The following is a 72,089-nucleotide window of genomic DNA, read 5'->3' as shown; positions in this document are numbered from 1 at the left end:
ATTGGCGGCAAGCCGACCAAACAGATTAAGGAGGCTGAGTTTGGCGGTAAACCTTTCAAACTATTCACACTAAAAAAACCAGAAACTTTGGTGGCAAGCCTTCCAAAGCTTTATTTTTTAATTTAAAAAACTAGAACAGAAGATTAAACCTACAGGCAAACTTGTTAACAAGTTTGAAAAAAAAAAAATCTGAAATAAAAAAAACTTGCACAATAGAAAATATTAGAGAAAGAACTTCTTCTCCTTTCAAGAATGCCTCCAAGAAGGTGAACTCCATAGAATGATAACCTTCATCAATGTCAACTTAAAACAAGGATTAGAAACCTGCTCTGATACCATGAAAGGAAATACAAGAGCAAGGAAATAAAAATGAAATCCAAGTGAGTTTATTGATGAAGTAAATGTTACCAAGAGAAATGCAAAAACCTTGGAGCAATCACCCAAATGTGAAGAAGGAGGCACAAGAACTTTTGAAAGGGGAAAAACAAAGAAAAACCCCTTGTGATATTATGAATGAGGTAGTGCCTAAAATGAGAAAGAGAGAGAGAGAGAGAGAGAGAGAGAGAGAGAGAGAGAGAGAGAGAGAAGCTCTTTACAATATTGTCATTAAGAAGAAATGAGAGAGGAGACATCTCTTAAATAGAAATGAGGAGAGGAGTTACAAAGTAACTCCCAAATCTATGAATGCCACCATTCATAAAATGTGTGTGCCATGTGTCCACATCCTCTTATGGAGGAAATCTAATATTCCTTAATTAAAGAAAATAAAAAGAAATGAGTTGTCCTCACACATGTACTAGAGGACAAATTACATGTAGGAATTCCAAAGGAATATCCTAAACTAAATACAAATAAACCTAAGCTAAGTAAAGATTAAATATTTTAACAAATCTCATTCTCATCCTCCAGCATCGATCATGAGGATTCAATACAAACAATTTTGTTCCTAAGACATTTCAATTTAGTAGAGGCATGAAAAAACTTTGTATAACTGTCACCATCAGCCAACTAGGTCTCACGAGATTTTTGTTTCCAATAAATTTCCTCCCTAAGTAGGAATTCATCTAATGCAGATTTGAGATTCTTCTCTTGTGCAAAGGTCTGTGCATTCATGCCATGAAGAATAATGTGATCATTCAAAACCTTGAGTTCAAATTGCAATCTTGTTTTTTCATGAAATATGTTTTTGAAATGATGGACATTCCACTCTTTAATTTTGGTTTTAAGGAGCTGCAACTTTTTCACCAGCCTATAAAGACGGGTTCCCTCCATATAAGGAGAATTTTCCCACCAATACTTCAATAGAGGGATGAAAGACAGATCCTTGAACCACATTGGTTCAAACCTAAATGTGCCTTTACCATGAGAGGAAGACTCACCAATTTGTAACAATAATGATCAGAGTCCGAGAGAGGTAAAATATTAGAGTGATAATCCATCTCAGTATTAAGCCAATAGTCAACAAGAAGAAAGTGGTCAAGACGTTCAAAAATGTTACAAAAATTTGCTTGTCTATTTGTCCAAGTGAACTTACCCGCTTTGGGTGAAACATAAAGCAAACTACAGTAAACAATAAACTGATTAAAATCCATCATGACTTTTATAGGGAAGAATCACACCAATTTTTTCACTATTATTTAGGACAACATTGAAATCACCACCCAAAATGAACAACTCCCCTTGGAGTGCCCTAAACATTTCCCCAATAAGGGCTCATGATTTACTTTTCTCAGTGATAGCAGTAGGAACATAAATGTTAAATAACCAAAAGGACAAATTAGAATAGCAACTCTTAACCAAAGATAACATCCAGTATTTACCCATAGAGATCTATTCAACAGATACCTTATTAGGATTCCAAAGGACCGCCAGGCCCCCTGAAGCTCCATCAGAAGGAGAAGACCAAAAATTACCCAACTGTCATGCAACAAATAAGGATGTAGCAATAGAATCAGACATTTTAGTTTCTTGTAACAGAGCAATATCAAAATTGGAATTAAGCAATTGACTCTTAATGAGTCATTTCTTTTTAGGGGCATTTAAGCCCCTAACGTTCCATGCATATATTCTCATTGACCCAGAGAGGAAGCCTCACTTCCTCTCCTTTCCTAAGTCTTTTTAATCAAAGAGTTAGCACCCCCAACATACTTAGGCTGAAGGCTTCTCTTAGTTCTAGCAGCCCTCGTGATTAGTGGGTTGAGAGAAATTTGCATCTGTTTCCCCTTTTTAATAGGTTTCAAAGAAGAAGGTAAAGTGGATTGAATCCCAACGTTTATTTCATCCTGGATCTTGGATTCATTGGAAGGTCTCCCCACCCACTTCACAACAGATGTAGGAGAGACTTTTGTAGAGGGAGTTTGAAAAATGGAACACTGAGAACGATTCTTATCATCCATAATCACAAAAGGAGAAGATAAAAATCTAACAAGAACCTCATGCAAAGAAGAGTCATCATCCAAAGATAATAGATCAAAATGGTTTTTGGACCTTGAAATCTCACCTTTACACTCTAACCAAGACAATGATGTATCAAAGCAGTCAATAACCGAATCAGTGATATTCTCATTTAAAACAGCATTAGCTTTAGAAAAAATTTCCTGTATTTGAGATATAACTCGATCAAGAGGCTTGATAAGAAAAGGATTGTCCAGAAGAGGCCCACCATGATCCAAAGAAGGCGGGGTAATAGAAAATTGAGGACCCAGTGCAAAAGACTGAACATAAGGGATCTCATTAGGCAAAGGATGAATAACAAAATTGGGGGGTAAGGGCAGAACCTCAGAATCATTGGTAGCAGAGACATCAAACTAAAAAGAGGGGCTACATAGAGGAGAAGATATCTGATGATGGAAAGAAGAAACATTGGAGGGCTCAACAATCTTAATCAATTCATCAACAACATGACTCTTCTTAATCGAATAAAAAAAATTCAAAGAAGCTTTAGGAAACTGAATAAATAGATCCAAATCAATGCTAATAATCGGCTTAATTGAATATGAAGGATCCCTAACAATGGGCTATCTCCAGGAGCCAAAAGGAGAATCTAGTTTACAAGTTTTCAGAACAGTAGATGAAGTAGGAAGTAAAACACAAATTTTTGTGACCACTTTATTATCAATCAAGTTTCGATCAGACCTCACAAAAGAACCAATAAGATTCCCAATCTCTATAAAATTTCTCAAATCATTAAACTCATAGGGCAAACCAGGTAGGATGAACCAAGTGGGAGTAGCATGAAACAAAATTTGACCCACTTGGTAAAATGACTTCCATTCATACATGAGAATCACATTGTCTTTAATATTATGAAAGGTTTTAGACAAAGCATGCATTTTAGCATCTTCAGAATCGAAAATATTGATAAATGTATCAGAAGAAAAAACCTAAAAAATACATCATGTTTTTCAGCGATTTCAATAATTTCGATAAAGGAATGGCTTTACCCCAAACTTCAAAAATAATACCCCTATTTGTCAAATCAATTCCATGCCAGAGATCTGGAATATTATCAATAACAATGTGAGGGATTTGAACCCATACCTTTTTCGTCTTAGGAAATTGATTATTACTTATAGTCGGAGATCCGCGTGACTCAGAAGACTTCATTTCTGAGACAGCTAGACCATTTCCATCATTGCAACTCATATCCCAAGTAAGAAGTGGAGACTTTGGCTGCGACATGCCATGATGCAACCCATAATTATTACCAATCATGGGAGCCTGAGAAATACGTGAATACTTCAGCCACGATTTGAAAAGATATAAATCATTACTTTTACCAGAACCAGCCCACTCCATAGTGGGTTTTGACCCTCGATGACCACGGCTAAGATTAATAGGATGAAAATGACTAAAACCAGATTGCCTACCAACCCTAGTCGCGGTAGGAAGGAACCAGTCTTTCATCTCAGCTCTAGAATGACAGACATCTTGCCAAGTACCATTAATAAATACCCACTGAGGATTAGGGCAATCATCCACCATAGCATTTTGAGGAGAGAAACCCTAAAAATAGGTAGAACGCAGGCCCATATCCCTCCATTTCCCATCATGGAAGACCCATTGTGTTTGATAAAGAGAGTTCTCCTCTGCACCAAATCTAGGAGGCTCGTCCTGCGGTAGGTCAGCCCACCGGAAATCTACCTTTCGCTTCGCCAGCAAACTACAATATTGATTTCTCTATTTGTTACACCCGCCACCCCTTCACTTTTCGCTCATTGAGATGAAACTCTTAATTACATACTTGGGATTTCATTGAGGCAAACACTGATGCAATCACACGGACTCAAGCAAGCACATAAAATAGTGAAGTGTGCAGCAAATTACAGAGGCATGCGAAAGCCAAAAACATCCAATAATTTATAAATTTTATAAAAAGGAAAATAAAACCCTTTTTTCCTTGTAAATCTTTTAATATGTGCTTTTCTAAAGTCAAAATTTAATATTATTTTTTCTATCAATTTTACTTTCATAAGTTAGAAATGATATGAAATATAATTTTGTGAATAATGATTAGTTTTTATTGTAAATTTATTCAATTTGGATTAATATAGATTCATTAAAATAATTATACAAAAATTAATTTAGATAAATTAGATGAGATAAAGAATTGAAATATTAAATATTATTTTATAAAATTAAATGTAAATGGAAATTATACTTAGTCTTTACATTGAAGATGAATGTTGATGATTTAAGAAATGAATTTGCCATCATATAGAAAATTAATGACTAAAAAATATTAATTGTCTAAAATCATGTGAAGATTGAGAAACCTTTGTGGATTGATTTTGCACAATGTGGATTTGATCTCTAAGTTATAATGTAATAACCCACCTTGTTTAACCCAACAAAATTTGACCATTCTTTTTTTTTTGTCTAATTTAATCATTTGTGTTTGATTCAATCGCATACTCTGGGCATCCATCCATTAGGATTAGGAATTCATCCATCCGGGATGAGCATCTAACCATACGGGTTAGGCATATGTCCATACGGGGCAGGAGGTTTCATCTATCCAATATGGGATAGGCATCTACCCATACAGAGTAGGCATCTATCCAATTAGGATAGGAGGTGCTCTAGCCAGAGACTTAGACTCATCGGGACCATTCGGGTCCTCAGTCACTCACTAAGTACTACATTCCTCTAATAGGAGTGCACCGAGGTCACCGTCCTTAGGAGTAATCAAAATAACATAATAAAAGCTTGAATTCTTCCTCAGAATTTGGCTTAAGGCCTCAGGAAATCAAGCGAATCCATTCGGGATTCCTTCCGAGTATGTATTGAATTACTTTTTCCTTTTTTATTATACTTATCTTTCAAATTAGGATTCTACTCAATCCTTCTTCTTACCAAGCCTAGACCCCACCCATGAATGCCTGAGTACTAGGGACAACTTCATCCCTAGACTGCCTACATACCCGTTTCGGCACGGGATCAAGGCGTAGAGTATGTAGTTCTGTTTTCTACTCTATAGTTTGATGTAAACTAATTTGTGGGTACGCAACCCTTTCTAAGGTCAATGTCCCAGACAGTTTCTCTGCGGTTGCTACCCACGGTGGTAGCGCTTAAGAAAAGGCTCAAGATGGCCTATTGCTTGTGGCCTAAAACAACTAGATCCTAATTCTTATCATAAGCGTCACCCTTGACCAATTGCCAATCGACAACAATTATTTGAGATTAAATCAATTCTATAAAAGCATTTCACTCAACCAATCTTAAGGGGGTTTACTATGGTTTAACTCAGCGGATGAAAAATCATTTAAGGATTATCTTATTAGATTATCAATCCAAGGGGGATTACCCGCCCCTTGGATTTTAACTTCCAAGTGTCCCTTATTACTCCCCGACAATTTATAGGGATGATGCCACAGACGTCGTTGATGCAGCTTTATTAGGCGTTAAGTGCAGTAGTTCAACACGTTGTCATTACCCGTAAGCGTGACCTAGAGGCACTGTATATACCGAACGTTGCTAGGTTTTGGTTTTCCAACTTCCTTTATTTAGTTTTCTTAACTAAGAAACTTATGAAAACATCATGCTTGAAAACAATTATGACTTGAACATGCAAAATTAGACATTGCAAAACTTAATTAATTGAAATAACTACCTGATGAACTACGTGAAATAAAAACCATAACTAAAATTATTTATTATTCAAAACATGAAATATAACTTGCATAATAATGACAATTATGAAACTTGCATATTAATAATTAAATGTGTAACTTGCATGGAGATGAAAACGTCAATAAATGTAACCAATGTATAAGTAATTTGCATTATACAAGAATAGTGTAACTTGCGTGCAAGATTAAGCAATGCTTGATTCCTATCACAGGAATAATTAATTATGGTCATAGGTTCCAAAAATAGTGATTAGTTTAGACATTTGATTCAAATCATATTAATATGTACATTAATTGCTTTTAATGAGTCCAAAATGCCAACTAAGTGACCCAATGAATTTTAAGTAGTTTTTATAAAATTCCAATTATAAAATTTAACACAATTTGATCTACAATTAGAAAATTGCTTAAAAGAAATTAATTATTATAAATTTTACTAAGGACAATTATAAAATTTAATTTACAATTTAGAAAATTGCTAAAAATAAATACATTTTGAAATTACCTAAGTTAGTTTTTATTAAACTAAAATTTAAGCAAGTCCATATTGCCACGAGTTAAATTTTATAGTGGCATGATTTTTTTTTAAAGGAAAAGGGGAGGCAAGTGGGACTGGGGCCCATGGGTCCCATCACCACTGCGGGTCTACGAAAGTAGGCCCGTAGTGATGAGGGGACCCCGTGGTCCCCTCCATTACCCTGCGGCCACTGCCGTGACAGTGACTGCAGGGGAAGTGGGGGGTACCACTTCCCCGACGGTTACAATAACCACCTCCCCCCTGCATGCCGCCTGATACTCATTCGGAATAAATTCTGAAGACCATGTTTTATTTTTTTTATATCAAAATCACTTTGAAACATTTACTATATTCATTATCATAGACACACACACACACACACACACATATGGTTTACATTCCCACATTATTTAATGGTATTAAAGAAGTTATAATAACAATAAGAACAAGAGTTTATTCACAGGGATAAAATGAGATAGGGAGATTTGCTTCAGTAAATAAAACAGAAAATCAGATTATCACAGAGGCAAGAAAATGTTTAAATTGATTCCATAGGAATGAAAATAGAGAGATTTGCTTTAGCAAATAAAATACATAATTAGATTATCACAGAGGTGGGTAAATACTTTGAATTGATTTCGCATAATCAAGAATTTAATATTCATAGAGATTTATACCTTAATTCCAACTATTATTCACAGAGAGAAGTATATAACCAGATATATGTGAAATAAAAATATTAATGTAAACAAATGAGAATAAGGATTTATTCAAAAGAATGAATAACACAGAGGGTTAATCACAGAGAGATTTATATCTTATTATCAGGTATTTTCCATTCGTAGGGAAGAAAGATTTTAATGTAAGAAAAGAATTACATTTAAATTTCCAATCCAGTAATGAATTTGAGGGAAGAAAAGCAAGATCTAATATTTTCTAAAGAAAATTTAAACAAATAATAAAGCTATCTTTCACATGCAAGTAAGATCTGATATTTCTTCTCTAAAGAAAAATTAAACAAATAATAAAGCTATATTTCACATGCAAGCAAGATCTGATATTTCTTCTCTAAAAAAAATTAAACAAATAATAAAGCTATCTTTTTCAATATTATCCCTAAAGAAGGATTTACCACTAAAATTTTATAAAGGAAGATCTAGAAGCTATTTTTTTGGATAATATCATTTTGTCATATGTGAATGTGAAATAACAAGAAGAGAACTTGACTTATCCAAGTTCGATGTTGAATCCTCTCCAATCTTCTAGCTATCCTCCTTAGATCCTTCCTTGCAACTTGAGAGAAATCTTCCAAACAATTTAACAATCCTACAACCAAAATGTAGCTACCAAGGAAGATCCTACTACTAACAACAAGGAAATTTGGGAAATTTTCTTCAAAACATAATCAACTCCCTTCTTTGAAACTTGCATACAATTTATAAGAAAAATCCCTCAATTCCACTATCTAGAGAATTTAATTAAAAATGAGATTCTTTTCCAATATTGGACTCATGCAAATTGATTAAAAACCTAGTGGGGGAGTTACATGCAAGGCATTGAAGATTCCTCTAGAAACTTCTAATTCCTCCTACAACATGTGCCATAATTGGGAGTGGGAAAATAAAAAATAAAAATAATGCCTTTTGAATTATATTCTCCAAGTGTGTGTGTGTGTGTCTGTCCATTTTTATTCTTTTATAATATTTATTCAATTGTTTTTAATAGCTCAACCAAAAATATAATAGAATTGTATCAAATCAAAAAGTGATAAAGGAGGGTTGTAACATATAATAATTATTTGACTAAGTTCATACTACACTTTTAAGGTTCTTTGTAATCCTTGCTCTAGACTAACATGTAAGAACTAATTTGATATTTACAAATCATTTGGAGAATTATTGAATTGTGAGTGTTCATGTTTTCCTTAATTATTCCCACTGAAAAACTAGCTTTATAATAATAATAATAATAATAGTTAATAAATAAACAAATAAAACAACAAACAAGCTTTATAATGTTAGACAAGTGTTGACAAACATCAAAGAAGCATGCAATGGACTAGATACTAATTTTAATGAAATTATTGCTTCTTTTCAATGCACCAAATCTAAATGTTCTTAAGAATGCTCCTTGTAATGTGGATACTAATTGTTAATTTTAAAGAATGAATTAATGTAAATGGAATATCTTTAAATACCAAGACATAATGAACACTTAAACACAAATGTGTATTGTTATTGTAGACACCTAAAAATGTCTCATTAATTCTACACTAATTATTCATCTATTTGATTGAGTAATTCTCTAATTATTTGATTAAACTAACTATTTCTTCTAATCACCACCCTTCAACACTTCTAATTATTCTATTTCTATTCTCAAATCATTTTAATCAGTTAACCATATCTTAATTATTAATTAAATATCAATTATTTAATTAATTATGATTTATTCCTTAGTTAAATAATCTTTATTATTTAATTAATTCTATTTCCTAAGTTTAAATGATTTCATTTAAATTATTTAAATTAATTAATTAAATTCCTTCAAATCCCCAAATTAGAATTCCAATTAATTCCATCTAATTTCATTTCATATTTCCCCAAATTCGAATTTCACCTAATTTCATCTAATTCCAAATCATCAAATTCACATTTCACCAAATTTGAATTTCAGTTAATTTCATGTGCATTTTAGCATTCAAATGACCAAATTCAAATCCAAATTGAAAATGAAAATAAAATTCAATTTCAAATTCCTACAGTACATGCTAATTCAGAATTGATTGATCAAATTAGTTGTCTAATAAGTTAACTCGGTTAACTCATCAATCATCTTTTTTAACTCAAAATCAGTTTTTTATGACTAATCCATCAATTCAGTCATCTCCCTAGTCTATTCAGTACACTGATCAATCAAATGAGTTTACTAGCCAATCTATTGAGTTCACTCTCCAATCAATCATGTTAAAAGATCAATCTATTGAGTTAACAAATCAATCATGAGTAGTTCATTGATCAATCAATTTTAGTTATCTATCAATTAACACTAGAGTTTGTATTTCTCACCTCCTTTGTGTTGAAAATCTATAAATTCAACATCATTTTCATCAATTGGATCTATCTTTTTTAGAATCACAAAATTAGAGCCTTCAAAGTATTTGTATGCAGGAAATTGGTGCAATACCTAAGAGCCACCAACCACTCAAATTGGAGAAGCGTAATGGAAGAAAAGATGCAAAATGAGGGAGTTTCATTTATTTGAATTCATTCCTTATTTTGTATTGATTTTCATTGATTATGTTTGTTTGTTTGTTTGTTTGTTCATTAGTTGAGCATTGGTGATTCATTCTTACTTGCTAATTAGCTTAATAACACATGACATTCAGGCGTAGAAACAATGGTGAACCCGACGTGAATCATGCTAACCTAAATTTTCTGTTTTAAATGACTTTACAAATCCATGCATGGTGAACAGGATCTAGATTTCACACTTGATCAAGCAGAAATTCACAATTGCCAGTATTGCACCGCAATTGCTAGTATAATACATCACAATTGATCAGACATTACACTGGAATTGCAAAAGTATCTCGCAATTGCCATAAAGGATTGCAAAATAAAATTATCTTGTGTCGTTTCTTCATTATCTAGTCTTTCACATCTAGCCCGGAAATTTCATCAAATTATGGAAATTTCAAATTTTGCATATAAGATGTATTTAATCTAATGGTAGGAAAGGTGAATTTCATAATTTTAGGTGCAAAGAAGGAAAAACAACATAGGAGACAACAAAGAACATATCAAAGATTCTTAAAGGCATAAAGGGAGCTTCGTGAAATCGAGGAAAAAGAGGAGATTGCTCAATATCACAGAAACATCCACCATTTCTTAACCAAGTACAAATTTTATGATGAGATTGATGTGATGGCTTGCATGGTGTGGAACAATATCATTCCAGAATAACCCTTCTATCTTTTGTCTTTTTTTGTTGTTTTTAAAAATTCAAAAATTCAATTTTTTTTTAATTTTTTTTTTTACTGTGAGCAATTGATCTTATATCAATTCGCTATTGAGCAGTAATCACATTGCAATTTATTAAACAATAGTTCACAATTGATGATATATCAATTTGTAGTTGATCTGACATCAAGTCGCATTTGCTCTATAGTTAATTCGTAAATGTTTAGATCAATTTTTTTTTTTTTTTTCTTGTCCTGTTTCAATTCTGGCTTTTATTAGAATATCTTTCTGTCGAAAAAAGACATAACTCTATAATTGGAAAATTAGGCTGGATAACACACAGTGTTCTTACTAACATCATTTTCTATAGGGGTATCTTAGAAACACTTCAATTTGGTGAAAGTAAAATAAACCACATGTTTTCTTTCACAAATTGCTATGAAGGTTAAAAATGAACACCATGTCTGTGTGGAGCAACATCTCCACTTAGAATAAAAAATCATTGCAATGGAAGGATAAAAAGAAATTTTGTTTTTCGTGTCTTCGAAGGGATAGGTATTATGCTCTCCCCTTCAATGGGTGATCAAAAAACCAGATTCTCTTTGTAGTACCCCTGCCCTAATCAGATTCTAATCTCGGTTTGACCTTGGTTAGTTTACCATGTTATAATGTTATAGTCAGATGCTATGATTATTGTGTGTACCTATTAATGTGGTTTTTGCAACAATTTTTATGTAAGTTTATTTGTTCTCCTGATTCGTGTTATTAATCTCGGTCTAACACTTTCATTATATATATATATGCATGTGTGACTCATGGTTGCAGGAGATTACAGGTATAGTACCGCATGGGTGCAAGGTTCATCTCCACCTGGATTCGCAAGTTTGAGTGTTCCTCATTGGCCCTTAGAAATTGGATTAGGTAGTCACGAGACCCTCATTTTACTCTTGTCGTACTCAAGTGAGCGTCGTTAGTCGTTTGTCAGTTTTCCCTTTTGGTTGGGTATGTGGGTCGTGTATCTGGCTAGTTTTCTTGGGTTGTGTGCTTTGCGTGTGATAAAATTGAGTATTTAATCCTTAGTGTTTAATTTGATTTAATGTGTGTTTACGCATTAGTATTTTAGGGACTAAATTAAATAGGTCCCCTTTGTGTGATTAATCATTAATTAGAATTGCTCAATTCCTGTTTATAGCAAGTTCGATTTAAATAGTTAATTTTAAATGATGAATTTATTTCGTTTATTCTTTTGAAAGGAAAGATTAAATTTATTTGAAATAGAAATAATTTAATCTCTTTGGCATTTTGGAAATAGATAGGTTAATTTCAATTATTTGAGAAAATAAATTTTCATTAGAAAAGCAAGTTTAGTATATTTGATTTGTTGAAAAGAGTGATATTTAGATTTGATTTAAACGAAAATATTTTTAATTCAAAAAATGAATTTTGGTCAATAATTTGTCATTTAACCTAGGTTTGAAAAAAATATTAGAGAGGATTATTTTTGGAGAGTATTTTTGGGGAAAAATATTTTTGGATGGAGAAAATTTTTGGGCAATTGGGAGAAGAAGGATATTCGGAGCTTGCAGGTTGGGCTCTCCTTCAAATCTTGTCGGGATTGCTGAATAAGGTAGGTTTCTGGTTTGCCTCTTTGGTTTATTTGCTAAATAGAGATTTTTTTATGGATTTTGAAGTTTCTAGTTGTGTTTGTGTTAAGCTCTTATATTTTATGGAAAAATGGAAGAGTTGTAATGAAATCACAAACTCAAACAATCCTTGCCTTCCTTCCCAACCTCTAGATTTGATTAAATTTTGGTTGCTCAAACTGTTTACAAAATTAAACTTGGGGGTTGGTTGTTCACAGTTTAATTTTCTCTAAAAAACATTCAAATATGAGCATTTTGGGTATGCTGGTTAATTTTTCCCCAAATTTAGCTTGCTGGGATTTGCTTATTTCAAAAAGACTGCTTATTTTTCATCCTCCCTACCATTTTCTGGGCTATATGGTCTGGAAATGAATTTTTTTAAATATATTTATGATATATTTGTGTTTTTAAATTAATCATTCATATTCTAGAAACTTAATTCTCAAAATATGGTCTCAGTTGAGACTACAGATTGGAAGTTTTGTTTTTAATAAAATAAATTTAAAAAAAATGAATCTGCAGAGGCCTACCCAAAACTCTTAATAGAAAGCCCAAATTAGGTTAGGCTAGTGACCCTTCAACTACTCACAAGGGCCCTACAAGGAAGGACTCTACACCTTGGATGAAACTACACACACATTCCCTAGTCTTAGGCCTACTCAAGATGAGTAACAGGCTTCAACTCTTCAAATAGGCATTACCGGTGATCCCCACTCCTTGGGATTTTGAATTTGATCAACACACAATAATTAAGACCTCTTTCAAACACTAGTTTTGATCTTCGGGATCAAATCCTTATACCTCCTATGTAAACCTACCCCTCCGGTTAGTAGCCCTTCTAGACCAGTGTTTTGGCCTTAACTAAAAAATATTCCACACACCCATAAGTTTTTTTTATCATTTTAGACACCCTTTTGGAAGATATATAGATTCCCAAAATTGTTTGGTCAGATCTGTAAATATAAGGCCTGCTCCTTCAGAGGCTAAGAGACCTAATAGGAGAAATTAGCCCTATTTTCCAAAGCAACTATTGCTACCGGTAGACCAAATGAAGAATCACCTTAATGGTCATGTAGGGGGTAGTGAGAAACTAATAATTCTAGGGTTGCATGCCTGGAATCCATCGCTAAGACAATTTATGATGACTATCCTAAAACTTGTCCTAGGTAGTCACATAGAGATGCCTACCTAAATCTGTTCATTTCTCCACACAACAAAATCTTCCTTGCAAAAAAACATGAAAACACTAAAATAACCCTCTCCAAACCCTAAATTTCTAGGTTAGAGTTAGTAGAATGAAGGTTTCTCTCTACTCCTGAACAATTAAGACCTCAAACCACCATCAAAAGAAAACTAGTTCATCCTCCTATCTATTCCATGGATTGTGGGGTTCAAACCAATCCGTAGAGTCATGTACAACACCTACAAACTCAGAATTTCTGGGAAAACTGAAGTATTTTGAATATTACTGATTCTCAAACTCCAACTCCAATCACGACCACCTTCGGAATCAAGCTCACAAGGCTTATACAAATATCCAATAGTTGCCCACTGAATTTAGAGTAGGTTGGAGCCATTGAAAGGCTTCCCCAACCGAATTACAAAAAGTTGCACTTTTGCACTCAAAAGTTGCATTTTTGCAATTTTGCTCACAAAGTTGTCATACTTCCTAAGGTTGGGATCCACACACATGGACCAACCAAATACACAAAAAAAAATTCTAAAACATATTAAACATGAATCTAAACCATCTACTACCCCTCTTTACCACATTGTCCCAATTGGCTTCTCAAATTGCCTAATTGGTGACATGGGCTTACATGGTGGGGTTTATTTGCATACATGAAACACAAGACACTCTAACACATCCTAATGGTCCTATTATTCATCGTCGGGGTCATGAATAGCTTGTTGATGAGGTGCTCCTGCACCATATTCCCTGTGAGAAGAGATCTCAAGCCCACTTGAGATCAGAGTTTGTAAATCTACACATGATTGGATATTTTCTCACTTGTCATCCAAACCAATGTACTCCTTGTTCCTTGTCTTCTTTGTGACTCTAGTGTCAATCACTTTGTTCAACTTGGGTGATTCCTACCTTGGAATGTCATTATCTGTTGCAACCTACATTGGTTCTTCTTCTTCACTATCAGTACCTTTGAAAAGTGTAAGATCACACACATTAAAAATAGGTGATAATCCAAGATCAGGAGGAAGTCTGATCTCATAGGGATTATGTCCACACTTCTTCACTATCTAACATGGTCCAATCTTCCTCTGCATGATTTTGGTGTTTTTTCCTTTCGGTAGTCTCTCCTTCAAATGTACCCATACCAAATTCCCAACATTAAACTGTACATCTCTCTTCTTCTTATTAGCATGAGCTTTATACTTCACTATAGATTGTTGGAGATGAGACTTGACTTGGTCATGCACCTCTTTAATGGCTGATGCAAAAGCTTCACCATCTGCACTAATGGCTTCTTCTTTGGGTAGATCTCTTAACTCCAACACCCCCTTGGGTGTATGCCATAAACAATCTGAAAAGGAGATTTACTGATACTCCTATTTATGGTGTCATTGTATGAGGATTCTCCTTGTGACAAAATGTTATTACACTTCTCTCCATGTTTCCTTGTTAAACACCTTAATAGGTTTCCTAATGACCTATTGACAACTTCAGTTTGCCCATCTGTTTGAGGATGGTTGGCTGATGAGAAAGCTAGGTTAGTTCCCAACTTCTTCCAAAGAGTCCTCCAAAAGTGACTTATGAACTTCACATCTCTGTCTGAAACAATATTCAGGGGCAATCCATGTATCTATACTATCTCTTTGAAGAATAGGTCTGCAACATATGATACATCACAAGAAGTCTTACATGGCAAGAAATGAGCCATTTTACTAAACCTGTCCATTACTACAAAGACGTTGTCAAATCCTCTCCTTGTTCTAGGCAAACCCAACACAAAGTCCATACTTATGCTCTCCCATGGCCTAGAAGGAATGGGTAAAGGCTGATATAAATCTGCATTTGTAGACTTCCCCTTGGCTTTCTGACATATGACACATGTTTCCACAAACTTTCTCACATCTGCCTGCAATTTAGGCCAAAACTAATGTCTCTTCACAAGGTCTAGGGTCTTGTCAAGACCAAAATGACCTACCATGGCTCCACAATGTTTCTCCCTAATAATATTCAACCTCATGGAACATTTAGGAATACACAACTGCACTCCTTTGAACAACAATCCATCTTGTATCAGAAACTCAAAAAACTCAATATGATACCGGTCACTCAAAGTTTCACATACCTTGTATAGTTCTCCAAAATCTTCATCAGTAACATACATACTCTTCAAGGAATCAATACCGACACTCTCCATCTTGATTTGGTTTATAGTCAAGACTCTTATGCTCAAAGCATCAACAACTTTGTTCTTGACTCCCTTCTTGTGTTTGAGGGTAAATGTAAAGGCTTGTAGGGTCTCTAACCACTTCATATGCCAGTGATTAAGCTTCTCTTGACTATTTATGAAACTAAGTGCCTGATTATCAGTAAACACTATGAACTCCTTAGGCAATAAATAGTTCCTCCACTTCTTCAAGGATTGTACTAGAGCATAAATCTCCAAGTCATAAGATGAGTATCTTTTCTTAGCATCATTTAACTTTTCATTGAAAAAAGTGATAGGTCTTCCTTCCTGACTGAGTACTACTCCAATGGCCATGTGGCTTGCATCACATTCCACCTGAAATATCTTATTAAGTATGGTAAGGCAAGGACTGGTTGTTCTACAACCTTCTTCTTCAATGTCTCAAATGAATCATCTGCCTATTTGGTCCAACTAAACCTGCACTTTTGTCCTCCCTTTATGGTGTCAAGCATGGGTGCACAAACTTGACTAAATCCTCTTATGAACTTCTTATAAAAAGTTTCTAAACCATGGAAAATTCGGACATCATTCAGAGTTCTAGGTGTAGGCCAAGACAATATAGCACTTACCTTCTCTTGATCCATTTTCAAATCACCTTGTAAGATTACAAAACCCAAGTAGATGATCTCTTCCTGCATGAACAAACACTTCTCCAAATTGATCATTAGTTTCTCTTCATGTAACCTCTTGAGAACCATATCTATGTGTTTGAGGTTCTCTTCCCTTGTGTGACTGAAGATTAAGATATCATCTAGGTATACTATGACAAATTTTCCTATGAATTCCACCAAGACTTCATTTGTTAACCTCATAAAGGTACTAGGTGCGTTGGACAACTCAAATGGCATGACTTTCCATTCATACAACCCCTCATTAGTTTTACAGGTTGTTTTCCATTCATCCCCTGGCCTTATTCTAATTTGATGGTATCCACTTTTTAGATCCATTTTTGTAATATATTTAGCACTCCCTATGCAATCAAGCAAATCCTCTATTCTAGGGATTGGGAACCTATACCTAATGGTTATCTTGTTGATGACTCTTGGGTCTGTACAAAGCCTCCAAGTGCCTTCTTTCTTGGGTGCAAGGACTACCAGTGCTGCACATGGGCTTAGAATTTTGCCAATCAGTCCTAATTCAAGCAACTCTTCAATCTGCCTTGCCATTTCTGTATTTTGGTCTGGGGCGAGCTTGTAGGCTGCTTTGTTTGGCAATGTAGATCTAGGGAGCAGATCTATACAATGACTAATGTCCCTCACCGGTGGTAGGGATCTTGGCATTCCATCTGAGATGATGCCTTGATGCTTATCAAGAAACTGTCTGACTATCGAGTCTAGGTGTTTTGGTCCTCCTTCTTTCTCTTCTATAAACTACTCTTTCCTTGTCACCTTGGGACTAGGCATGAGGGCATAGCAAACTGCACCTTTCTCTGCAATCTCCTTCATGAGCTATTTACCTTCTACTATCAACACTCTTGTATCCTTCCCTTTTGATTCCACCTCTTCCTCTATCAAAGGCAAGAGTTCTATCACCTTACCATCCTTGGTGATTGAGTAGGTGTTCCTTAACCCATCATGATGAGCTTTCAAGTCATACTGCCATGGTCTCCCAAACAAGAGATGGCATGCATCCATTTCGAATATGTCAAATAGCAATCTATCCTTGTAAGATCCAATCTGAAACTCCACCCAAGCCTGTTCTTCCACCACTGCTTGCTGACCTTGGGTGAGCCATGAAACCTTATAGGGATAAGGGTGAGGCAACTTCCTAAGTTTAAGCTTTTCTACCATTTCAAGTGACACAAAATTTTCAGTGGATCTAGAGTCTATCAGAACCTTGCATACCTTTCCTCTTGCCTTGCAAGTGGTTTTGAAGAAAGATTTCCTTTCCATAGGCTCCTTGTCAGGTACCTTCATGGTGGTTACTTCTCTCCTCATCATCAGAGCCTCTCCTCTTTTAGGATATACATAGCTATCAGGAGAATTTACACTTTGATAAGTGCTTGCACTTTCCACACTTTGACAATCAAATTCCTACACCAAATTGATTCTCCTTTCTCCCATGGAGCTAGAAGCCTTCTTTGGACACCTATTGGCCATATTCCCTTCTTGATTATAGTTGTAGCATCTAGGAGGTCCTCTGCCTTGGGATCTCCCTCTAGAGGGTGCTCTTCTACCCCTAAAGCTTCCTCTTGGATTGTAGCCTCCTCCTTGGTTGTAACTACTCTCTCCTCTATTTCCTTCTTGATTAGAGTCTCCCTGATAGCCAAAACCATTTCCTCTACCTCTGAAAGGGCCTCTTCCTCCTCTCTATTGTCTCCCTTTACCTCTACCATTCTGATCCTTCCTTCTCTTCAACTTCTCCTCCACCTTGAGTGCCAATTGAAAGCACTTTTGTACTATCTCCAGGGTGTGGAGATTCAAGTCTTCTTGGATTGTAAACCTCAACCCATTGAGATACCTTGTCATCTTTTCATCTTCACTATCTTTCACCTTAGTCCTCACACATAACTTCATGAACTCCTCAGTATAGGAACCCACGTCCATCTCCTTTTGTTTCAAATTTTTCCTCCTCCTATGCAATTGGATATTGTAATCCATTGGGACATATGCTTCTTTCACCAAAGTAATCATCTTCTTCCATGTAGCTACTCTTCTCTTTCCCTCTTTCACCCTCTCATCTTGGATGAAATTCCACCAAGTTAGTGCAGCCCTTTTCATTTTGGATTGGGCCATCTTCACCCTCTGGTGGTTTGGTATGTCTTCACTTACAAAAAAATTGTCCAAGGAGTCTATCCACTCCATCATGGTGTCAGGCTTCATCTTGCCTGCAAATACTGGTAGATCCATCTCCACATCCATTGTTCCTCTCTCCATGGACTTGAGGAATCTCATCAGGGGTCTCTTGTTTGCAGGTACCTCTAGTTCTTCCTACATAGAGATCTCCTCTTCATCCCCTTCTTCTCCAGAGTCTTTCTCTCCCCTCCACTCTGTCCTTCAACTGGTCCATCTCATTTCTCAAGGCTTGATTCTCAGCTCTGACTACTCTGCTCTCTTCCATCTACTTCTATACCAGGAGATTCAATTCTCCATTGGTTATTCTGGAAGGTGCCTCATGAGATCCTTCTTCTTCTCCTTCTCTTCCAAAGGACACTCCTTCATTCTGATACCACTTGATGCAGAGGCCTACCCAAAATTCCTAATAAAAAGCCCAAATCAGGTTAGGCTAGTGACCCTTCAACTACTCACAAGGGCCCTGCAAGGAAGGACTCTACACCTTGGATGAAACTACACACATATTCTCTCGTCTTAGGCCTGCTCAAGATGAGTAACAGGCTTCAACTCTTCAAACAAGCTTTATCGATGATCCCCACTCCTTGGGGTTTGGAATTTGGTCAACACACAATATTTAAGACCTCTTTCAAACACTGGTTTTGATCTTAGGCATCAAATCCTTATACCTCCTTTGAAAACCTACCACTCCAGTTAGTAGCCCTTCTAGACTGGTGTTTTGACCTTAACTCAAAAATATTCCACACACCCATACAAACAACTTATCATTTCAGACACCCTTTTGGAAGATATATAGATTCCCAAAATTGTTTGGTCAGATCTGTAAATATAAGGTCCGCTCCTTCAGAGGCTAAGAGACCTAATAGGGGAAATTCAAATGAAGAATCACCTTAATGGGAATGTGGGGGGTAGTGAGAAACTAACAATTCCAGGGTTGCATGCATGGAATCCATCGCTAAGACAATTTATGATGAATGTCCTAAAACTTGTCCTAGGTAGTCACATAGAGATGCCTACCTAAATCTGTTCATTTCTCCACACAACAAAATCTTCCCTGCAAAAAAATATGAAAATAGTAAAATAAAAAGGCTTATCCTACATCCCTCCAAAGGAAGAGTCTTCTAATGGACTAGAGTGCAAGATAAAGCCATCTTGGTTCATAACCCTCTCCAAACCCTAAATTTCTGGGTTAGAGTCAGTAGAATGAAGGTTTCTCTCTACTCCTGAATAATTAAGACCTTAGACCACCATCAAAAGAAAACTAGTTCATCCTCCTATCTACTCCATGGATTGTGGGGTTCAAACCAATTCGTACAGTCACGTACAACACCTACAAACTTAGAATTTCTGGGAAAACTGAAGTATTTTAAATATTACTGATTCTCAAACGCCAACTCCAATCACAACCACCTTGGGAATCAAGACCACAAAGCTTATACAATCTCCAGTGATTTCCCACTGAATTTGGAGTAGGTTGGAGCCGTTGAAAGGCTTCCTTAACTGAATTACAAAAAATTTGCACTTTTGCACTCAAAAGTTTCTTTTTACAAAAGTTTCATTTTTGCAATTTTGCTCACAAAGTTGTCATACTTCTTAAGGTTGGGATCCACACACGTGAACCAGCCAAGAACACAAAAAAAATGTCTTAAACCTATTAAACATGAATCTAAACCATCTACTACCCCTCTTTACCACATTGTCCCAATTGGCTTCTCAAATTGCCTAATTGGTGACATGGGCTTATATGGTGGGGTTTATTTGCATACATGAAACACAAAACACTCTAACACATCCTAATGGTCTTGGTATTCATCCTCAAGGTCATGAATAGATTGTTGATGAGGTTCTCCTGCACCAAAAAATAAAAATAAATAATAATAAAATATTATTGTTATTTTATTTAGGGCAGTTTGGGGAACCATGGCCTCGACCCATGGCTGGGGAGAGCCGTGGCTTCCCCAAGCCACAGGGAGAGCCATGGCGTGGTCTCCACACATCCATGTTTGTGGGGAGACCACATCATGGTCCCCACAACCCTTCTCATGGGAAAGGGGAACCACGTGGCTTCCACATGGTGGGGCTCGTGGGTTTCCCAAGGGCTTTTATTTTAAAAAAAAAAGTTTTCTTTTTTATTATTAAAAGTTTTTCGTGGTTTAAATTTTATTTTATTTAGAAGTTTTTAATAGTATTTTATTAAAAAGTTTTAAATAGTTTTTTTTAATTATTAATTATTAATTAATATATGTTTTATTAATTGAGAATTATTCTATATATATATATATATATTTAATTTGTAATTTCACTATTAATTATTAATTAATATATATTTTATTAATCACGGATTAATATATATATTAATTAATATTTAATTTATATTTTCTATATGTATGCAAGGGAGTATCAATTTTTTTGGGAAATGATCATCGATTTTAATTTCCTTTTTAATGTATATTTTCATTTTTGGAAAGTATGTAATTGTGTCTCAAGAGATGAGATTAGATTATTGTTTTCGAACAAGTCTGAGAATGATGTTTTATTTTGAAAAATAATTATCATATTTAGTCGATTAATGTTTATTTAATTATATTCATGTGAATTTGGTTTGAAAACTCATGATGATGTATTTATGTTATTTTATGATGCAAAATGAACTTTAGTGAGTTAGTAAACCATGAATGATCTATACCTAGACAAGGTAGACAAACTGCAATCAAACTTAGATCCATTAGAAAACTGGATCGATTTTAATGCTTAAACAAAATGGAAAAAGATTGTCTCTTCCGATTTATGCCTATGCATGTTTAATTTTTTGTATTCACATTTTCTTAAGAAAAGGCAAGTCCTTGTTTGTGATTGTTAGATATTGTCACATGTTGATTTGGGTACCTGCTTATGCCCTTGATCTCGAGTATTTATTATTTTCTTCTGATGGTTTTGTATTCGGTCATGTCCTTTATGCAGGTGTTGAATGTTGGTTCGTAGTTGACCGTAGTTGGTTGGGTCTCTAGTTAGAGTACCATTAGTCAGTGCACCTTGTATGAAGTCTTGTTTGACCTTTGGGTATTCCTACCGTATTGAACTCTGTAATCTTGACCTGGTTTATTCTTTGGTTTAGGAGTCTGTTTGACTATGGTCTAGTCTCATATGGGAAAGTGGCTTTCGATCGAGGGTTGTGCCCAAAGTGGTTGTTGGGTAACCCATCAAAAGTGTGTCTAAATAAGTGATAAACTAATAGCATATTAGAGATTTAGTTAATGAAAACACTAAGAAGATAATTGTGCCTCACACATGGGTCGAGTGCTAGTACAGACTCAGCATGCAGTGAGAAGGCCTGAAACGAAAAAGCAACAACTTTGTCTTCACGAAATGATGTGTAGGTCCACATGAGGCTTGGATGGGTCGGAGGTTTGGAATAGGTTGCCAGGGTAACCCAGTAGATAGGGCTAGAACCTATGGAGACTTGCCATGGTAGCCATACCAAGTTATGTGATGACACTTGTCCCTTATGTTCGCTAGCGTGTTGTTGTGTCGTCTTTGATAGGAGCACTGTTATGGAGTCATCTTGTTGGTTATGCCCTTGTGAGAACCTAATATTCATGTTAGACCATGGGTTACTTATGATGGGTTGTGAAGACTTAGTTCGTGGATGCTCCAGTTGATTTTTGTATTTGCTTCTTATTATGTTCAGTTGGATCCTTCTCCTATTTAGAGATCATTCATGTATTATTGTACCGATGTGGTCGTATTTATTATTGTTTATGTACACCTTGATGGCAGGATGTAAATGATGTGAACCTTATGTATTCTTCACCCTATTATTTATCAGAGGGGTCTTGCAGTTGAGTAGACCCAGAGATGTAGCCCACTAGGGGTGAACTCCGATATCATTTCGGTGTTATGTGGTGTTTATGTCCTTATGTTTCCTTTTTAATTTAACATGTATGGATAGCATTATGTTAGAATGTATAATGTGGATTAGATGAAGTTAATCTTAAATGCATGTTTGTAGTCACATTATTAAATGGAGTAATTTGGATCATGAAAGAATGTAGATTTGAATAATGGAATATATTCAGTTGATGATTATGCAATTAAAGTATGCATGGAAAGTATTCGTTAGTTTATTATGAAATTAAGGAATGTAATGAAATTAGATGCATGATACAATTTTTAATGTAAGATTGAACGTTATGTGTGGTTAAATTTTATTGGATGAACTTAATCATGTTATCTATAATTTTATCTTCAGAAAGAATTAATCCTTGTTTATAGTATTATCATGTCATTAAGTTAATCAACTTAATTGGATTAATTAGCATGAGTTGAGTTAAGTAATCATGTTGGGAAACTCTTCAGGTGTTATTTAAGTCTTCCGCTGTGTAATCTGAACTTTGATAACTCATTGTATCATTGTGTTGTGTTTAATTTTTTTTTTAAATAAAATTATTTTCACTCTATTCTTGTGTTTTATCATTATCCCTTTGGGGTTTCTTGGTGGGGCAACACTCTTCTTTCATGCTTTCATTTATTTCTTGCAATTAAATCCTTTAGAAGGCCTTCCCTCCCAAGTTGTCCTTAGGGAGCCATTAAGGCCAGTGAGAGGGGAATTGTCTAAGTGGCAACGACTAAAGCCAAGTAATCCAAGCCACTATAAATAAATGTGTATGTGATGAGAATCATATGCGACGAGTGTTACATGCTATCACAATGACGTTATGCCTCCCTTAGTGCCTATACGATACGTTAAAATATGTAGAGCGTAACCTCTATAGATTGGGAGACCTCCCTCAACGAAGTATAAAACGCAGCTGATTATGATCACTCGAACAAAACCCTATCTAAACACCATAGAAATTAGAAGCCAAACTGAGTCAGTAACCAGACACTTGTTTTATCACAGTGCAAGGGTGGGGAAGAATCCACCCCCAAGACACTAACCATATATCTCCTAGGATAACAAAACAATTGAGGAGCAATCTTCTTTGTTCTAATATCCGGAAAAAGGCAAAAACAACGGGCACACCCTAGGGTGTGACAGGGTTATTTGAGCTGACGAAGTATCAAGATGTGGGTTGTGGTAATACTTGTGACCTTTTGACATTAGGAGAGTCTATCTGATGTGATATCAAATTGCCCCAATATATCAAGAATAGAATGAGATCTTGAGAAATATCCCAACATTCATGGAAATTTAAAAAAATTCCTTAAATAAATGTTCTTTCCATGGTTTTATTCTTTTAATATGGTTGTTGTGTCCTTTGATATACTTCGATAAATTTAAAACATTATAAGAAACAAATCACAACCTCAAAAAGGTCAAAGTTTCAGTGTTCGACAAGATCAAACAAGGCCTCAACAAAGTTAAGTGTCAACATTAACACCAACATCAGATCCAAACCTTTTGCACAAATTCAAAGATGATATGCATGTTACTTTCAAGTGATCTTAGGTCCTAAGCATTAAATTCATGCATAAGTACCATTAGAATAATCAAACAAAGTCCTGGCACAAGTCATTTCACCAAATTGTCTTTCACTCACTCAAGATCTAGTGTTGCATTAAAGTATAGGAATCATACCTAACTCCATGGGTATTAGAGTAGGCAGAGAATTTCCATTCGAGCAACCCAATCTTGGGCCAAACAATGACCAATTACAAATAATTTATGGTTTATATAACCTCTTTTGGGAAGTAAGAGTCAATCGTGCCCAATATGACACAGTTGAGGCCACCATAGATGATGAAATCCAGAAGTTTGTTCGTCTTGATGAGAAACTAAGGAAAAAGATAAAAAGAGAAACTCAGAAAGAAGCCATTAGACAATTGGTAGAAAAGACCATAGCAACATTTCTCAAACTGTGTTAAAAGAGCAAGGTGTCAATCATTTCTAGGGTCTGCATTTTCTGCATAGTAGTCTTCAACATATGGGTCTAAAAGGAAACAATAAATTCCCATTTGAATAACCCAATCTTGGGCCAAACAATGTTCAATTAGAAATAATTGACGGTTTGAATATCCTTGCTGAGGAATTAATAATTGATGAAGACCAATACAACATAGTCCAAGCCCTCATAGATAAAGAAGTTCAGAAGTCAGTACGAATAGACATAGACCTTGAAAATTGAATCAAAGAAGAGGTAGAATTTGAATCTTTTCGGCAATATGTTGAAAATCTTGTGTTTGAATTTCAGAATCCTTGATAGCAAGTCATCATTCATAGATTGCATTATCTGCACTTTAGTCTTTAGGAGGTCATAGAAACATATTTAGCTACATTTAATCGAGTCTTTCATACACATCTTAGAGAGTCAAGATCACTTTGGAACAATATTCATGCCATTAACGCGTTCTCAAAAGGAAAAACACCAAATGGATCCTAACAATGATTCCTTGGTTAACCCCACATGGAATATGGATCTATCTACACAACAATAAACATAGGGTCGCACACCCTCGACACTGTCAACAAACACAAACAAGATGCCTTTCATTGATAAAATGCAACATAATTTGACAAAAGAAGAATTGGAAGCATCCCAACAAGATCCCGCAACACTCATGATTCTCAACGCTCTCATCAATAATGATAGAGACAAATATCTCGCTCTCTTAGTCCAAAATGGGGCCAAGTTACCTCCAAGAGTAGACTTTTCAACGATATTGCCACAAGGTGTGACATTAAATCAAAATATACCTCAAATGCCTATTGCAACATAGACACAAGCAACAATTACTACATCAATGCAAGGTATATCCCAAAGCACCCTTATGGCTACAACCTCAGCACAGTCAACATTGGCATCAACAAGTACCAATCTTACACTATAGACAACACCCAACATGATGATGCAAGCTCCAATGGCTCACAACGCTACCTTAGAAAATATAACTCAACCCTTAGTTTCAGTCGGTTCCACCCACAATAGTTAGAATGTGAATCAAGGGACAACTAGCTCAACTCAACCAAATGTCAATCCATAATTTGCATACTTTACACCACCTAGTGGAACTTATGGTGCACAATTGCCTGGTCAGTCTACATTTCAACAATCTCGAAGATACTCAAATATTATCCCTTTTGTGGGAAACACTCATCAAGTCAATACACCATTGATCCAAATAGAGATTCTAACCCAACAAATGGAGAACCTTCAAAAGAAAATGGCCAATATGCAAGCAATTAATGATAAAAAGAGCTACAAAATGGAGCATCTCTGTTTGTATCCTTTTGACAGAAAATTATACATGCCACCATTTCCCCCACATTTTGAAACTCAAAAGTTCAACAAGTATAGAGGGAAAGGTGATCCTCGAGATCATATTAGAGAATTCTTCATGACAAGCATTGAAGTAGCTCACAATGATACATACTTAATGAGGCTATTTTCCAAGAGTCTTGGAGGGACAACATTGGAATGGTTTTCACACCTTCCACCCAAAATTACTTCGTGGGGAGAATTGCCTTCAACATAGATAATCCAATTACCTTAATGGATTTATGTGCAACAAAGAAAAAACAAGGTGAAACTTTTGCCACATTCTTGCAAATATGGAGAGGCCTATATCACAAATGTCTTAGTCACATCCCTGAAGCGAAGCAAGTAGACATCTTCAATGAAAATCTTGTGCTTCCAAATAAATATCCATTACAAATGCAATGCATGAACAATTTTAAAGACATAACAGAATAAGACATCAAATGTGAGAGAGGCCTATTAGAACAAGGGATATTGAAATGCCAAAAGGATAGTGGATTGACCACCAGTACAAACAGTGAAAGGCCAAAATTTTGGTCTAGGAACAAAAATGTCACAAACGATGGAGTTGTGATGCACGTGTTGTAAACAGAGCTCAACCAGCAGTATCTCTACAAGGACTGGGTGATTTTTCCCATAAGAACCAGTCTTAGATAAACAACACCAATGCACTACAGTCAAACAATCCAAGGCCACCAAGGATAGGCACACCCAAAAGAAACTTTACACCCCTCGGTGAACCTATTGAATCAACACTGAAAAAGTTGATACATAGCAATGACATAACTTTACCAGAAGCTAGGCCATATGAACCAGGTCCATTTAAGCCCACTCAGTGGAATGACAATGATTTCTGTGAGTATCACCGCAATAGGGGTCGCAATACATCAAGTTGCTACAAATTGAAGAACCTCATCCAAGATCTCATTGATCAAGGTGACATTACTGTGGATACCAATAAGGCACCAAACACAGATCATACAATTTTTAAGGATCCTTTCGTCAAACATGACAAAGGAAAGGCTTCTAGTTCTAATGCACAAAACAATACTGCCAATTATACCAGTGTTGCATTTGACTATACCATAAACACACTAAGTGCAAGAGATGAAATGATAGCTTCAATCACAGTGAATCCTAAAAGTAGAGATTGCGTTGTCATCACTAGAAGATCAAAGGTCACATTACAAGGGATGCCTTTAAACCCCCCTTCAACAACTAGCAACTACAATATGGTGGATCAATTGAAGCCAACCCTAGCCCAAATTTCAGCCCAAATTTCACTATTTGAGTTATTGTGCATATCGGCAGCTCATAAGGCAGTCCTGGATAAAGCCTTACAAGATTCGGTTGTTGCTAGAGATATTGATGAGAACACGTTCCAATCCATGGTTGGAAACTTGGCAGCTTCAAAGGTCGCATTCACTGAATAGGGTGTACCTACAAACCGATCCATGCATAATGATCCCTTGCACTTGGAAGCTTTGGTTGACCAAAAAAAGGTTTGAAGAGTACTTATAGATGGTGGAGTTGGCCTTAATATATACACACTACATTTGATCAAAGCTTTAGGATATTCTAATCATTATATTGATTCTACCAAGAGAATCAATATCAAAGCCTATGGTGGCGAGGAACACCGCTCTAAGGGTGTGGTGACTTTACCAGTACAAGTGGGACCAGCTACAACAAACATCACCTTTCAAGTCATAGACAAATAATCGGGGTACAATATGTTTTTAGGTTGCCCATGGATACATACAATGCAAGTAGTACCATCAACTTTTCACCAATGTGTAAAGTTCCCATACAATGACATAGAGATCACTGTCCATGGTGACCCAAACCCTTTTCAATACTGGAATTATTTAAGGGAAAGCACAGACAATCAAGTACCAAACAATCAAGAAGCCCCTCTTCACTTACAAATGGAATAATTATCAGTTAGAGAAATAAAGAAAAATACACCAACCACATCTTCTTTGTAGATTAAGGAAATTGGTTGTGGAGAATATTCCATTTCGAGTACCTCAAACGACAAACAATCATCTTTTTCTCCCAGGTGTTTTGGGAAGCCTCATAACACATCAATGAAGCAAGATAAAGGAAAACAGATAGTAAAGTATTTAGATTCTTTTCTTTCATTAGATGGGGAGACTTACAAGAAGAATCTCTAAATGAAGATATCAATCACTGGATATATAGAGAAGAAGATGACATGACAGTACCTAGGTTACCTCTACATCAATATGACAATGGTTTCAAGATGTTACAAAAACATGGGTACGATGGCACCAAAGGATTGGGGCTACAAAAGCAAGGAATATTAGAACCTGTTTTTGCCACATGAAAACCCAAAGAATCAAGGCTTGGGATATAAACATGTGCCACAAATAACATAAGCCAAACAACGTACATTGGATATACTGAACAAGCCTAGGTTACCCTTAGAATACATACCTCAGAATCAATCATCAACAAGGATGTATTCTTCTTCACCTTAGAAAAGAAAGAGAGCACCAACATCTCCTATCATGGAATCAGATGGTGAAGACATGAGGCAACTTCTAAAAGAAACTAGCATAGATACATCTAGCAGTACAGTACCTGAAACATCTACACAAGCAAACATGGTGGCAGATATAGGCTTAACACCAACAGATGAGGAAAATCCTTGGTTACTGTCAATACTTTTTCCAAGGGAAACAACTTCAGCTCCTCCATTTGAGTCAGATGAAGAAAGACTGCAAAGACTGATACCGAGCTTAAGAAGGGTATCCACAATACAAAGAAGATCCACTGATCTACAACAAACTTAGTTACAAGAACAAGAGCAGATGAGTGACACAAAATCAGAAAGTGAAACATATATAGAAAGTGTCATAGATTCTCATGACTATGAATTTCTATCTGATAATGAAGACAACCCAACACCGATTTATGATGAGGACACATCAGGTCATAACCAAGTGTGCATGATATCAGGATATTATATGATAGCAAGAGACAAAGACTTACCCCTTATGCATCCATATTTAATTGAATGGGGGCAAGAAGGAAAACCACAATTACATTGGTTTCAAAATGATGAAGCCATAGCTAAATTCTTGGATACAAGGGACATACTCCCTTATAATGATCACAAAGTTGGCTATGCAGTAGACTTAGATAGAACTCCATACTTTGGAGAAGCAAGATCCTATCCTAACCAAGACAATGATAATAAAGAAGAACACATAATGGATGCTCTACCTATTGATAAAGAACAGTCAACATTATTGGTAGAAGAAACTAAGGAAATCAACATCGATGATGCTGATGAAGTTCGCAACATTCACCCAGCAAAATGCTTGAATCCAATAGAAAAAGAGAAATTTGTCAAATTCTTTAAGCAAAGACCAATCAATTTTGTATGGTCTTATGTAGATATGCCTAGATATGACCCTGAATTGGTCTTACATCACTTACTGTTGCTTCCAGGAGTAAAACCATATAAGCAGAATCTCATGTAGATGCACCCTCACATAGCCTTGTTAGTCAAAATTGAGCTACAAAAATTGTTAGATACGGGGTTCATTAGGCCCATAGACTCTTCCGAATGGATTTCAAATCTAGTCGCAATATCCAAGCATACTGGAGGTATCAGGATCTGCACCAACTTTGAAGATCTCAATAAGGCTTGCCCTCAAGATGACTTTCCACTCCCTAACATAAACATCATAGTGGACTTGATAGCTGGAAATTAAATGCTATCACTCATGGATGGTTTTTCTCATTATAATCAAATCAAAATTGCACCAGAAGACCAACCTAAAACAACATTCACTTGTCCATGGGGAACATATTGCTGGAATGTGATGTCATTCGACCTTAAAAATGAAGGTGCCACTTATCAAAGGGCAATGACCACCTTATTCCATGACATGATACAAACAATCATGGAAGATTATGTAGATGGCTTGCTAGCAAAGTCCAACACAAGGGATAGTCATCTAGACATATTGGCTAAGATCTTTGATAGACTTGAGCAATACAATGTAAGACTCAATCCAAAAAAATGTGTCTTCAGAGTAACATTTGACAAACTCTGGGGATTAATTGTATCCAATCACGACATTAAGATAGATCTAGATAAAGTGAAAGCTATTTCAGACATGCCATCACCTACTACGCCCAAGAAACTCAGAATTCTACAAGGCAGATTACAATCAATAAGGCATTTCATTGCCCAATTGGCAGAAAAGTGCCAACCATTTCAACATCTTTTAAAGAAAGGCATTACATTCAAATGGACACAACAATGCCAAGAGGCATTCGAGACAACCCGATCTTTTGTCCACACCGATCTTGGTTCCACCTATACATGAGAAACCATTACTTTTGTATATAGCTGCAACAAACTCCTCCTTAGGTGCTCTCCTAGCACAACATGATGAACAAGGAAAAGATAGAGTTGTCTACTACATCAGTAGAACACTCATTGGGTATGAACTCAACTACACACAAATAGAAAGAGCATATCTTGTAGTAGTTTTTGCATCACAAAAACTAAGACATTATATGTTGAGTCATAAAGTACATCTCATTACACAATTTGACCCACTCAAGTACTTGATGAATAGAGAAACACTAACCGAAAGATTTGCAAAGTGGGTCATGATACTCAGTGAATTTGACATCGAACATGTCAATATAAAAGCCATAAAAGGACAAATCATAGCAGACCAACTTGCAGAAGCACCCTTACAAGATAATCATCCAATGGTTATAGATTTTCCAGATGACTCAGTATTTGCACTATCAACACAAACATACTAGAAATTATTCTTTGATGGTTCACATACAAATCATGGAGCAGGAGCAGGGATTCTGTTCATAACTCCTCAAGGATATTCAATTCCCAAATCATTCAGGATTAGCTTCCCTTGCACCAATAACATTGTTGAATATTAATCCCTAATGGTAGGACTATGCACTACACTACAATGGAAGATCAAAGACCTATAGTTATTTGGAGACTCACAACTTATTATTAATCAAGTCAACGATGATTACAATACAAAAGATGATAAGCTACAACGGTACAAATAATTGGTGGAAGAATACAAGAAACACTTCACCAAAGTCACATTTGAACAGATACCAAGAGTGCAAAACAAGGCAACAAATGCAATGGCAATATTAGGATCTCTCTTGGATATGCCAAACAATGGAACTCACTTTTAATTCAAGTGGAACAACTCATTTTCCTAGCTTATGAAATACCATCCATTGAATATGTATGTATGATAATAGGACCTGAGTCCCCATGGTATAGAGATATATATGCATACCTTCATGATCAATATATACCTCTCGATCTTTCACGGAATCAAAGGAAGGAACTCATCCAACAATCATCAAAACATTCAAATATTGCTGACACTTTGTATAGAAAAAGTATAGATAGCACCTTACTCAAATGCCTTGATGTTGAGGAGGCACAAATCACCTTAAAAGAAGTTCATGATGGCATACGTGGTGCACATTTTGTGGGACTCGCTCTAGCAAAAACACTATTGTGAACAAGTTAGTATTGGCCTACAATGGAAAAGGATGCTTACAAGTATGTCCAAAGATGAAAGCAATGCCCAATACATGGGAATCTCATTCATGCACCTGCCCAAGATCTTCAGCCAATAACATCACCATGGTCATTTTCACAATGAGGATTAGATCTTGTAGGGAAAATAAACCCTATCTCCTCCAACAGACATAAGTTTATCCTCATATCTACAAAATATTTCACAAAATGGGTTGAAGCAATCATGATGACTTTCACAACAGGAAAGCAAATAACTAAATTCATTTTGAATTATATTATTTGCAAATATGGGGTACCCATGTGCATTGTAACTGATAATGAACGAACCTTCAAAAATCAAGAAGTGAGTGAGCTTTGCAAAAAATTTAACATCCAGCAACGTTTTGTGACACCCTACTATCCCCATAGCAATGGTCAAGCTGAGGCAACAAACAAAACTATTTTGAAAATTTTAAAGAAGGTTGTCAACGATAGTGGACAAGATTGGCATCTTCAACTAAATCCGACTCTTTGGGCTTATCAAACTAGTGTATGCACGACAACTAGTACCACACCATTCTCTTTGGTTTATGATGCAGAAGCTATTTTTCCTATCGAGGTAGAATTGTCATCCCTAAGGGTCTCTCTGAAAAACACTATCTCAGAAGAGGACTATGGAGTAGCATGTTTGCAAGAAATAGATTTCCAAGATGAAAAACGACAAAGCGCTTTGAATCATTTACAAACAATGGAGGGAGATTCACTCCCTGATCCCATCAACAACATGCACCTAAAAAGATATTACATCTAAGGGTGGGTTCATTTCAATTTTCAGTATTGCATTTGCATATTTCTTTACCGCATTGCATATCATTATTCCTTTCTCATATAGTTGCATCAATAAGTCGGATTGTCTAATTCATTCACTTGTCTGCACTGAAAGGAAGGAAGTTTATCTCATTTCCTAGATACTTGTTCATGAAGTCTTTAGGAGGTCTTTAGTCATTCATCTTCAACATCACCTTGTGATTAAGCTTTATCCATGGTTGGGTAGAGGTTTCATTATCAAGTCTTGTTGCCCAAAATCTACCAATTTCTATATCTCACACATTAATCAAAAGCTGTAAGTCATTACAGATACCTAGTTGGTCATGTGGCTAGTGAAAAATCCAATATTCTGCTTCAGTGCCGCTATAATTGTCATACCCAAGTAGGTTTCATTACTTACAAGTCAAGGCAATAAAATAAAAGAAAAAAAGTGTTATGTCAATCTCAAGGCAAAACAAAAAAAATGATATATTACTGAAATATCATGCAACAAGAATCTTGACTATGGGAACATCCGAATAACTCCATTAGGGCTATGGATGCCTGCTAGCAATGGAGCAATATTTGAGAGATTACAATGCATAACCTCATTGGAGCCCTAAAATCTTGCTAGCAACGAGGCTCTATTCGGGTTGCTTTTGAAGTCAAAATAATTCACGTAGCTAGCCACATAGGATTCCAAGGGTCTTTGATGGTTATAAAAGTTAGAATAAACTCAATTACACACACATGGGCAAAAGAAGATCAGCATTCAAGAATTGATGTAGAAGTTTTTCGCACCTCCATTCATAAATCTTGGTTACATAGTGTGTTAGGTTGGATGGTCTAAGTCTTTTGAGAATGGATTGAACTCCTATCTCTGAAATGTTTCGCACCTTTAATCCAATTAGTGCATTTGAGAATGAAAGACACAGACACTCATCCTTGTTCTAATAGGAACTGCATTCTTGTCATGCATCTTGCATTAGCATAACTCATATCGAAAAATCATTGTCTCCATATGCAATATCATGCTATCATCATAGGTCTGCACTTGGGGACATAACTGAAAAAACCCTAAAAATCAGATAAAGTCCTGAAAAAATTCTAAAAAATCAAATAAAGTCCTGAAAAAATCCTAAAAATCAGATAAAGTCTTGAAAAAATCCTAAAAATTAGATAAAGTCCTGAAAAAAACCTAAAAATCAAATAAAGTACTGAAAAAATTCTAAAAACTAGATAAAGTCTTGAAAATATTAAAAATCAGAAAACATCAAACAAAAACATCAAATATAAAAAATCAATCAAAAACAAACTAAAAAATCCAAAAACATCAAAAACTTGCAATAAATTGTCTCGCAAGAATCAGACACCCTAACAGATATCCAACAAACACTTCACATGAAGTTAAACAAACGATACAACTATCTTGTCAAAACATCTGCAATCAAGTTGATCAACTGTCTAATCTACCACTATCAAACTATCAACATGATCAACATCTTGTCTTAAACAAAATCGGTACACTTGAAACCAGATAGGTCATTCTTAAACAGGGTCCAAAACTTCTGAAACTAGACATTATCAAAATAACATCAAACATATCAAAGCAAAGGCACAATCAGTCCAACTGCTGAGTTTTGTCTATTTTGGTTTGACTCTTTTGATTAAATTGGCGAAGATCATTGCTTTTAGCTACTCAAGGATGTCCAAAAAGTGACTAGAGGAGCGATGATGGGCATTATCCTTTTCTTTGTTTGTTGTGTGTCATTTGAACCAATGAAGTTCTGGGGCAATTTCTCTAGTGGGTGTCTGTGATAGGAGCATTCAGCTTGTGAATGCCACACATACCTCAGCCCCTAGTGTAATTCCTAGAATGGAGGGTTCATTCCTTGTCTGCTACGTGTTTGTTTCTTTGCAATGAGATATCTATACATCTTGGTTCCTCATACCCTTTTGTAATAAGCTCCATTGTTACATAATAAGGCTCAATGATGATAATGTATTGCACTACGAATAAAGCAATGAAGACTTTCTCATCAAAATTCTATCAAATCATTTCTATCATATCTAAATATGGAATAAAAAAAGGTTGATTCAATTGATTGATCATTTCATATCTATTATATGTCTAACAACTAACAATTCTTCCAAATTCACAATTTTCAACACCTATTTTGATACACAAAAATAAACATCATCACATTAGATTTTCATATATATAATTTCATAATGTTAGTCCATTACATTATAATAAGAATTTTATTAACCATTATACATTGCAAAATAAAGGCACATCACATCACTGCATGATAGCACATTCACATTACATTCATCATCACAATAGGATAAAACACGATAAAGAAACATTAGACCATGAAGTTCATCATTAAATAGCTCATCAAGAATGCATATCATATATCATATAGAAATGTGTCAAAATACATCGTATGTACAACATCAACACCAATATCAAATCTCTCAACCTATGTTGCCTCTATCAGTAGGTGCATCTTGCCTAACTCCAGTCTGTCCCGACAACGCTCTAGGTGGACCCATCACTCCTCCATTGCTAGTTTGTTGAGAGGCAGACCGACTCGATCTCCTCCCCATAAAAGAACTAAAAATAGGCTCGCTCTGACCCTCAGGAATAGCTCTCTCATAAGCTTGTCGATAATAAATACCCTCCTGTGCAGCGGCAAAATATATATCTGTCGGGCTACGTGCCTCTGTCACCGACCCAAATAACTGATCGTATGCATCCTTGGTGATCTGAGCTCTCCTAACTGCCTCATCCCTCTCCCTTTGTAGTCGATCTCTCTCAACATCTATCTGATGCCTCTCTGCAGTCAACTCCTCCATCGCCTGCTGATACTGATCTCTATCCTCCATCCATCGCTGCCACAAAGTAGCGACCAGGTCCTCCAAATGCCTAACCCGATCTCTCAATCCCTCCTCATCTCCTCTCTCCACACCTCCAAACTTCGCATCCTGGGGCATCTCCACATCATGTCCATCGTCCCCACCCTCATCCCCATCACTGCTCGATGAGCTTGATCCTGACTCATCACCTTCATCAGAACTGCTCATAGATGCAGTCTCTCCACTAATATCCACATCCTCCTCTCCACTATCCACCTTCTCTGCAACCACTTCTATCAGATCTATACCACCTCCACCTCTACCACCTACATCTCTACCACCTCCATCTCTCCCCCCACCTCTCCCTCTCCCCCTGGGACCCTTGTCATGTCTAATCTGCTGAGCACCAATCAGAACTATCAAATCTATCAAAGGTATAGGCTTGTGTTGTTTTTACCATACACTATATTGTGTTGTGGACCCTAGATCCGCTACACCAACATGCCATCACCATAGAACATGAGAAAGAGCATAAAACTCAGCAATAGCAACATGAGGCTGCACTCAAGCACCCCAATCACCAACCTCTTAAGTAGTGCGAGCAAAATAAGCTATCACATTCGGAATACCCTGCATCTCCCCAAACTATCAAAGTACATGGCCAAGAAGATGCATGTCAATAACCCTGTGACCACCCATAATCCGATCAATAAGATATCTCTGTTGTCGACAAAAAGGAAGATGTCAGGCATCATCAATCCAACTAGGGCAAGTAAGACAAGGTCTCCATGAGAAATATTGTAAGATATCAATTCGATGATGCCAATACAAGATTATACTCGATGCCCTATGTCTCACAACAACAGTGTAACCAAAAGCATATGGCTAATCTGGCTCTAAATCAATATGTAATGCAAGATGAAAGATAGCTATGTGCTCCCAAGCCCATGTCTGGAGCAAAGTAATGCCGCATCCAACTGATTTCTGCTGCAAGTAAACAATCACATGCATACATGATGATACAAAGTGGCAAGAAGACAAGGACCCCAAGAAAACACACGTTTATCAATAATCATATCATGTATGACTCGTCCCCATCCAACAGGAAAACCATGGGTACGTCTATCAGGGATCAAAAATCCAGCAATAGTGCAAGCAAGAACAACTATGAGATCATCATAATCAAAATCATCCCAACAAATCTCATAATGACCACGAATATGTAGATCTTGCTCCTCACACTCGAACAATGTACACAAAGCAGAAACACCATCATGACGATCAAAATTAACTCATGTACCAAATATCCGAATGTGTAAGATATGCCACACATCCTTAAGTGTGATAGACACCTCACCTGTCGATAGATGAAAAGAACATGTCTTTGAATGCCACTGCTCCATCAAAGCAGTAATCATGGCCCTATTGGTCGTAACCGCAGGCAAATGTGCTATGTAATACAATCCAACCTGTCGTAACAAAATGGTATCCTCTGGATCCAACTCATGACATTGATCAAGACCATCTGGCCTCGTCTATCTAGAAAGTAGTAGTGGATAATGCGCTTGCATTTGCAAAACATAAAAATGAGTTAGTTACATCATCAAATTATTAGGACGCATAGGAAAAAATTGCCTTTACTATCAAATGCGACATACTTGTATCAACTATGAAATAAAATTATCAATTGCGTAATGATTTTATCAAATGCGAATTAATGTTAGCAAATGCAAAACACAATTATCAATTGCGAAGAAAAACTTGCAAATGTGAATCAAGAGAAGCAAGTGCGATGTAAAATATCAAATGCAATACATTAGCATCAATTGTGCAATACTAATGTCAATTGCGGCAAAATCGACAGTCAAATGCGAAATTCACGAAAGACTACATATTATCAAATGATTGAAATTTTTGAAAAAACAGACATAAACGAGCAAAAAATCATGACAACTCACCATGCCACCAGTATCGGGAGGTCTCTGATAAGACCGCACTCGCTTGGATAAATGCAGCCTCGCTTTGTGACCTGCCATTTCCCTCTAAGGACGTCGAAAGCACTAATATCTTTAAGGTCTTCTTGCAAAACAAAATGGTGCAGATGAGCTCAAATCAATACCAATCTTCAATTTATAAGCTCAAAATTAGGGTTTTTTCTCAACAAAACGCCCATGGACCCCTCCAACTTCAACGTAGTTGTAGACATAGCAAACAATATTGAAACCATTTAAAAATTTATATTATCACTATCCAGCACATTTCCGAAAAACTGGTCTTCATTCCACGATTTTCTGACCACTTTTTTCAAGGGGACATATTTATACCCTAAGTGTCATCGGGGCATACTGAGGTAGTTTTCTTTTCGTTTTCTTTGAAAAACATCATTCTGAAATTGTCTCAAAGAGGGGCAAATGTAGACACCTAAAAATGTCTCATTAATTCTACACTAATTATTCATCTATTTGATTGAGTAATTCTTTAATTATTTGATTAAACTAACTATTTCTTCTAATCATTGCCCTTCAACACTTCTAATTATTCTATTTCTATTCTCAAATCATTTTAATCAGTTAACCATATCTCAATTATTAATTAAATATCAATTATTTAATTAATTATATTTCCTAAGTTTAAATAATTTCATTTAAATTATTTAAATTAATTAATTAAATTCCTCCAAATCTCCAAATTATAATTTCAATTAATTCCATCTAATTTCATTTCATATTTCCCCAAATTCGAATTTCACCTAATTTCATCTAATTCCAAATAATCAAATTCACATTTAACTAAATCTGAATTTCAGTTAATTTCATGTGCATTTCAGCATTCGAATGACCAATTTCAAATCCAAATTGAAAATGAAAATCAAATTCAATTTCAAATTCCTACAACACATGCTAAATCAGAAATGATTGATCAAATCAGTTGTCTAATCAGTTAACTCAGTTAACTCATCAATCATCTTTTTAAACTCAAAATCAGTTTTTTATGACTAATCCATCAATTCAGTCATCTCCCTAGTCTATTCAATTCACTGATCAATCAAATGAGTTTACTAGCCAATCTATTGAGTTCACTCTCCAATCAATCATGTTAACAAATCAATCTATTGAGTTAACAAATCAATCATGACTAGTTCACTAATCAATCAATTTTAGTTATCTATCAATCAACACTTGAGTTCTATTTCTCACCTCCTTTGTGTTGAAAATCTATAAATTCAACATCTTTTTCATCAATTGGATCTAGCTTTTTTAGAATCACAAAATTAGAGCCTTCAAACTATTTGTATGCAAGAAATTGGTGCAATACCTGAGAGCCACCAACCACTCAAATTGGAGAAGTACAATGGAAGCAAAGATGCAAAATGAGGGAGTTTCATTTATTTGAATTCATTCCTTATTTCGTATTGATTTTCATTGATTATGTTTGTTTGTTTGTTAATTAGTTGAGAATTGGTGATTCATCCTTAGTTTCTAATTATCTTAATAACACATGACATTCAGGCATAGAAATAGTTATGTCTTACACTCCAGCCCTATTTTGACATAAAACCCCCTCTTTATCATTTTGCTTTCCCTTAGAATTTCGTCTCCTTCTGTTTTTTTACTTACCTTTTATTTTTATTTCTTATCTTTTACTCTTCAAGAATTAACTTTTTCCTTTTATGAATTCTAAAAGGTGAAATACAACCTTTTATCTCATTTTTCATGTTTCCCCCTTTTGTTCAAAGTTTCCTCCTTTTGGGATTTAGAATTTGACAACCCCCAATCCCTGAACTTGTGTTCCTTCCTCGCCTTGTCTTATACAAATTGCAAACTTGGAAAATTTGACTCTCAACCTTGCTCAACATTGTTCTAAGAAGCATTTATGGTAGTCTGTCAGGATTTAATGTTGTGCCCTAATCCGTTGGATTTGACCCCTTAAATTTCCTCAATTTGGCTCTTAAACATATCATTGTGAACTAGCATCAAAACATTTTGAGATTTGCAACTAAAAATTGAACTTTCAGCATTCTTGGTGATAATTTGATTGTTCTTCCATGCTTTGGGGCTCAATGTCATTTGAGTAAGCTCACAAAGGGGCTACAGTTCTTGTTAAGGGTATTTGCCACCTAGTTCGGGTGAGTCTAGCTTTCTTCCCCCTTTGGCTTTCCCTATTGGATTTTTTGACTTTCTTCCCTCTCAATTTCCTCTTTGGGTGTTTTTTTTTCCTTCCCTTTTCGTTTATCTACCATATTTTTTTAGGGTCACCTTAGGGGTCTTTGGTTGTTTTTTTGAGTAGTATTGCCCTAGTTAGGGTTTATTCGTTCTCATTTTGTGTTTTGCCAAGGCTCCTGGTTGAACTCCATTATTCCTTAAAGATTATGCTGCAAAATTTTGTGCCCCTTTTTTTTTTCCTTGTGCCCTTTTCTTAAACATGCTCTCCCTATTTGCAATCATTTTTTGAAATGATAATGGAGCTAAAACCGAGGGTTCAAATCCTTAGGAGTTTTCCTTAAAAATTCATTTAGTTAAATATCACAAAGTTAAAATTGGTGAACCATTCCCATAAGACTTTCACATAGTATCCAAGATCATTTAAAATGCCTACCTTAAAGCTTCGTAAAAATAGTGAAGTCTTTGGATTGTCATTGAGCTTTGGAGATCAAAGTTTAACTTTAGAAAATTCAAGTTTTAAATGAAAGACATACATGTGAATCCAAATCCCTAATTAGCACAAAGAAATCCTTAAGAGAAATGGCTAAGTCTAAATAGTTTTGTGTTTAGACTTCAATTTTTCAATTTAGTTGATATTAATGGAAGCCTCTTTGTTTCCCTCTCATTGTAATTATTTTCATTCTTGCATTATTTTCAATAAGTTTTCACTGTAGCCTTTATATATAAGCTGAGAAACGGAAAGTGGAACCCATAGTCCCTGATCATCGACAAATGTCAAAAGGACTTAGCGAAATAGACCAAATCAAATTGATCATCGATGATCGACATTCGAGCCTTTCCTTTAGAAAGTCCATTCTAAGTCAAGCAAATGGAAAGTGGAACCCTGATCCTCAAAGGCCGAAGAAGGAAACCCTCTTACAAGTTGATCATGAGTTGTTGGCCTTCGCTGATCGGGCTTCCACACTTTGAGATTCATCTAACAATATGCCATTGACCATCAGGATTCGGTGTTCCTAGATGTGGCTTACATCTTTAAATTGAAAATGGTTACTTACCAACCCTAAATACGAAACCTCAAAATTATTTCAAAGCATAATTTTGATCATTTATCATTAGTGATTGGTGATGAAAAGTTCTAAGTTCTTACTTAAATAAGACAACCAATGAGAAGACCCCTAATCCCCGAACCTTAATTTTACCATGCAAAGATACAAGTAGTTGGCCCTTGGACTTCGAAGGTATCATGTTTTAAATGGAAAAATCTCTTGAAATAAGAAGATTACATCCTCGATCCCCATTCCCCGCTTGAGTCTGCAATAAGATTATCTATATTCTAACAATGCAGAGATGAAATTTATACTTATGCAATTTTGATTAATGCTTTCTCTAATATGTTTTGATGATTAAAGATTGTTGGTTGCTAAGTTCCTAACAAGGTGTGCTTGCATGAAAAGGAAATCATGATAGAAGAGATTGGAGGGATGAAGTATCAATTCAAAGGATACAACCAACCAAGTCAATCTCACCTTATGATGAAATTGCATACACAGATTTGGGCATATAAACCTAGATGATTTGCTACAAAGAATGAATTATGCGCTGAACATAACACCATTTGCGATAACTCTATCCAAGCATGGATTGGTTGAAGCAATTTCTTTCTCGATATCACTATAGTCTCCAAAGCTAGTGTTTGCTTGTAACACTTATTATAAGCCCAAAAGAAGACAAGTTCTTGGACCATGAAGGGAAGTAGTCCTTGACATTAGATCTGAAGTGATTGAGGCCTTTGGCATACCAATATATAAGAAGTATGCAGTGTTCCACGGTCATTGGGGACAAGGGGACGTGGGGATGTGGGGATAGGTTCAAGGACAAGGAACAAAGGGCCTAAGTTTGGGATGGTGGGGGGTGGCGGGGTGGTGGTGATGTTATACATATGGCACTTGAAAAATTAGTGAAATTATAAAATAGCAAAATTGTAAATACTAAATACGAAGAATTCTTGAACGCTAAATAATAATTGACAAATGAAATTGTCAAATTGGAGATTTCTATTATATCAAAAATATCATAAAGATGATTACATCATTACAATTACTAGCATGATATCAAAATAAGACTTAAGTACAAATATCGAAATGTCAAAATATAGTGAAGGGAGGCCTCTAATCATCTTCAAACTCTTCATCACTAGAACTGCTAGACTCCTCATGGTCAAGATCCCCCAAACACCAACCAAGCTTGCATATAAAGTGGTAGCATTCTCATCAACTTGTGATGGCTCCTCTGGCTCTACATCCCATTGTGTCGTTGGACTCTCTTTGTACACAACTGTCGTGCAATCAATGAGATGTGAATAACTATGTACAACCATAAGCTTATTTTCTCTCATAGAGGTAACTCTATTCCTCTTAAGAGAGTGGATGAAGCTATATGTAGACCATTTCCTCTCAGTAGTTGAAGAACTAGAAACCCGAGATAGAAAACGAATTGCCAGAGTGATAGCCAAATATTTCTTACCATGACAATTCCACCACAAAAGTGGGTCCCTCTATGCCATAGTTGCTATATCCATCTTTTCCACATCTGAATAACCCCTAGGAGTGGCAAATTTGATCCACTCAATATGAATTGTGTTGGAATCTCTAGCATCAATGCACCTAAAGAACCCTACCTTCACCTCGTCATCCTAAATTGGTGTAACTATACTAGGCCCAGACTTGTACCACTTAGGATTCAAGGCATAGGTAGTCATATGCAAGGGAGTATTGAGTTTCTCCCATTTGAGCTGAATGATTGGTTGAATGTGCTCATTGTAGAATGATAAAGTGGGGTCCTTCACTCGCACAACCCTCATCTAGTCAAGTATAGAATCGATGCACTCATACACCTCTCTAAGGTTAGGTGCATACCCATCCCCATATTTGATGACCTATAAATCTGGAGCAATGATGGAGACTATGTATTTTGCATTAGTCCAAAACACATCACTCTACACTATGTCCTTCATTCTCCTCCCCTGCTATGTCTTGGCCTCGACCCACCTATTCCACTCCATTGTCATAACCATGAGTTGCAGTGCCTCTTGCAACTCAATCATTCTCTCCAAGAGAATGAAATAGGATGCATATCTGGTCTCAACTGGTTTCAAGAACTCCTTCTTTGAGAAGGTCTTGAAGAGTGCATGTGAAGTGTGGTGGTTATAGATAAACATCTCCACATCTCTCACATCACTGACCACTCCTCTAATCCAATCAATATTCCCCATGTCCTTGAGTGCATTATTCATGGCATGGACACAACATGAAGTCGACCAAATATGTTTGTAGGTTGCCTCAATAAGTTTCCCTATATCTTTGCACACATGTGATGCATTTGTCACTACTTGGACCAAATCTTGTGGCCCAACCTCTATTGGGAAATAGGTGTTGTACAGCTTGCATGATAATGTTGTAATTGTAATATTTATTTATTATGTTTCTCATGGATATGTAATGTAATATTTATTCATTTGATGTTGCACATGGACATGTAACATGTGGAGATTCCTTGGGAATATTCTTGGGACCATTTGATGAGTTGTATTGTAACATTGAGATTATTGTATTATATTTATTTAATATCGGAGACAAATATTTAAAAAGAGAAACTTAGTACCCAATATTAAATTTGGGGTCAAGGGGGTAGGTATGCACATGGTTTTACTTTACCACTAGTTGTTTTTGTGTGAGATTTTGTCTATATAAGTAAGCACATGTTTAGTGGTTAATGTTGGCTAGTGGTTTTGGGTTGCCATTGTATTGAGTCCTTTGGAGGTTTGCATTTGTGAATCATGGCATGAGATGTGTGGATTCATGCTTGGACACATGGGAATGCATTGGAGGGCTTGATGATTTAGAGTTATTCATTATAACTCTATGTTTCTTTGTGGCTGATTAATACAATGCAATGGAGTATGGATGCTTTTGGAGGCTGGGTTTTTCCCTCATGAGGGTTTTCCCAGGCTATATCTTGTATTATCTTGTGGCTTGTCTATTTGATATTTGTATAGTGGTGATTTTGAAAGCTTGTATTCATTTTTTTCTCTCATGGATTATGGAGGGAATGGATTAAATGTATGTGGGTTTAAAGCATTATTTCCTAACAACCTTCTCAATAGCCTCCTTGAGGACCTCAAATTGAAAATCAATATTTTTGTGATGCCCCATAAAATTGACTGCTCTGATAAAGTATGAGCCTTCTACACATGTAACTGTGATGTCGGTGAGTGGACGATGGCTAATGTCCATCCACCCATTCATAACTATGTTGCATCCAGAGTCCACCCAGCATGCCTTCTTCTTCTCCATCAAAATGATGATCTTGGAATTGGTCTTATCCAAGATCGTGGACCTCAATTTTGTCTCACTGGGTGGAACATATTGTTGGCTTGATGATGATTGTAATGTATTCATCACTTGTTGTCATTGATGAAACACTCTCTCACACATATGATTGCATTAACTACAGGTGTAACTTCATTGGTTTACATTGTTAACTGGTATGTTTAAGGTTCATCTCTAACCGGTACTCTGTGTCAACCGGTATGTGCATAAGAGATAACCTGTGGTTACATTAAGTCGGCATCAAAATGAAGATGAAGATGAAGATGGAGATCAAGTGGAAGATTCCAGGACAATGGTTCACATGTTTTGTTCCAACCAGTATTGACTGTCCTAACCGGTATCTATTTTTGTGATGAGTTACCAGCACTGTTTTCTTGGCAGTCATTTTTGTGATGAGTTATGTTTACTTGTCTAGATATAGTGCACCTAGGAAATTGTGTTTTGATTTCCTATGGCCGACATAAGATTTGAATGTCTATTGAAAGACATCTTAGTGAATCATTTGGAACTGATAACTGATATAGAAGAGGAGATTATGCGAATACCAATATGCATAAAGAGTGAAAGCTTTTGTAGAAGAGCGATAAGTGTTAAGATGAAGAGCAGTGTTGAATGTACTTAGAATGATTTGATCAAGCAAGTATTGTGCTACTCAGAACAAATAAAACCATTCCTGTTATTTTCGAATCATTACAACAGAATCAAATCCCCTAACCGGGTAAGCTCTAACAAGCTTCATTGTACAAATCCTATAACAAGGTGATCCATTAGTTTGGATTCTCAAATCCTCCAGTGAGGTTACTCCTAATAGGGTAGTACTCTTAACAGGGTATAAGCTTCTAATCAAGCTTGGGATCTCTAACAAGATTCGCTCCTAGCAGAGCACTTTGTAAGACCTTAACCGATCAGTTATCTATTACTGTAGATAGTTAATTTGCAAGTTCCATCTCACCGTGGTTTTTACCTATTTGGGTTTTCCACATATAAAAACTTGTGTTATGGTGGATGTGTTACTTTTTGTGGATGTTATTTCATTTTGGATAGCATGTATTTTGATTAAATGCTTGGTTAAGTTCATCTACCAGTTAGTGTTTGAAGTAGTGTTTGTTTTGGTGTCACTGATTCACCCCCCCCCCCCCCTCTCAGTTCTTTTCAAGTCCACCACATATGATGGTCCTCCCTTTGCCACCATCGATATCATCTCCTTATAATAAGGAGATTGAGCTACACGAAGTGGGATGCCATTGACAAAGAAGAACTTGCCAATGACAACATCTCTCTCATCCTTCAGTTGCATATTGAACAAATCAGCTATGGGGTTACTTTGCAACTTGTGTTTCCCTCTCCCATAACATTGGAAGTGGACAATGGTCGTGAAATCACTCCTCTTGTCTCCAATGTATGAGTAGAAGTATGTTGTTGGCTCTGTTGAAGGTGTGCCTTATCAGACAAAGTAGTAAGGATTGCAACCGCTCTGTCATCAGGAATGCCCCAAAGCTTGTTGATCTCAATTATTTATTCAATGTTTTTAGGATCTTCCAAAAAATGACATGGTTCCACACCTTTTCCTATCCAAAAAAGGAAGTATGCATTAACTATAATGATGTTGCCAAACCATGCAATACCACAAATATTACATTGCCACTTCCTTGTGCCACCACCTATCCCTATTGTGCATGTTATTTTTTATGCAAATTGTTTGAGGGGAGATCTAGGATCATAAGGACCCTTAACACACTGTGCCAATAACTCAAAAGGGCAATCAATACTACCTATTGCACTTGCCATGGAACTAGATTGGGCTCTAAGATCAGCCCCATGGTCACCCCCTCAGCCTTAATTTCATATTCTAAATCATTTCCACTATGAGAATGAATTTCTATCTCATCTTCACTCATTTCATGAGAGCTCATTGTGATAGTGACACTGCATTCACAAAATCAAAATGAAAATAAATTCAATAAGCATGTAGTTTTAGCCTATATTAACAAATTTCAAATTGGAAAACAAAATTTGATGTTGAATCTTGAGGTTCATCATTTTGCCTTCAAGATTCAACATCAAATTTGATTTTGAAATGAAAAAAAAAAGAAAAAACAACAAAAGAAAATTAAAAAATTGAAAATTAGAAAATGAAACAAACAAAAAACAAGAAATAACCTACCTTGTGCTTGAAAAATCTCTCCAAAATATTGTAGAATCCTCCTCATCTTCTTCTTCTTGCTCCTTGTCACTCCTCTTACACTTGCACTAACTAAACCTTTTAGTTTTCACTCCTTCAATCACTCTTTACTGAGTTTTTCTCCTCTTCACCTAGCTATTAAAAAAAATCATAAATACAAATGTGAGTAAAATCAATGATTAGGGTGTCTTGTAATGCATAGGGGGTATCGATGGAGCCCACGTTAAATTAGGGTTACCCACAAACCCCAAAAAAATATTAAAAAATAAAAATTTATTAAATTTGAATTGCTTTTTCATGCTATGCAACAAGAGATGCCCAAGAGTATTTGCGTCCCTCAAGGGATGCATGGATGTCTTGAAGGAGTCTTGGAGATGTCGAGATGTCTCTGCATCTTCAATGACACACGGACGATGGGGGATGCCACATCCCCGTCCCCACATCTCAGAGACATCCCCATCTCAAAGATGTGGGGCTTGAGGGGGGGAGGGGAGACGCGTCCTTGTGGTTCATTGTATGTGAATGTAGATGTGAAGAAAGGGATATAATATTATGAGAAATAAAGATATTCTCCAGAATACATCAATAACTTATTGACTAAGCCCAAGAAGGTGGTATCCAAACTAGTTAAAGTGATACACAAAAGTGACTTCCACATTGATGCAATAGATCAAATTACACTACTTATCCGAGTGATTGGACACCCTAGTGCCAAATATTTTCATCTATGGATGTTGTTATTAATTAAAACCATCTAGAGTAAAAATGATAATATTGATTGGGCAGCCATCATTAGTGACAACCTCCATGAACAATTGCAGTCAGTGATGGCAGAGCCTAAGTTCTACACGATATTTGATTGGTCTATTTTCTAGCTTCTCAAATAACTTTCCTTGGCTTAGACAAGGTGGGTTCCCTAAGAAACCCAAATATTATAACATACAAGTAATACCCCTAATTAACACTATAAAGAAGTCAAAAGAGTCACTACTTGGTAAATTATGTCTTCACCTTTTCCATAATCAAGCAATTGGAGAATAATTTAGCTAAGAGGTTTTTCATGAATGCTAATGCCGAGTTGAAGAAATGGGGATATTACATAACCATTTCCATATTTTTTCATATATTAAAGTTTTTGGATGCCACAAGGCTCCATAAAAACTCCCTGGGTGCTCCAATGACAAATTAATACTTTTGGAGGTTTGGAGATGAGTAGAAGTGCATAAAATGTTAGTTACCAAGCATAAGTCTTGTTTCTCTTTCCCCGGTGAGATTGGTGCTTGTTCATGTCTAGATATGAATCATGTTAAAGTAGTAGAGATTGAATTGGCTCAACTAACCATGTACCTACTCTTAGACACAAGGGATAGGGTTGACCCAATTAGAAAGATCTACCGAATTATACTTTCTTCAAGAACTAGCTAAAAGTAAACGATCACTCAACTAATTGTGTTGATGAGCATGAAGTGAGGGTGAGAGACTTTTACACAATGGATTTAACCCTAGCAAAACTTTGTAGTATAGGTATGATCCCCAAACGATTGAAATAAGATGGGAAGAGGTTGCATCCTTCTTACAATACTAGGGGTATTTGCAAATAATTGACCTTTAATAATAGAGATTGCAAACATGGAAAGCCACAAAAGCCAAGTTATAGCAAACTAAGAAATGGGTTAAGGCTCCATTTGCCATCTTGGACTTACCAAAGATCAAGGAGCAACCTCAAAAAAAGACAGTGGAACCTTCCAAAACAGGAGGTTCTTCCTCATCACAATGACCATGAGGGATCACAACTACCAAGCCTAAGGGAAAGATAGGGGAGTCTTTAGAGGCTATAAATCATCCAAAACTACTACCCCTGTGAGCAAAACCAAACAAAAAAAGCCTTTTGAGGATAAAGATCTAGCTAAGGATAAAGGTAAAAGCATTAGATTGGAGGCTCAAACCTATAAAAGAAAAATATTAGAGAAGAAACTTGACCTCTAGAGCTCGGATGAAGAAGAGGAGGAAGGAGAGATTCCTTTCCAGAAGAAGAAGAGGGTAAGGATTGAACCGGAGGATTCCCCACCAAAAAGGGAGTCATCATCATCTCCATCACTACAAAGAAACCTTTCACCTCCTTGTTGCAAGATACCCTCTCCACCTACTAAGATTCCTACTCCCCCACCTATATCATCTTCATATTTTCTCCACCTAAGGGGTCCAACATCACTTCCTCTTTGAAAGACACAAAAGAAGAGGTAATAATTGAGAAGAAAATACCTCTTGTAGTTAATGTCCAAAATAAAACTAAAAATCCATATAGGATAAAGGAGAGGATGTACCTCCAGGGTTGAACAAATATTAGCAATGAGATGAAAATCCTCTAGAGGAGGTGCAAGAAGAAAAACAAGTGCGAGATGAAGAAGACTTGGATAAAGTTGATCAGCAAGAGGAGGCTAAAAAAGGAATTGAAGGGGGTGGTAGGCAACAAATTAATGAAGTAGAGAAAGATAAAGAGGTAAATGTGTAAGAACCTTAGTGAGAAGAATAGCCACAAAATAGCAAGAAGAGCAATATGAACAAGAGCGGAAAGAAATGCGTAAGGAAGATGGTGAAAAATATTCTAAGCAACAAGATACTTAGATTTCTCTAAGGATGCCACTCTTACATCTGATTCAAGAAGCCTTTCAATGTGGTTAAGTGGTTAAAAAAAAGATAAAGATATTTAGTGATACAAGAAGAAGAATTGTCTATCTTAGATGAGGCCTTAAACAATCTTGGGAGTAAACAAAAGAGAGCTATGAGAGTAGCTTCGATCACCATTAATGCACAATAGCACAAGATTGCCCAAATAGTGGTCCCCTTGGTAGACAAGCATGAAGCAAAGAAGCAATCACGAGAGTACCAGACTTAGGATGTGTATTTAGGGGTACAAAAAAGAGCAGAGGACAAGCATTTAAGCACATAGATATAATGAGTATAATGTCTCCCCAATCCTAGCTTGAGAGAGATAATGTGTTGATATTGATCGTATGTTTTGATGCTACATGGATGTTATAAAATTACTTATTGCAATTTGATGCTATGTTTTAAATGAAAATCATTATGGCTATGATTTTTGAAATGTGTGTATGTGTTGAGGGATTTCCGAAACTATGATTATTATGCTTAAATTCATGGTTAGATAAATAGATAATGATGTATCATTTAGATATAATGAGATTAGACATGATAGAATCACTTTTGGGGATCATTCAATGCTTCAACTATTTATATGTATATTGAGAAAACATACTTAGTGTGTGTTTAAGTGGTTATAGGTACCGGGTATGGAATCCACCTAATCCCACAAGTTTGAGCATACCCCAACAATGGTTAATTGGAGATATCATATTGGCCAAATCCCACTAAGCTTTACTTGTCATACTCAGTTGAGTATGATTTCCCATGTGATGGCCATGTTATGCCCCGAAATACCATGATTGGTAATGTTTGAAAACCCTAACTCTATGTGGAGCCAGTAATGAGTGTCTTAGTGTTAATTTTCATTCTATATGAATTTGGTTACAAATGTGAGTTTTATGATTTAAATAATGATTTCTCATAAATTTAATTATTAAATACTATTTATTTCACTTTTAATGAAATATTATATGTCGTATGCAAAATATCAGGTTTCTAATGCTTGTTTTGGGTTCACGAGTAAAAGTTGGAAGAAAAGGAAGTATATTATTATTTATTGCAATTTAATATTAATTTGTGTTTTATAATTTTAATAAGTAATTGTTATTTGGAAAGAGAAAATAAGGGCTTAGGTAAATTCATTTTGAAAGGCATTGCATAAGGTAGGTAAAAATAAGAAATTGAGAATTAAAAAATATTTTTAATTTATTTATTTCAAAAAGTGAAAATGTCAGTGGAGTTTTATAGGAGGAAAAAGACTCATTTTATATGGCTAATTTTGGGGAAATTTGGAAGAGAGAAAACCCTCCCTATGGATGAATTTTGGAAATTTGGTTGTGGAGTGAACTGTTGGGGGCATTTGATGAGCTTTGTTACAAAAGATTAGAAATTTGGAATGGATTATGGTGCTCCAAGGATTTGGCCTTTTTTTTAGTTTGCTTTTAGTTTTTCAAGTTTTGATTTTGAAGCAAAATTGAGGTATGATTGCCATTTATCCTTCATCTCTCCATCTTTCTTCTCTCCATCTTTCTCCTTCTTTTTGTTGAAAATAAATTGTATGATGAAAATAAACATTTTTTAATTGAAATCATTTCATTTAATAGTATAAATAATTAGTTGTCAGAAATTTTGAAAAAAAATTGCATTTTGAAATGTTATTATGTCAAATTTTATATAGGATGGGTGAATTGATAATTTAACGTTAAAAGAGGGTTGTTGGGCACCTAAGAATCAAAAGGGTATTATTAGATTTTTAAATTTAAGAGTTTGAATTTTAATATAATTTTCAGCTCATTAAATGGAGGATTTCACTATTCATTGGTTTGAGTGAAAAATGGAAAAGTGTTCAAAAAGTTGAATTTATGTCAAATAATGGTAGCTTATAACGTGGAACAATTGAATTAGCATATGAAATTTTTATTTCGATTGATTTTGATCTCATTACAAGAATTTATTAACAACTGTAACGTTATGCCTATGTTGTGATTAGTAGTGTAAATTGAGAGTTTTTGCATTGTGTTTTGGATTAAATTTTGATTTGTATTTGTATGTTCGTAAAGGCATGATGATCCTAGGGTGTAGCTATTAGGGTCAATTATGGGAGTGGCTCCCAATGAGGGCCTGAGCACATGTGACCTCTTGGCTAACTCATTGGAAGTTGTGTTGAAAACAGGTGAAGATGAAACAAATCATCATAAATGGGTTAACTTAAGTGATAGTATGTTCCCTCTGATACCTACTGTGCTTGTATAAGCTTAATATGAGTCAGGAAAGATGTGACTATCCTTGGTAGGTTGAGTTACTATGAGCAAGTCTCCTCATCTCCTTGAGAGGATCACTCAGTTTCATGTGAGCTATACCTTTGTGTTACATGATGACACTCCTCTTCCATGACTCTAATACCTAACTCCTTTGTAGCTTGAGTAGCACCCAAGAGATGCAATACCAATTTCCATTTTGGTGTTACTCTATGTCTTGATGTGTATACTTCATGGTTGGCATGTGTGTAAGCCTTTCTCCCCAAGTGTAATGTGTTTGTTGTGTTTGCGCCATGTGATCATCTCCATAGCATGATAGAGTGGACTTATGGGATCCACATTGTCAGGTGGCGTGGTAACCACTATTGGGGACTAAAGATTTTGGCGTCAGAGTCGACATCGAACTCTCCCTCTTCTCTTCTTTCCTTTCATGCTTTTAGCTCATTCTATTTATGGCACATGTATAATCCAGAGACCTTGTGTCCCATGCTTTGTAATGATGTAATATTGTATACTAGACCCTCGTTATGAAATGTGTAATCAATGTAAATGAAATGGTTAGAGTATTTTACCTGTCTCAATGTTGGTGTCAAGCACAAAGTCTTGACATGCTTGCCTTTTTATCTTCAAAGTTGCTCAATGGTGAAAATGGATGTAGGAATGTTTTATGAGCTTTTCTTGTTCTCATCTCCCTCTAGGTGGCTATATCTAGAGTGGTGGGACATTTTGGGCCATTCGGACCCTCTCATCAATACTAGTAGAAGTCATATAGTGGTGCTCCATCTTACCCTTAGTAGGAGTTAGATCCTATCCCTGAACCTCGTTATGCTATTTAAATTTTACAAAAAAATGAGTGTTTTAGACTACAATAATTGAGCTTGCACCTTTTGGTTTTTGTTGATTTTGTGAAAGGTGCAAACCTTAACCTCAAGCCTTGATCATTGAAGGTCCCTTTATTTTCCTAAATTGTCCAAGCGTGTCAGACATCGGACATCAAACCTTCACCATAATGCTTAAGTCATCTTGTGGTAAGTAGAAAGTCTCACCCTGATCCCTTGATTCTTGAAGTGTAACCTTCAGGCTTTCATCATCGATAGTTATCAAACATCAGGCATCAGGCTTATGCCATTTTGATTTTTGACCCCTTGGCAAAATGAGTAAGTCGAAACCCCAACCCCTAATCTCCTCTAACTATCCTATCAAACTTAGAACTTTCTCTCTCCCAAGTTCATTCATTTTTTGAACTTGGTAAGGTATAATGTTGATCCTTGATTCCCTGAAAAGTCCTCTTTTAGGATTCGTTATTCCCAAGTTTGTCAGGATTTGGCCCTCGAGGTTTAACCTTGACGGTTATGTTTTTGGGGCAACAAGGTAACCTGAAACCTCGAGTCTTGAAACTTGATACCCATGTTGCATGGGGGGAAAGGTTGAAGGGCTACTCCCAATACCCCATAGGATTAGGAGTAAGGTTGAAGGCTTACCTTGACACCTTGATCGTAAGTAGCTTGCCGAAGTTTGGAGGTTGAGCCTCCAACCTACCTCTTGCCATCCTTGGTGGAAGACTTCAGCCTAACCCCGAACCATTGGGGATCAACAAAGTTGAAAGGGAGGTCTTTTAGTTAGGCAACTTCTTGGCTAGGTTTGCCTTAATTTGGAAGTTTGTCCTTGGTCTTGTTGAGTGAATTGGAGCAGAATGTGCCCCCATCCTGCTCCTTGTCTCAAGAATTGTTAGTGTTGTTGGCTAGTTGAGTAGTGTTAGCTCCTATGATTTCATCATTGTTGTTAGTATTGTTTGTGGGTTGGATGTGGATTGGAGGATGATGTTTCACTCATTATATCGTTATGTAGTGTTATAAGAGAACATGATTGTGGGTTAGCACCTGATCATTGTTGGGTGTTGTTCCCTCTCTCATAGGTTCATCGTGATGGATTGCCCCATGGTTGTTTAGTCTTTTGTTGGTACCTCCTTGCTTATGCAATGGTAAGGTATTTGTTGTTGGCATTGCCTTTGTATAATTTTGCTCACATAACACTTATGGTTAAGTTGTGGTGCAAGTTTGACATGTTGTGTTGCATCTTTAGTGTTTATAGTTGTTTCAAAAATAAAGTTGTTCTACCAAGTTTTGCCTTGGTCCTTCGATGGGGCATTATAGAGAGAGGGGTGAATCAATATATGCCGATTTTCAATTGATGCAACATTAATTACCATTAATAACTTTTCCAAACATCAAGCCTTAACTTCGAGCCCTGAGTACCGAAGACCCCTTATTCTTTGCCTAAATTCTCCAAGTGTGTCAGGTATCAGACATCAAACCTTTGATGAATAATGATGAACAGTAAATACCCAACATATACTAAGAGAGGGGGGAGGGGGGGGGGGGTGAATCAGTATGGACAAAAAATTCTTAAACAACTAAAACCGCAAAGACTGCACTAACTGGTAAACAATATCACCAATATAAATCAAGGCACTACCGGTAAAACACAGTATGACTGTAAAAGACATAAACCGGTAACATCTAGATCTTCTCAAAACCTAATATTTCATCTCAACCTCACCCATATGCTTAAGCAAGTAATACATCAAAAATACAATGACCATTGAATCAGCTTGCATTACCGCTTAACAGAAAACACTAAAACATCACATGAAAAAGTATCACACATAACACACTATTTTTTTCATGTGGAAACCCAACTAGGAAAAACCACGGTGGGGATGAATACCCACAAGTTGTTCTTGAACTCTTCTGAAGTTCGCTCTGTTAGGAGCCTAGTCCGGTTAAAGACTTTACAACTAGTTCTGCTAGGAACCAATCCTGCTAAGGATCACCCAGTTAAGGGATGGCTAAATACCCAGTTAGAGGTTAAAACCCTGTTAAAGGTTACCTTGTCAAAGGATTTGGAGAACTCAATGATTTTGAGTCACCCTGTTAAAGGATTTACAAAAAGCCTGTTAAAGCTACTCGGTAAAGGGATTTTCCATCTGCTGAAATGGTTAGAAGTCAACAGGTAATACACTGATCTGATAACAACACTTAATGCCAAGGCAGATCCGCTTCTGTTTCTTTACATCTGCGATCACACTCTGCAAATCTCTACTTACTCCTTTGGTCTGGCAAGAATCACCTCACATACATTCATTTGCCAACAACTTCAAATGAAAATCATCATCGACCTTATAGACAACAATTAGGTCGGTGGCCAAAACCTAAAACCCTAAGCATCTAGGTTAACAATACAGTCGGTCCAATCCTGACCGTTTAAACACATTACATGGGGTAAAACAATCTTGAACAAATCTCAAGACATTCTGCATCGTCTGTTCTTCACTGCTTCTGGAAGCTGATAACCCATCACGCGCTCTCCACCGTTTACGAAGATTTTGCACATTCCCGAGGTAGATAGAATCAATCTTCTTCATGCAAGATCCTCAAGGAGATCCTTCACGCGCACAAGGCTGACGTGGTAACACGATCTAATCTTCATTTCAATGCTAACTCATCACAGGATGTCGTCGGTTGAATCACGCAGACTTGGAATGCATCAACCGGAAACCTTGAAGCTGAGACTACCAACCGGTACTCATATCAAATGAAACCCCGATACAAACTTTGCATATACTGGTTCACACTCCAACATATCGGTTCACTTTTTGCATATACTGGTTCACTTGTCAGTTTGCTTACTTCAATATACCGGTTCACACTTCAGCATATTGACATCAATGACAACATACAATCCCATCATGTCATCAAACTCTGCACATATGCCAACAACCTTCACCATAATGCTTAAGTTATCTTGAGGTAAGAAGAAAGTCTCATCCCTAATCCCTTGATTCCTGAAGTGTAACCTTTGGGTTTTCATCATTGATAGTTACCAGACATCAAGCATCAGGCTCATGCCCTTTTGATTTTTGACCCCTTGGTGAAATGAGTAAGTCAAAACCCCAACCCCTAATCCCCCATAACTATCTTTTCGGACTTCGAACTTTCTCTCTCCCAAGTTCATTCACTTTTTGAACTTGATAAGGTGTAACATCAATGCTTGATTCCCTGAAAAGTCCTCTTCTAGGTTTCATAATTCCCAAGATCGTCAAGATTTGGCCCTTGAGGTTTAACCTTGATAATTATATTTATGGGGCAACAAGGTAACTTGAAACCTCAAGTCGTGAAACTTGATACTTGTGTTGCATCAGGCGAATGGTTGAAGGTCTACTCCCAATACCCTGTGAGGTTAGGGGTAAGGTTGAAGGCTTACCCTAACACCTTGACTGTAAGTAGCTTGTCGAAGGTTGGAGGCTGGACTAAGACTTAAGTCTAATACCTGACCATTAAGGATTGACAAAGTTACAAAGGAGTAAAATCTTTCAGTAAGGCAACTTCTTAGCTAGGTTTGCCTTTGTTTGGAGGTTTCTCCTTGGTCTTGTTGAGTGGTTTGGAGGAGAATATGCCCTCATCCTACTCCTTGTATCAAGAATTCTTAGTGTTATTGGCTAGTTGAGTAGAGTTAGCTCCTATGAGCTTCATCATTGTTGTTATTAATATTAGTGTGTTGGGTGTGGATTGGAGGATGATGTTTCCCTCATCATATGCTTGTGTAGTGTTATGAGAGAACATGATTGTGGGTTAGTGCTCGATCGTTGTTGGATGTTGTTCCCTCTCTCGTAGGTTCATCATGGTGGATTGCCCCATTGTTGTTTAGTCTTCTACTAGTACCTCATTGCTTATGCAATGGTGAGGTCATTGTTGTTGTCATTGTCTTGTATCAGTATGTTCAAAGGGCACTTATGTGCACGTTGTGGTGCAAGTTTGACATGTGTTGCATCTTTAGTGTTTATAGTTGTGTTTCAAAAAAAAAGTTCTACCAAGTTTTGCCTTGGTCCTTTGAACAAAGCATTACAAAGAGAGAGGGTGAATCAGTATATGCCAAATTCCAACTGATTAAACATTATTTACCATTAATAACTTCTCCAAACATCAAGCTCAATTTATCATAGTAGCATTTACTAATCTTTCCTTAATGATAAAGCAATTAAACATATAACCACACAAATGAAGACTTGATTTACGTGGAAACACAAGAGGAAAAAAACAATAGTGACAATAGTTGCTTGGACCTATTGCCCAAATCCAGCCTCACAAAATAATAAAGAACTTATAATATTAAGTAGGCACCAACCTACCAAAGACACCAATCCCCAATCACATTTGCTAGCACCAACCTACAAGAGACACCAATCTCCTAATCCAAGGTCTGAGCACCAACTTAACATGTGAGGCATCAATCTCAAATAGAATATAAAATATATAACATGTGAATCTTCAAGGCTAAATACTCAACTTCTTCCTAATCTGATCAAGACTTCCTCAAACTATGCATAAGATCTTCAAATGAAATTGCACAAAAAGATGGAGATGCTACTCATACAACATCACCCACATACTCACACATTGCTCACACCTTTCAGATATTACATCAACAATCTTATAGGAATAGAACTAGATCAACTATATATATGTATTACAATAATAATTACATTTACAAGTCGGCATAGAACAAGATTATAACATCTGCAATTCGGCCATAAGAATAAACCTTAAGCCAATCTTGTAATAGGCTTGGTCCAAAAGCCCAAATGTTACTCCATGAATAGAGACACACTATGCATTACTCACTATGCACTTTACTAGCCCCAATGTACAGCAACACGCTACTTCCAACTAACACACATTACAATCCTTTGGCACATCAAACCGAATGCATAGTGAACACTCTGTCACTTCTAACTTTTTGTTTGCTAAAGATTAGCTTCTGAAACTTTGGAATATAAAACTTCATAGGTATTCTCATGTCCAAATCATAGGCCATAATACTTAACTATAGAAAAATGTGGAACCAAACACCATGACAACGCAATTGAGTGCACATACTGTTCCTAAGCAACAAACCTCATAAACATACCTCACAGATTCAAACATCATCACATATGATAGACGATCAGTAACTACTCAAGCCAGAGCATGATGATAGCATTAAGAGAGTTATCCAACATAGCTTGTCATTCTAGATCTCAAGTGATCAGTTATGTCATGTCAAAAGCAATTCAAATTGTTGCAGCTACTAGACATATAAGATCGCATACAGCTACATTTATTCTCAATGATCTATTGATTCATGACTTCTTTGGCATCGATGACAACATAATGTTCAACAAAGCAATCTCTATAGCAAGTTGTGGCCATCATCCTTAAGCAAATGCAAAAGAATGAGATGACTAAAGAACTTAGGGCATAGATTACACAAATCAAGACTAATGTCAGCCATCTAGTGGGTCTTGTGAACACAACCACCCCATCATTGAGTCTAAAAGGAACACAAGTAAAGACAATCAGCCCTAGGATCCTAATGGATTCCTTGTTGTGAGTGGAGAGAGGCCATACAAACCTTGGGGTACCAAGTGATCGAGAAAGAAATTAAGGTCTATCACTCCATTGGTGATGGACTCATGTTGGCACAATGGATAGAGATAGGAGTAGATGAGAGCATTATGACGTGGGGGTATTATGTCCCATTTTGGAAAAGATGAGGTCTACCAATCTAGAGGAACTTCTCAAGGCAGCCCTAGTTGACACAGAAAACCAAGATCAACCTAAGGAATGTTTAAAATCTACAAAGCTGACCATTAAAGCTTTGAAGAAATGTAGAGATAAACTAATAAAGAATTAAACCTCTACAACCCAAGTATTGTCAAAGATAGAAGAATTTGTTGGGAGCATTTCTTGTGCATTCTGGGAAACATCTATGTTGGTAAGAGCACCATCTAATATAGTGCAAGAATTCATAGACAACCTCCAACGATCCGTCACCAAGAAATTCATTGATGAAATGATGCAGTAAAAGGTCGAGCTAACAAAGATGCAAACAAAACTTACATATTTCAAGAAGCTACGAAAGAAGTTGAAGTCCACTTACTCTCAAGACATTAAAATCAAATATATCAAGAACACTGATCTGGATGACTTGGATGAAATGGCTAATGCCTTTGTAGAAGCATTTCCAAACACAGAGGTCAGGTGAAAAACATTGATATGCATTTCCCAGTGCGTGGTCACTTAGTGGACTTCCAGTTGCTGTTAGTGGATATGGATAAATTGGCAATCACGTTCTTATGTGCAGTCTTCAGAGTTAACACATGGTCCCTGTTGGCAGGGAAAAGGAGGGTTTAGACTTTAGAGTCGGTAGACACAGTTACAAAGACAGTGCACTCCAAAGCTGGCAGGACTATATCTTTTCCTAGTTATTGTGCCATCTATTGGCTTTAATTTCATCAACAGTGCGGAATCCATCATGTTGGCTGCCCGCTTAAAATGATTTGCATAATGCTCTGGATAACTTGCTGTGGCATTTGATGTTGCTCACTTTACCTTAAGATATTGTGCAAGCATTTAATTTGCCTATGCGCCCTTAAATACTTAGATGACATGCTTTCATTTGGATTGCTTGTATAAGTCTTCTGAATACTCCTGTGTGTTGGGTCTTTCCATTCTAGTGCCATGATTCCACATACTGTGCTATTCTTGAATTTCTACATTGGGCTGTGTAAATTGTCTTATGGTGGGCGCTGGGTTCTGATTGTTGAGCTGGCAGAACTCATTTCTCTTGGCTGTGCCATCTTTGATTGATGCCAGTGTGAGTACATTTACCATACTGGTAATACGGGCTCTTAGACTAAGTAGACACTAGTCTTTACATTTTAGTACTGCACTATCCAAGCAATCTCTTGCAGGTGTCAAAAAATAACAGTCTGGACCTTATTTGACTGCTATATATTATATAGATGATTTTTAATTGCTATGAAGACTCTAATAACTTTGCTAGAAGTTTAATACCTTGTTTGTAACTATATGTCCACAGTTCATTGTTATTTGCATGGATTTTCTTAGGATTTTAGTTTTTACTATACGGTTCTGCGTTATATGTCATTCAATCTTTGATATTAATTGTTGCTATTTTCTTTTACTTTGCACTGCCTTCTGCTTTGTTCTGGGTGCAACATATGCCAGGCTATGGATCTGCAAAATATCATGCGGAGTGTTATGTTTTTCCCACATGCTGGCTCAAAATTGGAGATGCTGAACTAGAGTCATACAACCAATATTAGACTGTTGCTGTTCATTCTCGGATCACAATGCAATCTTTCTGTCACTGAACTGAGCTAGAATCAGATGCCACACTTATATATTTACCTTTCATGTTCATTCACGGATCACAATGCAATCTGTCTGTCACTGAACTGAGCTAGAATCAGATGCCACACTTATATATTTACCTTTCATGTTAGATTTCTTTTGGAATGCAAACCAAAGGCTTCTTTTTAAAAATGGCTAGATAATCTTGAAATATTACCTGCCATATCAGCACACTGGATCTTTCGTCTATAGACTATAAACAATCAATGTTGGGAGCCCAGAGAGGCCTTTGATTTAGTGTTCTACAATCCTGTTCTGCCCCTGAAGTTTATCTCCTCAAGCCTTCTGCTTCTTCTTGTCACTGAAGACAAATTTTTTGAATTGAAGCGTACAAATACAGACAACAGCAGCCTTTAGATCAACAAGGACTTGGGCTCTCTAAATACAAATTTAATTTTGAGGCTACCAACCCCTTTGTGGTCAAAATGGTGAATTAATCTTCCAGTGTCCCTTCAAGTTCAAGCCACACTTTTCCTATTAATTTATTATACAATGGCAAATCTATAACTTCCCATTAGCAAACTGGAGTGCACTGCAATTGAGCTACAGACAGCTTTGTGACCAAAAGAGCCGATTGTTCTTTCAACACCTGCCTCACGCCAAGTTCACTTGGGGCTATATCATTTTTCACAGACCAGTAAGAGAATCCAAAACCTCCCACTAGCGAAGGGTGGGGTGTTCTACCAGTGAACTATTGGCCCCTTTGCATTCCAAGGTGTGATTGTTCTTCCAAATTTAAGCAAAATCGAATTTATAAAAGAAGCTAAAAGGATGCATTGAACTTCTTACTCTTTAGTCATATGTTTTACGGGCCAAAACATGACTAATGTGAGACCAAATTAAAATTAGAAGCTCCCAACTGCCATAAGAAACATATGATATGATAACCATCTATTTACATTATTTTTACTTTCAGTCTTCTATTTCCGCTATTGCTTCACCCACTTCTACAGAAAAAATAATTTTCAGAAATCATCACACGACAAAAGAACTAACTTACAGCCTAATGTTAAAAGGAAACAACATTTTAACCTCACAGATTGTTGCCAGCTAAACATGAACATAAACCAGACAGAAAGCTAACAGATTTTTGTTAAGAAAATCCACATATTTTCATACAGAAAGTTAACAGGTTCATGCCCCCCATCAGAAGATTAAACACAAAACCCATAATGTTGATCCATACAATCCCAAAACAGATGGGTGAATTTTGAAATGTGACACAGATCTATCTGATTCGATGCATGTTAGACAATTTTCTTGCCATATCTACTATGGTGCCTGTTGGGCAATCACTGATTTTGCGTTTAAGAAAGAAAATCTGCATAGGCAAACTTGCATTTGCATGCCTTCAAGTGACATTTTAGCAAGCACAATAAGAAGGGTCAAAAAGACCTAAGACTTTTCTTGCATTACTAAGATTTTATCATAATGGTCAGGCAAAGAGTATTTCAGAGGTAATATATTATAACATTTAGAACTCGTCCTGCTTGAGCTTTTTTCATTGTAAATATTGCAGTTAACACCCATAGTACAATTTGATAGCGTATCTATCAGTTGCATAACATAGGCTTCATTCAAAAGAAGCACCTTCATGTCTCATACTGAAAACATAATAAAATGGAGGTAGCCCAGCTTATATTCACATTCAAAGGAACCTATATACTACTCATGAACAACAACTATATAATTGAACAAGGTACTCATGTAGAATGCGGAAAGCTATAAGATATTGGGCTGCTGTATTACAAAAGAACCAGAAAACCATATACACATTATGTCATTGGTTGAAACTCACTACCATTTTTCACAAATCAAAGACTGGAAAATCATTCATTTTTTCTATCTGTATGTAAGGACATTTCGAGGATGGAGAAGATGAAAAAGGGCCCAAGCAATGGTGGCATAGGCGGCTTACTAAAAGCAGCGGCAAGTTGTTTACTCCCCTTCTCAGGTGTAAGAACTCCCTCATCATTTGCATGAGGAACCCTCCGTACCTTTGCTGGCAGATTGAAATGTATGATCCCTTCTGCATCAAAGACATGCAAGAACACTCACTACAGCTCCTAATTAATTGAAGTTATCAAATCCAAAATGGCCTCTACGTAATCAAATCTATTAACCCCATAATCTATCTTTCTTTTCATGAAAGAAGGATAAAGTCATCTTTTTAGATACCAGATTGATATAACCGCTTTAGGATGTTCTTGCCAATAAGCTCAGAAATTTTCCACATTTTACAGATCAAGTTCAGAATATCTCCACTAAACTGCATTTTAAATAATCGAAACAATTAGCATGTGCTCTTCCATGCGCTTGAATAATGCAAACTTATGGATAAACAAAACATTGTGAAGTCCACAAAATTTTGTTTGGAAAGATTTGAAATCACACAGAATTACACAAATAGGCAAATCACACTAGAAATTATCATCAGGGATCTACCTTATACAAATAAAAAACGTTTGTACTACGCTTTCTATTCTAAAAAAGATATCTAAGCAAATTGGCTAGAGCCCAAAGCAATGTAAGAGAAAAACATTTATCCTCAGTTGCCAAAATTTAGCGCATTAACTGATAGTCACTACCACTATCAAACCTGCAAAGATTAGCCATTCTATTAACGTCCATCATCATTTGCCAAGCTGATATCCATAGCATTTTTGCTACACCAACCACTTAAACAGTACATAAATGATATAGTGCAACAAATAAGATGCATGAAAAATAAATGTAGTTAACCTTAATTACCTGGAAGCCACGAAAGAGACAAAATTGCTAAATCTAAAAGGATACAACACTTAAGCAACTAACAGGTCTAAGTTTAGCATCTAAAAAGAAGAGAACAAGTAGCTATCTTATACACAATCAGACTTCATGCACAAGCAGAAAGCTTCCTTTAGTAAGGTGAGTGAACCTTGAATTACATCTAAATAAGGAAAGTAGGAACCATACCTGCTGATGCCAATCATGCAAGCAAAATAATAATACTTCGTAACAAATATAAGAAAAATGTTTGATAGGCACAAATAGATATCTTGTCCAACTCTTCCCTATGAAGGATTATGCCTGATGTTTATTGCTCCTAGCCTAACTAATCAACCTGACCTTGGATAAGTTCTCTTATAGAGATCCTTTAACCAGTTCATCTAGTCAAGTTGTGAGCAACCTTTTTGATCTGGGTAAGGATTGCTAGTAGAGTTCTCCTTAGCATAGGGTGACCTTTTCTCATGAAGAGGGCACAATTATTAATTGCCAGTTTACTAAGAAGCAGGTATGTATCCATAATGACAGTAGGTTATAAAATTATGACTTCTTGGATAAAGAAATATAAAAGACATATCTTGAAATGTAAGAAGGATATCTCATGTTTACTACTATCTCCTGAACAAAGGAAAGAGCAGGTTTTATACTATAAGTATTTACTGTACTTGTTTATAATGGACACAATCAACAGCCAGATAATGTTCAGGGAGAAGATGGTTTTTTTGTAGTACAGCTCACTATTAATCTAACAATATCCTTGTAAAATGTCAAGTGATTTTTGTGAACAATAACTGTAGTTTTGCACTCAGATATATTTTTCTTTCTATGGCATTCAACAAAAATCAATTACAAGAATATGGGAGACTTCTATGTTGTGCAATGAGCCAGAGACAGGTTCCATGCTGTTTGGCTACTGGGCCAAAGCATCCAAACTCTAAAGACATGCTCAGAATCACTGCAAATAATTGTCACGTGTACTTAATCAAAACACGAAAAAACAAGTACATGATTAAACAATATAATTTCAAATCTTTTCAAATGTACACAATTCAAACAGCAACCTACCATCTAGCTCACATAAAAAAATGCATTTTGTTATTTTTAGAGGAATTTCAGGGATTTTTACAAAATCCATCATCTCTTGTGATTACGTGTAGCACCTCTTTTGCTTTTTTTTGGAAGATCGCATATCTAGGCATTTAAGGCTAAAATGGAAAAGATCTCTCTCTGTTTAACTTAACTCACGGGATATACACTCCTCCATTCTGCAGAATAACTATAAATATAAGGTTAACTTCCAATAATAACGAGTAGAATTGTGTTCCACATAATTGGCATTGAGTGAGACTAAGTACCATAGTTGCTAGGAAGCTCCATTATAGGAACATAGAATGCACACGCATCCCTGTACCCACAATTCTAATGACAAAATTTATATATAATATAGCTGTCTCCTTATTCATTTACTTGATACCCTAATTTGATTGGACAACTGTCCTCACATAGGTACTAACGCTGTCCTCACATAGGTACCAACGCTCCTGCATCCCCTGGTTACTATGAGTCACTATTAACATAAATTACTAAAGAGGTATAGTAATTAATATAGAGGTTGAATAATTGAATACAACAGCATTCCCTACTTAAGATTGACTGTGAGGGAGGGTAAGGATGGAGGATCTCTGCACGTGAATCAAATAACAATATTCAAAATTTTAAGTTTAATTTTAACTTAGTAAAAACATCGTGTTTTGGGCATTTATCTCTATTATCATTCTTGTGCACTATTCTATAAAAGGGAATTATAAGATAATAGACCACACATCTTTGTCACAATTCTTAGTGTCTTATACCTCATAATACAAGGTTACCATTACCCCCCAGTCAAAGAATGTAATATTGAGTACGATATTGCATCCAGTTTTGGGTGCCTTACAACTCTTTAGTCAAGGCATTTGAAACCCCTGTAACGAGGAATTTAATATTAGATAGCATATTGCATCCAATTTTCAATGTCCTCTGTCGAATAATAAATCACATCCTTTTCTAGGACTTTTGGCCTCTATTACTGAGCAACATTACCCACCTGATTCAGGTTGTCCTGCCCCTCAACTGACCTTGCAACCGACACTCCCCAGTTCTTGGCATTTAAGCAGAAGTGGGCACCTAATCTAGTTTAAAAAGGCCAGTTTTGCTTAAACTAACCGTCGGTTGAAAGAGCATGATTCAGGCATTTGAAACTATTCTCTGTATAATTGTGACAGTCTGACAACAATCCACAAAGGGTTAACACTAAACCTAATTGTGGGAGTTAACTAGCCATTTTTCTTCATTTACAATCTCAGCCCTCAATGTACAGCAATTTGACAAATAATGGTCATTATTCAAAATCCCATAGAATGCATTTCAGCGAGAAAAGGTCCTAAACTTGAATTTCCATTTAACGCAGAGTCATAAACCATTTAATCATTCTGTGGTGCAAACATGAAATAACCAAGGCGTATGGTTTGCTGCAAGAAACGTTATGCTTACCTTGACAAAATCAGTGTAGTCTGGCTGAAACCAATCGAAATTGCGATGTCACCTGCCGAAAATTCCTTCACTGTGATTTAAAATTTGATGTCCTCCCTTCTCAAGAACTGAATGCATATTTTCAATTTGTTTCCATGACCAAGAAGTTTCCAGACGCACCCACGATCTGAGATATATTTGGAGAACTTTCTCGATACAAATAATTTACATGTGAAAATATTTTTTCTTAATGAGATTAAAAATAATATCTATTATAATTGTTAATTATTCTTAACTTATATTATGTTTCAATTGATTTTGTTTATGTTTAAGTTTATTTTATTTTATTTGAGATATTATTATGTTCACAAAATTATTTCTTGATTGTTTTTGAGAATTAGCATACTTATATTTTGAAAACTTTATGTAAAATGCTAAGAGATATCAAAATAATCTAATAAAATCTAATTAAATCTAAACTTCATAAAAGAATGTCATAAAGAGAAATCTTTTAAACTATGAGATTAATGATATCTTTGCTCAATGCAACCTATTTTTTTTCTTTAATTTAAATCTTAGTAGTATTTTGCAATCTATTATGTTCATCTTTTCACAAAACTACTACTTTAAAGATAGGTTATGTTTGTAATTTTGATTATTTTTTATCATTTTATTTTAACAACAAACTAAAAAAAGGCCATTGTAATTAAAAAGAATTAAAAATCAACCACTATTTGTGCATCCTCCTAAATTATTGCATACAAAATTTCTACACTTTTATTGAACCCAAAATATCTTATCTCTAATCTTTTAAATTCCTCCAAACCATGAAAAAATATTCCATGAAATATCAAAAACATAATTTCAAATCCTAAGCAAGAAAGTATCAGAGATGCCAAAGCCTAAGCCAAAATAGTTCATAGTTGTGGGCATACATAGGTGGCCCTACCATCATCTAAATGGCTATATGAAGAATTGAAAAAAGTAGAAATAACTTGTTCCACTGCCTCAACTTTGTCTTTGAAGTTTTGATACAAGATGTGAGACTATTTGTCCATGGCATGTAGCATCCCCACCATGTTCAAGGATAGAAAATTGAAAGGAAGCTAAGGTGCTGAAAGCACTTCCTAACACTAATCTAGTGGGGGAGATAGTGCAAATTTTCTTAAAATCTTTATTACAGAAATAGAAACATATTCATAGAGAGATAATAACCATATATAGAGATAAACAATGAACACAAGATATATTGTGGGGAAAACCCTTTTGGGTAAAATACCCACACTCTAAAAGAACAATACTTTGTATTCTAGTAATCAAAATCTTACAACACAATGCTGACACTTATCTTCTTCAACAAGAGTCTATAACTACAACCCATAACTTAAATTAATTCCGGTAGCATAACACTTGAAGCATCAAGATGAGGTCGTGCATAACATTTGACCCTATTTTTCGGCCACCAAAAAACATGCAAATGACACATGTACATCTCCAAATGACTCCTCACTCAAACGTCCTAAGTTGGGCACTCAAAATTTACTATTTCAAGGTATGACATATGCTCTTACACATCTTACAACTATCATAACTTACAACACTTATAGTTGTAAGAGAATCTATCATAAATGACTAATTTTAGCTTATTTTCTTACAACTTGTCATAACCCTCTCCATGCAAAAGGTATCTCCAGCCACTTGTCCACTCTATCATAAAATCTATCATAGGCCGACACTTGTCAAGATCCTCACATGGGATGCCTACCTCCACATGTGCAACATATGTGTCATACAATCATCACCAAGTAGGATGCCACCAAGCTTGTGGATCCCACTAGATGACTAGACATTTGTAGGCAATAAATAAAATAAGAAATAAATGCATTAGCCCATAAATCAACTGCAGGGGGCTGAGAGGCCCATAGAACTGGAATACCATTTGAACTTCTATGTGCTCACTAGTTTTGTCAATGCATCTGCAACATTCGTCAAAGTGTCAACATTCTCCAATTTTACCTTCCCATCCTCTTCCATATATCAAACAAAATAAAAGTGAATATCAATGTGTTTCATTCTGGCATGGAAAGTCGGATTCTTTGCTAAGAAAATAGCATTTTGACTGTCACAATAGATTGTAATCAATCCTACATCAAACCCAATATATGAACACAACAACCTAAGCCAAATGGCTTCCTTACAAGCATGAGTAGCTTCCATATAATCTGTTTTTGTCATGGACAAAGCAACTACAACTTGCCACTTACTCATCCAATTAATATCATCACCATTCATAGTGAAAACATAACCACTGGTGGATCTTCTGCTGTCAATGTCACCTACCCAATCTGAATCCACATATCCATGAATACATATAAAATGTCAACGTCTAGTAGAATAACCATGATAACACAAGGAATACTAGGAAGTACCCCTCAAATATTTGAACACTCTTTTGACTGCATCCCAATACACCTGTCCATGATTAGCCATATATTGACTTAGGACTCCCACTGCTTGGGCAATATCTGGTCTTATACAGACCGTAACATACATGAGATTGCCAACTGCACTCGCATATGGTAAATTGGCCATGTCCTCCACCTCAGAGGGAGATTTTGGACAATCTTCCACAGATAATTTTGTTCCCAATGCAACAAGAACTATCATGGATCTACAAGATGTCATGTTGAATATCTCCAACACTGAATTCACATACTTACTCTGGCTTAATCAAAGCTTTTTGTTGGATCTATCTCTTCTGATCTCCATCCCCAAAATGTACCTAGCTGCACCTAAATCTTTCATCTCAAACTGTGTTGACAACTGAGACTTCAAGTCAGAAATCAAATGTCCATTCCCAAACAGTAACATATCATCCACATATAATGCAATAATGAGAATGCGACCATTATCAGTTTTAAAGTAAACACAATGATCTGATTTAGATCTTTGAAATCCCAAACTCAACACATAGGTATCAAAATTTTGATACCACATCCTAGGAGACTATTTCAAACCATACAAAGAATTTTTCAACTTGTAAACTAGATTTTCTTTACCTTTTACTATGACATGCTTTGGCTGTGACATATAAATCTCTTCCTCCAAATCACTATGAAGGAATGTTGTCTTCACATCTATTTGCTTGATTTCCCAATCATGAACTATAGCAAGTGATAACAAGAACTAAATGGATGTCAGCTTTGCAATAAGAGAGAAAATCTCACCATAATCTATTCCCTCAACCTGGATATACCCCTTCACGAACACCCATTTGCATCCCATAGGATTACGCCCTTCAGGCAAAGGTACCAGATCTCAAGTATTGTTCTTCTTCAAAGATGCCATCTCATCATTCATGGCTTCCATCCAGAAATCTGCATCATGCATACCCATAGCCTGTCTAACAGTCTTAGGCTCATTAGCGTTAGCAATCAAAGCAAAAATACAACTGGAATCTAACAATGAATATCCAAACCTATCTGGTGAATACCCATATCTATCAGGTTGCTGCCTATCATGAGCAGACCTCCTCAAAGGCTGAGGTTGAGGTTCTTCATAGTCTTCATAACTTTCAAAGCTTCTAGAACTCTCCTCATCATTAGGTCCACCAGGAGCTCGTAGTTCTTCTTTCTCAGGGCTAGAAGGAATCTGAACTACCTCTTTATTATGTTTCTCTTCTTTCTATGGTTGTATCTCAATAGTGGAAGGTTTCATCTCTCTAAAAATAACACTTTTTCTATAGATAGCCTTCTTTGACATTGGATCCCAAAGCTTGTACCCTTTTACACCGACACCATAGCTGATAAAGATACACTTCATTGCCTTGTTCTCCAACTTAGATCTCTTTTCATTTAGAACATGAGCATAAGCTTCACAACCAAATACTCTGAGATGTCTCATTGAGGGATTCTTTCCTGACCACACCTCCATAGGTGTTTTATCAACAAGTGCTGATGTAGGAGATTTGTTTACCAGATAGCAGATAGTGGCTATTGCTTCAAACCAAAACTTTTGTTCAAGGTCAACACTACTAAGCATACTCCTATCCCTCTCCATCAATGTCCTGTTCATCCTCTTTGCAACTCCATTTCGCTAAGGGGTCTATGGAGTTGTCTTATGCCTCTCAATTCCATGATCCTTATAGAACCTATTGAAATCTGCTGAGCAAAACTCACCACCATTGTCAGCCCTCAAACACTTAATCTTTCTACTATTCTGATTCTCAACAAGAGCCTTAAACTCCTTAAGTCGACTAAAGACTTCAGATTTACTTCTAGGAAAATAAAAAAAAAGCCCTTCTACTATATTCATCAATGAATGGAACAAAATACACAGATCTTGAAATCAAAAGAACATTAATAGGACCAAAAACATCATAATGTATCAAGTCCAACAACCTAGAAGATTTGTGAGAACTAGAGTAAAACTTAACATGATTTTGTTTACCATAGATGCAGTGTTCATGGAAATAAAACTCAAGATTACAGTCTTCAAGCCCCTCTGCGAGGTATTTACTTTTCAAGGTTTTCAGACCCTTCTCACCAATGTGACTAGGTCTTTGGTGCCATAACATTGTCTTCTCTGCTAGAAGTTTCATCTCCATAGAATTGGCACCCTTAGGTACCCAGAAAGCACGACCATCATATGTAGAAGCAATAGTCCTCTTCACAGCTCGATTTGATAGTGAGGATGAAGAATCTAGAGCCCTCTTCTTGGACTCCACAAAAGCACTATTGCACTATATGGTGCATGCATCTAGCTTATACAAGGTGCCTATCCGAACACCCTTAGGCACCATAGAACCTCTAGTTATCTTACATCCACCTTGCAAGAAAACAACTTGCACACCCACCTCACTCAACTTACTTACAGAGTAGATTCTGTGCCAATCCTGAGATGTGCATTACACCATCGATCCCCTTCACTCTTCCATCGGGGAATCTAATCTTGACTCTTCCATGACCAACAACCTTTAGATGAGAGTCATCATCAAGATACACCTTTCCACCATCATATTCTTCATACCTTGAAAACCAACCCCGATGTGAGGTCATGTAAAAAGATGCACCCGAAATGATTAGCCACACTTCTTCCAATGCATGCATTGCCAAGGCTGCGACAAATGCTTCACCAATAAGAGGGTCTCTTCTTCTTCTTTTTCTCCTCTTTACATTCTTTACGGAAATGACCGGTTTTGCTGCAATTCCAACACTTTGCCTTGGACTTTCCAGGAGACCTAGATCTCCCATGGGATTTGGATATGTCTTTTTCATCTTTTTTGTCCTTCTTCTTGCCTTTCTCTTTTGATGTACCATGAAATACAAGGGCCTCCTTAGCTGTCTCAGAAGTCTTCCTTTGCATTTCTTCAGAAAGAAATGATAATACCACTTCATCCATCTTTAACGTGGTGGTTGTACTCCCAATAGCCACAACAAGGTGGTCCCAAGAATTAGGCAAAGAATATAACATAAGCATGCCACGATCTGCCTCCTCAATCTTGTCACCGACAAAAAATAATTAAGTAATAATCATGTTGAATGTAATCCTCCATCTTCCATCCTTGGAGAATACATTTTCTTTCTCAGAAAAAGCTTTTTTACCAAGGATTTAGCTTGATAAACATCTCCAAGCTTCTTCCAAAGATCTTTTGTAGTCTTCTCTTCATGGACAATTAATAATACGGAGTCTGCCAAACAGAGCCTTATAAGGCCCTTAGATTTTTGATCCATTATATCTCAAACATCCTATACTATATTTTGAGGCTTGGTTCCAGATATTGTCACCCATAGATCTCGATCCACGAGCATATCTTCCATTTTCAACTTCCACAGTTCAAAATTGCTGCCATTAAACTTCTCCATATCAACTTTTGCGGATATGCTTGCTATCTTCTTCCCACAATAAGATATTAAAAATACACTGCAAAAGCTCCCACTCAAATTGAGATCAGTACAAAAAATCCGCTACCCAACAACATAACCAAAACTGGGCAAGCTCTGATACCAACTGAAAGGAAGCTAAGGTGCATAAAACACTTCCTAACACTAATCTAGTGGGGGAGATAGTGCAATTTTTCTTACAAATCTTCTATTACAGAATTAGAAACACATTCCGAGACACTGCAATTTTGAGCATTGTTTCAAACAATAATTAAAAAGGGGTGAACCCACAATAGTGGGTTACACTTTTTTGCCAACATTGACACTTCAATTTTCATTTTTAGAAAAAACCTCACATTCGGACACTTATTACTGTTAAACCATAAGAAATTTGCAGATGATGTGAACTAGTGATTTGTGACATTTTGCATGTAGATTCTAAATATATTTTTTTTGAATCAATTTATTTTCATTTTTCTATCTCCCCCGAAAACTAGTTTTTTACAAAAAACAACATTTTTAAAAAGTGATACTCATTTGGTATGGCATAATTTTTTTTTAAAAAAACGATATGAATGTGATTCTTTCGAATTTAGTTTTGTGATATCCATATCTAATCTTTACAATTGGTTTCATAACATTATCTTCAATATTTCATGTTTTATTAAGTTTTGAAGTCGAGTTAACTGTAATTTTGACATATGTTCATTTGGTTGATCATAACTTGTTATGTATGTACCCAAATTCAATTAGTTTTTTTTGTTGGAAAGTGGAATTCAATACCTATTGCACATATATTTTGAGAATTTTTTTTCACTTGTTTACTATTTTTCCATAGCTGTTGAACTCAAAAGTTGATGTTTGGTATGAAACAAAAATTTAGTTAATCTAAAAGAAAACCATAATAAACTCTTTATATATTAAAATAATAGTCTTTAGAAAGCTTGCTTCGAGTACTACTATCACGCATTTGGGTTTGTCAAAATTCGTCCATTTGAGCCCCCAATTTGAGCTTCAAAGGCAAAAAATCTGCAGAAACCATGAGAGGTTTGGGGGGAGTCCAAAACCAAGCACTTCGATAGGACATATGTTCTATCAAAGGGGGTTCGATCAAATGTGTGTTTTTACATTCGATCGAAAGGGGGTTTTGATAGAACAATGCTAAAATTGAGTTTTGGATAAAATAGTCAATTTCTTTCATTGAAAAAAGTGTAACCCACTATTGTGGGTTCACCCGAAGATCATGCACCGATAGATCAAGAGATGGAGGTGGGATGCCCCCTCGAGAGATTGTTTATGCGTGAAAGAAATGAATGATCTCTCGAAAGAAGAGAAGAAATTTTAGAAAGAGAAAATATGATGAAAGAGGAAAATGTTAATAAGAAGGGAAGCATTTTAATGGATTGTAGAAAAATGGTTGATTGATATCAAATGAAGAAATTATCGATTGATCAAATAGAATAGATAGGATGATAATGATTGATTTGATGAATAGATAGAAGGATTGATGGGATAGAAGAAATGTTAGCCAGAAGAAATGCAAGTGAGAAGTGAAGAATGATTAATGTGATGAAATCTTGCTTTCACAAATGGAAATAGTAGTTGAGATCCTTTATTTGATATGGCAAAACAGATGCAGCGCACCATGGCAATGAAGACTAGGGAAATAATGCAATCCCTTTGCATAAAACAAATACATTACAAAAAAGAAATGGTTCAACCACCCTAAGACATTACGTGTGTCAAGGGTTGAGGTATGTGTGACGTTCACAAAGCAAATGTACTTACCCAAACACCCAAGACATACGTGCCTCAAAAATACATGAAACACTCTGCAAACAAAAAACAAAAGAAAAACGATCATGAGCCATCCTGGCCACTCTAAATCACTCTGTGACATCATCGAGTAGCATAGGAACACAACCAAAGATAAATCAAAGAAAGATAAGATTCACAAGTTCAGACAAGTCAAACAAATTTCCTGATCTTCATTGCCAAAAGTGGGAATGTTGTGTTTAAAGGACAATCATGTTGTCTGGTTTTAGGGAATGCA

The 72,089-nt window shown here is 36.1% G+C and overlaps 1 long non-coding RNA gene across 1 annotated transcript; it reads right to left on the bottom strand.

The window, feature by feature from the left end:
* Positions 1-60,340: 60,340 nt before the first annotated feature.
* LOC131066152 (uncharacterized) lies at positions 60,341-64,357 on the bottom strand. Its single transcript, XR_009111628.2, has 3 exons — positions 64,176-64,357; positions 61,056-61,146; positions 60,341-60,906 (listed from the first exon to the last, which is right to left on the bottom strand). It is a non-coding gene; the product is annotated as an uncharacterized LOC131066152 (long non-coding RNA).
* Positions 64,358-72,089: the final 7,732 nt, after the last annotated feature.

Source organism: Cryptomeria japonica, chromosome 1 (assembly GCF_030272615.1).
Source record: "Cryptomeria japonica chromosome 1, Sugi_1.0, whole genome shotgun sequence".
Classification (NCBI taxonomy): Eukaryota; Viridiplantae; Streptophyta; class Pinopsida; order Cupressales; family Cupressaceae; genus Cryptomeria; species Cryptomeria japonica.
This window is presented reverse-complemented; position numbering and strand designations above follow the sequence as displayed.